Source organism: Nomascus leucogenys, chromosome 13 (assembly GCF_006542625.1).
Source record: "Nomascus leucogenys isolate Asia chromosome 13, Asia_NLE_v1, whole genome shotgun sequence".
Taxonomy (NCBI): domain Eukaryota; kingdom Metazoa; phylum Chordata; class Mammalia; order Primates; family Hylobatidae; genus Nomascus; species Nomascus leucogenys.
In genome coordinates this window covers 31,766,956-31,836,677 of record NC_044393.1, presented here as the reverse complement: position 1 = coordinate 31,836,677, position 69,722 = coordinate 31,766,956, and the positions used below count along the sequence as shown (strand labels likewise).

General features: G+C 46.2%; 1 protein-coding gene across 8 annotated transcripts; it reads left to right on the top strand.

The window, feature by feature from the left end:
* The first annotated feature begins 11,119 nt into the window (after window positions 1–11,119).
* On the top strand, window positions 11,120–66,879 carry TM9SF4 (transmembrane 9 superfamily member 4). Of its 8 annotated transcripts, none has more exons than XM_003273508.3 (18): window positions 11,120–11,369; window positions 32,590–32,703; window positions 35,639–35,738; window positions 41,061–41,229; window positions 41,330–41,459; window positions 42,538–42,661; window positions 44,648–44,766; window positions 44,869–44,980; window positions 46,337–46,407; window positions 49,185–49,317; window positions 50,179–50,260; window positions 50,357–50,432; window positions 54,686–54,769; window positions 57,386–57,561; window positions 58,044–58,107; window positions 59,584–59,703; window positions 60,850–60,939; window positions 64,919–66,879. In XM_003273508.3, exons 1-18 carry the CDS (start codon window positions 11,355–11,357, stop codon window positions 65,066–65,068), a joined length of 1,929 nt encoding a protein of 642 aa, XP_003273556.1. In that variant the 5' UTR covers window positions 11,120–11,354; the 3' UTR covers window positions 65,069–66,879. The 8 variants fall into 8 exon arrangements, with proteins under 8 accessions (XP_003273556.1, XP_030681200.1, XP_030681202.1 ...); XM_030825340.1 differs by having other exon boundaries at window positions 11,190–11,369; window positions 50,357–50,504; XM_003273509.3 differs by having other exon boundaries at window positions 11,328–11,369; window positions 41,105–41,229.
* Window positions 66,880–69,722: the final 2,843 nt, after the last annotated feature.

The window sequence follows — 69,722 nt, the reverse complement described above, 5'->3', positions numbered from 1 at the left end:
ACAGTGAGCTATGATCGTGCCACTGCACTCTAGCCTGAGCGACAGAGTGAGACCCTGTTTCAAAAAAAAAAAAAAAAAAGAAGAAGAAGAAAGAAAGGAAAGAAAAGTGGGGTTCAATGCTTGAGGTTTTCTAACTGCCCTAAAATAGTTACTGGCTATATTAGTTTCTTCTTGCTCCTGTAACAAATTACCACATATCTGGTAGCTTAAGACAACAAAACTGTATAACATTACTGGGCCGGGCATAATGGCTCATGCCTATAGTCCCAGCATTTTGGGAGACTGAGGTGGGTGATCACTTGAGATCAGGAGTTCGAGACCAGCCTGGCCAACATAGTGAAACCCCTTCTCAACTAAAAATACAAAAATTAGCCAGGCGTGGTGGTGGGCGCCTGTAATCCTAGCTACTGGAGAGCATAAGGCAGGAGAATTGCTTGAACCTGGGAGGTGGAGGTTGCAGTGAGCCGAGATTGTGCCACTGCACTCCAGCCTGGGCAAGACAGCGAGACCCTGTCTCAATAAATAAATAAATACATACATACATAGATATATGTATAACCTTACTGTTCCAGAAAAGCGAGACCCTGTCTCAATCAATCAATCAATCAATCAACACATGTATAACCTTACTGTTCCAGAAGTCAGAGGGACTGAAATGGGTTGACAGGGCTGCATTCTTTTTGGAGGCTCTAGGGGATAATTTGTTTCCTTGCCTTTCCCAGTTTCTAGAGGCTGCTCCCATTCCTTCACTCATCAGCCCCTTTTGTTCATTACTCCAAACTTTGCTTTCATCTTCATATCTCCTCTGACTCTGAGTCTTCTTCCCCTCTTTTATTTGTAAGAACTCTTTGGACCCACCTGGATAATTCAGAATAAACTTCTCATCTCGGGATTCTTAATCACCTTTGCAAAGTCCCTTTGCCATGTGAGGTAACATTTTCACAGGCTCTGAGGGTTAGGACATGAACATCTTTCGGCGGGGGGCACTATTCTGCCTTCTCCGCTGGTATCCAGATGCTGGATGGGTTTTGCCTCCAAGGAGCTGGGTCTTCCAGGATGACAGGAATGGTTTCTCATGATTTGGGACCCTGACTTTCCTGTTAGGCCACATTGCTACAAGAGCTGGTCAGTTTACAGCTCCCCAGAGCTGGGGGCCGCCTCCAGGGTTGGGGGCTGCCTGCAGACCTGACATTTCCCACGGGTCAAGCAGCCATCATACTTGTCGAGGTGGTATTTGCCATTGCAGGAATCCTGGTCTGGAGATATGGCTGCTGAGAGGTGTCTAGTACCCTACAGGGGAAGCTCTCAGTGGAGGGGTGGGAGACTTGCGTAGGAAGCAAAGAAGACGAAGTGGTGGGGGCTTCCTGAATGTTGCCTCAGCTGAAAGTCCCTGGGAGCTAGTTTTTATCATAGAGAGAAAGACAAAAGAGGTGGACGATGGGTGAAAAGGAAACACCACCTTTCTATATTATTGCATCCCCTGAAGGTTGTACATCACATCACCCCCCAGGGTCCCATGGAATCCTACACTAACTTGATTCTGTACCTCTGAGTAGGGTGGGGTTCTGACCTTAGGCATTGAATATAAGAACAGTAGAAAATAAAGCTAGTAGTGTTTCAACTTACCTAGTTGGTAATTTCTTTCTTGCTTTCTAGTTTGGGGTATGGCTTGGGTATATGAGAGCAGAACCCAGGGTCTTCTGATGGAAATTTGCCCTTATGATTTGTGATAATAATCCAATGGGAGGAGTACACTTCTCTGCTCCATTAATGTTGAGCTTGACCATGAGACTTGCTTTAGCCAGTAGGATGTTAGCAGATGTGATGCAAGCAGAGGCTTGAAACGCGCTTGTGCGGCTGGGCTTGCCTTCCAGTCTTTTGTCCTGAAAAGAACACGGTCTGAGGAAGATGAGTGATAGATGGAGTAGACCTAGACCAGCCTGCAGGCCTGAGCCCAGCCTAGATCAACTGAGCTCCATCTGACCTGTGGACATGTGACAGAGAAATAGATGCTTTTGTGTTCTGGGGTTGTTTTGTTACATAAAAGTATGACAGCCACAGCAACTGAGGCATGATCTCAGGAGTTGGAGCCTATTGCTTATGGACAAGGTTAAGAGATCAATTTCTGCTTCCTACTCTTTCAATTTATACTGCCCAAACCAACACTGATTTGTCTCTCTGGTCACTGAAAAGACAGGTAAAAACATGGGGATAGATACAACACCAAAAGCATGATCCACAAAAGAAAAAAAAAAGATAAATTGTACCTCTTTAAAATTAAAAACTCTGCTCTGCCAAAGACACTATTAAGAAAATAGAAACATGGCCGAGCTTGGTGGCTCACGCCTGCAATCCCAGAACTTTGGGAGGTCGAGGTGGGTGAATCACCGGAGGTCAGGAATTCGAGACCAGCCTGGCCAACATGGTAAAACCCTGTCTCAACTAAAAATACAAAAATTAGCCAGGCATGGTGGTGGGCGCCTGTAATCCCAGCTACTCAGGAGGCTGAGGCAGGAGAATCGCTTGAACCCAGGAGGCGGAGGTTGCAGTGAGCCAAGATCACACCATTGCACTCCAGTCTGGGTGACAAGAGCAAACCTCTGTCTTAAAAAAAAGAAAAAGAAAAAAGGAAAGAAAAACATGATCCCCAAGCTTGTAGAAAATATTTGCAAAAGATATCTCTGATGAAGGACTGGTATCCACAATATATAAAGAACTCTTAAAACCCAACAATTAAAAAAAAAATATGCGCTAAAATAGCTAAGATTCAAAACACTGATGACACCAAATGCTGAGGAGGATGTGGAGCAACAGGAACTCTCATTCATTGCTGGTGGGAATGCACAATGGTACAGCCACTTTGGAAGGTATCTGGCAGTTTATTACCAAACTAAGCATAACCTACCACACAATCCAGCAATTGTGCTCCCATATGAGTTGAAAACTTACATCTACACACACTCACAAAAACGGCACATGGATATTTAGAGCAGCTTTATTCATAAATGCCAAAACTTGGAAACAATCAAGATGTCCTTCAATAGGTGAATGGATAACCAACTTGTGATATATTCATATAATGGGATATAATTCAGCACTAAGAAAAAAGAGCTGACCAGGTGCAGTGGCTCACACCTATAATCCCAGCACTTTGGGAGGCTAAGGTGGGAGAATTGTTTGAGCCCAAAAGTTTGAGACCAGCTTGGGCAACAAGTGGGACCCCCCCACACACCGTATCTACAAAGAGTTAAAAATTTAGCTGGTTGTGGTAGCATGCAACTGTGGTCCCAGCTACACAGAAGGCTGAGGCAGGAGGATCACTTGAGCCCAAGAGACTGAGGTTGCAGTGAGCCGTAATTGTACCACTGCACTCCAGCCTGAGCAAGATAGCGAGACCCTGTCTCAAAAAATAAATAAATAAATAATTTTGGCCAGGCACGGTGGTTCACGTCTGTAATCCCAACACTCTGGGAGGCCAAGGCGGGTGGATCACATGAGCCCAGGAGTTTGAGACCAGCCTGGGCAAGATGGTGAAACCCCATCTCTACAAAAAATACAAGAATTGGCCAGGCATGGTGGCAGGTGCCTGCAGTCCTAGCTACTCAGAAGGATGAGGTAGGAGACCTACCCAGGAGGTCTAGGCTGCAGTGAGCCGTGACTGTGACACTGCACTCCAGCCTGGGTGATAGAATGAGACTCTGTCTCAAAATAAATAAATAGCAGGGCACAGTGGCTCATGCTTATAATCCCAGCACTTTTGGAGGCTGAGATGGGTGGCTCGCTTGAGGCCAGGAGTTTGATAACAGCCTGGCCATCATGGTGAAACCCTATCTCTACTAAAAATACAAAAAGATTAGCCGGGTTTGGTGGAAAATACTTGTAGTCCCAGCTACTGGGGAGACTGAGGCAAAAGAATCACTTGAACCTGGGAGGCAGAGGTTGCAGTGAGCTGAGATTGTGCCACTGTGCTCCAGCCTGGGCGACAGAGTGAAACTCTGTCTGAAAAAGAAAATTCAAAAATAAATAAATAGGCCGGGAGTGGTGGCTCATGCCTGTAATCCTAGCACTTTGGGAGGCCGAAGCAGGTGAATCACCTGAGGTCAACAGTTCGAGACCAGCCTGGCCAACATGGTGAAACCCCGTCTCTACTAAAAACACAAAAATTAGCCTGGCATGGTGGTGGGCGCCTGTAATCCCAGCTACTCAGGAGACTGAGACAGGAGAATCGCTTGAACCTGGAAGGCGGAGGTTGCTGTGAGCCAAGATCGTGCCACTGCACTCCAGCCTGGGCAACAAAAAGCAAAACTCCATCTCAAATAAATAATAAATAAATAAATAAACCTTTTAAAAAGTGCTATCCAGCCATGAAAAGACATGCAGGAAGCTTAAATATATATTGCTAAGAAAGAATCCAATCTGAAAAGATTTCATACTGTATGATTCCAACTATATGACATTCTGGAAAAGCAAAACTATGGAGGCAGTAACAAAGTTAGTGGTTGCCAGGGGTCTGGCAGTGGGAGGGAGAGAGAGATGAATAGGTGGAACGCAGGATTTTCAGGCATTGAAACTATTCTGTATGAAACTGTGATGGCATATACATATCACTATACACCTGCCCCAATTCATAGAATTACAACACGAAAAATGATCCCATATGTACAGTGTGGACTTTAATAATGTATTAATGTCAGATCATTGATTGTAACAAATGTACCATGCTAACACAAGATGTTAATAATAGAGGAAATTGGAGGCAAGTTGAAGGGGCATATGATAACTCTGTGCTTTCTAATCATTTTTCTGTATACCTAAAACTGCTTTTAAAATTTTGACGGCTGGGGACAGTGGCTCACGCCTGTAATCGCAGCATTTTGGGAGGTTGAAGTGGGAGGATCACTTGAGCCCAGGAGTTCCAGACTGTAGTGTGCTATGATCACACCACTGCACTCCAGCCTAGGCAACAGAGTGAAACTCTGTCTCTGGGGGGAAAAAAGTCTATTAATTAAACAAACAAACAAAAACATGGGGATGAATTTTGTGCCACTAATTCTGCATGCAGTCTTCCCCTGGAAGAAGGTGATAAAGGCAGGCAAGGATAACATGCTCCTTTCTTTTTTTTTTTTTTTTTTTTTTTTTCAGACAGAGTCTCACTCTGTCGCCCAGGCTGGAGTGCAGTGGCGTGATCTCAGCTCACTGCGATCTCCGCCTCCCGGGTTCACACCATTCTCCTGCCTCAGCCTGCCGAGTAGCTGGGACTACAGGCGCCCGTCACCATGCCCGACTATTTTTTTTTGTATTTTTAGTAGAGACGGGGTTTCACCATGTTAGCCAGGATGGTCTGCATCTCCTGACCTCATGATCCGCCCATCTCAGCCTCCCAAAGTGCTGGGATTACAAGCGTGAGCCACCACGCCCGGCCTAACATGCTCCTTTCTAAGGCACTAATGACCTGTTTCAGTCTAGCCACTAGTTGTGGCTTTGAGTTTAATTATATGTAAGGCATTTGTTTCGTTTTCTCCCTATAATTTGGAAGAAAACTACTTCCTTAGTCCCCTAATTGGGCTCTTGATTTGATCATGTCTCTGTCCCCATCACAGTATATTCTGACCATAAGACTATATTAATTTGCACTCTATTTGCATCCCTTCCCTTTTTTTTTTTTTTTTTTTTTTTTTTTTGAGATGGAGTTTCTCTCTTGTCCCCCAGGCTGGAGTGCAATGGCGTGATCTCAGCTCACTGCAACTTCCACCTCCTGGGTTCAAGCGATTCTCCTGCCTCAGCTTCCTGAGTAGTTGGGATTACAGGTGCCCGCCACCATGCCCACATAATTTTTGTTTTTAGTAGAGACGGGGTTTCGCCACGTTGGCCAGGCTGGTCTCGAACTCCTGACCTCAGGTGATCCACCTGCCTCAGCCTCCCAAATTACTGGGATTACAGGCATAAGCCACCATACCCCGCCCATCCTTTCCATTTTAGGGGTTGGCAATGACTGCTAGTTGTTCCCATATCCATGCTCCCCCTTCTTCTTTTTTTCCCCCTAGATCTCATGAGAGCTCCTCCTTCTTCTGGAGAAACAGAATTTTTACCAGGAACACATGACCACCCAGAATGAAGGCTACACTTCTACCTCCCCCTTGCAGCAAAGTGTGGCTATGTGATTATGTTCTGATCGATGGGTTGTAGGTGGAAAGTATGATGTAGCAGCTTCCAGGGACCTTTTGTTTTTCACGTTTGTTTGTTTGTTTGTTTGTTTGTGACAGGGTCTCACTCTGTTACCCAGGCTGGAGTGCAGTGGTGTGATTGTGGCTCAGTGTAGCCTCGACCTCCCAGGCTCCAGTGGATTCTTCTGCCTCAGCCTCTTGAGTAGCTGGGATCACAGGTGGATGCTTAGCTAATTTTTAAAATTTTTTTTAGAGACAGTTGGCCAGGCTCGTCTCAAACTCCTGAGCTCAAGCGTTCCCCCCACCTCAGTCCCCCAAAGTGCTGGGATTACAGACGTGAGCTGCCACACCTGGCCCAGGAACCTTTCTTAAAAGACAGCTGGTATAGGATCCTTGCTCCTTATAGATGATAGATGATAGATAGATGATAGATAGATAGATAGATAGATAGATAGACGGACAGACAGACAGAGATTAGGTAGATATATGTATAGATATATTAGCCAGTTGTGGTGGTGTGTGATATAGCGTGTGTGTGTGTGTGTGTGAGTTTTTTTTTTTTTAACCTGCAGTTCCATGCAGTGTCCATTATTTTTTATCTCTTCCCCCATCTTGCTGCCTAGAATGTACATGTGAAGGCTGGAGCTATAGCTGCCAGCTGAAGAAGATGAATGAACTCTAAAGATGGCAAAGCTGGATGAAACCTGGATCCCTGGGGACATTTTAGGGCACAACCACCATATTGGCCTGGACAATCTTCCTCTAGACTCTCACCTCTGAGGGTGCAGCACGCACTGCCAGTGCCCCACTCGTATCTCTTAGAGTGGGCTGGACTTTTCAGGGGCCATTATCTTGAGTCACTGTTTCTGAGGACTTTTTCCCTAAAACTGCAAAAAGCCTCAGCTGCCAGTGTTCCTAGAAGGCTGAAAGTGCCAAGGAATTAACACCCTCTGGCAACAGTACTCAGCTGATGACTTTCGGGAGTTGGTGTATAAACAGCCTTGCTCCCTTGCCCCTGGGTGGGGTAACTCTAAGGTGTGTAGTTTGCATCATCTCCCAGAGCTTCTCCAAGGGATTAAGCTTCAGTTGCCCACAATCATAACTTGCTTGACAAATACCCTTTCCCAGTATAGTGCCAACATGAATGTGGGTTGATAGTTTTGGTTATATTCAGGAATAAGATGAAAGTGAAATGAAGAAGACATATATCAGAACTTGACCTAGTCAATGATATGAGCAAATTCTTTGCTGAACAGGGAGAGAGTTTCAAATAAAGTCACATTTTTGCGCTAGTCACAATGTAACAGCTATAGACACTGCAGACCGTTAAATTTAATTTGCAATATTAACATTTTTCTCCATCACTTTAAGTCTAGACCAGGGTTTGGCAAACTATGGCAAACTACGCTTTATTGGAACACAGCCATGTCTGTTATTTATGTAACATTTGTGGCTGCTTTTGCACTAAGATGGCAGAGTTGAGTAGTTGTAACACAACCATATGGTTGGCAAAGCCCAAAATATTTACTAATCTGGCCCTTTACAGAAAAAAAATCTTGCTAGCAAAACAAAAATTCAAGCCCCAATTAGTAGCACTTCCTGATTTTTGTGGTGTAAACATTCCCACCATGGCGAATTTCAAACTACCAACCAGAGCTGCACGATGACTTTCATGGGCACTTTTGCCTTTGTGGAACTTTTCCTCCATAACATATATATATATATATGTTATATATATAATCATATGTTATATATATAATATTATATATGTTATATATTATATTGTATATTATATATTATGTTATATGTATTATGTTATATATTATATGTTATATATAAATTATATGTTATATATTATATATGTTATATATAAATTATATATGTTATATATATTATTATATGTTATATATATTATATATGTTATATAGTTGTATACTTATAGTAAACATATAGTTTACAGCTGCAGTGTTTCCATATCTTGGCTATTATGATAATGCTGCAATAAATATGGGGGTGCAGACATTGATTTCATTCCCATTTGGATATATACTCAGAAGTGGGATTGCTGCATTATATGGTAGTTCCATTTTTAATTTTAATTTTGATGAACATCCATACTGTTTTCCATAGTGACTGTATCAATTTATGCAAGAGTTCCCTTTTCTCCCCATCCTTGCCAATACTTATTATGTGTCGTTTTGATAATAACGGTTCTAAGAGGTGTGAAATGATTGCTCATTGTGGTTTCGATTTACATTTCCCTGATGATTAAGGATGTTCAGCACCTTTCCATTTACCTGCTGGCCATTTGTCTGTCTCCTGAGAAATGTCTGCTTAGATCTCTTGCCCATTTTTAAACCAGGTTATTTGGGATTTTTTGCTATTGAGTTGTTTAAGCTCCTTATATATTTTATATATTAACCCCTTATCAGATTGTTTTTGACTGGTAAATATTTTCTTCAGCTCTGGCGGTCGCCTTTTTACTCTGTTGTTTCTTTTGCTGTGCAGAGCTTTTTAGTTTGATGCAATCCCACCTGTCTATTTTTGCTTTTGTTTCCTGTGCTTTTGATGTCATATCCAAAAAATCATTGCCCAAGCCAATGTCAAGTTTTCCCTATGTCTTCGTCTAGTAGCTTTACAGTTTCTGGCCCTATAAGTCTTTAATCCATTTTGAATTGATTTTTGTATATAGTGTGAGATAAAGGTCCAATTGCATTCTTTTGCATGTGGATATTCATTTTTAGGGATGATGAAAATGTTCTGGAGACAGATGATGGTAATGATTGACAACATTGTGAATGTAGTTGATGTCATTGAATTGTGCACTTAAAAATGATTAAAATAGTCAATATTTTGTTATGCATATTTTACAACAATGAAAAAAATTTAGGCCGGGTTCAGTGGCTCACACCTGTAATCCCAGCCCTTTGGGAGGCCGAGGCAGGCAGATCACTTGAGGTCAGGAGTTCTAGACCAACCTGGCCAACATGGCAAAACCCCATCTCTACTAAAAACACAAAAACTCAGCCAGGCTTGGTGACATGCACCTGTAATCCCAGCTACTCAGGAGGCTGAGGCAAGATAATTGTTTGAATCCGGGCATCTGAGGTTGCAGTGAGCTGAGATTGCACCACTGCACTCCAGCCTGGGCAACAGAGTGAGACTCCATCTCAAAAAAAATTTTTTTTTCAGAAAAAAAAGAGAAACTTGCCCATGTTATGGAGCTAACGAGTGGTGGAGATGGGTTCTGAACCCAGGCAGTCTAGTTCTAGGATTCTGGCTTATGTCACCAAAAGAGATTGGGATATGAAAGGCCTTTAGGGAAAAATACAAAGCATGAGAAGAAAAAAAATGGAAATACTAAAAAATAATAGGTCATTTATGGAGCTTTGCTCCTTATCAGTTATCTTTCTTCAGGCAGCTAGAAATGGTGGGAAACACTCAGGATCGAAGCTCTAGGAAAACTGGTTCCAAGTCTGGAACCTATGAGACTGCAGCAAATTCCCCCTAGTCTCTCAAGCTTCCTCCTCCTTGGGGTTAATAGCCAATCTGCCAATCTTCAGGATGGTTGTGCAGGTCACAAGAGTTAATGGGTGTGTGTTTCCATGATCTATTACTGAAATGATCTATAATAAACCACCCCACTCTGAAACAGCTGTGCTTAGCTGGGCAGTTCTTTTGGTCCACATGGTGTTCATGAGGTTATTCATGTAGCAGCATTCAGCTAGTAGCTCAGTGGGGGTTGGAATGTCCAAGATGACTTCAATCACATATTATAGTGCTTAGCTGTAGTTTCTAGAATGTCTTGAGGAGTTGGCTGGGCCTCCCTCTGTCTCCATGTGCCTTTCCAGCAGAGTAGCTACACTTCTTTATAACCAAGAAGGTAGAATCAGACGTTTTCAATCCTCTTAAGGCCTAGGCTCAGTACTGGCAGAATCACTTGTGGCACATCCTATTGGTCAAAGCAACCGACATGACCAGCCAGATTCAACAGGAGGTAAAACAGAGTCTCTCTCTTGAGGAGAGAAACCGTATGCGCATCATGCAAGGACGGACAGAACTAGATGGCAGCTATCTTTGCAGAAAATCCACCACAGTGGTGCCCATAGGTGGGGATCAGAGTTCAACTGTCCCTTGCCCCCTAGAATTAGATAAAAAGAGTCTAATGAACTGTTAGCATAATGCTAAGTGCTGCAGCACATAAAATGCTCAGCAAGTGCTGATGATTATTATTAATCATTATTATTCTTTTAATAGCTTTTTTTAAAACAGTCTAAGATAGCACTGGTACTGTATTCAGTTTAAAGCGATATACATGGGCCAAATGAACTTTGAGTTCTTTCCTAACCTTAATACCATGATTCTTTAAGTCTCTTTTTTACAGATTTGGAAGCTGAGGCTTAGGAAGATTGCGTGACTTGTCTGGAGTCACACACTAAGCTAGTGCATGACATCCACATTCAGAGATATCTCCCTCCACTGAATATGCTGGTTTTCACTCGTTCATTTAAAAAATAATGTATTGGGCACCTACCACAAGCCCAAAGGAGTATACATAAACATATGCTGACAATTATTTATTGAATACATCTTATGTAATATTGTGTCACTGAATCCTCATCACAAGCCTATGATGAACCCCCTTCCCATTTTACAGATGGGAATGAGGCAAAGCAAGGTAAAAAACAAACAAAAAACAAGGTCTACCCTCATGGGGATTACAGTCTACTAAAGAGGATATAGGATAGTCAAACAAATACTTAAATATATAATTACAAATTATTCTTGGAGTCGTACTGCTCTTGGAGCCCGAGTGCCCACGCTTTCCCTCAAATCAAGGTCTCAGGTAACCCTGGCAATGGGTCTTCCTGCCAGTAGTAAAGATGGCGCTGAGAGCACGAGCGCACTTTCACACACCCCCATTACCCACAATGCAGCGGGGATAGGGGAGGCTCAGTTTCTGCCAGGAGCTAATATGGCTTCCATAGTTACACGGTTCTCTCTCTTCACCTAATCAGCGACCTTACTTTCCCAGATCAGACTGTCGAGCAGGAGCTAAGACTCCTTTTCCCCTCTGCTGACCGCCACTACAGGAGCGGTTGAAGCCAGACGACCACCTTGCGGAGTTAAACTCCGTAACCAAGGAGCACCACTTCCGCTGACGTCATTACGGCGACACGTGGATCCAAGATGGCGACGGCGATGGTGAGTGAAGGAGACTCCGGGAGCGGGAGCGGGAGCTGGAGCGGGGCCCTCCGGGGTATCCCAGGATCTTCCAGCACCCCATGCCTGGCCCTGAGCCACCTCCCGGACCCCTGACTCAGGCCTGAGGGCTACCTCTGACTGGGCTCGTCTTCCCCGAAATCCACCTCCCCGGCCCTGCCCCTGCACTCAGGCTTGTCAAGGCCGCGAGTTTTGGGTGAGGCGCCGTTTCGGAGGGAGACCTCCGCTGCTGCCTTCGCCGGTTCCCATTCTACTTTTGGTCTCCGCCCACTGTGAGCCCCATTTTCCATTTTTCACCTCCCAATCTTGACCACTCTGAAGACCACCCCCGCGTTATTCTCATCCTTGCTCCTCCCCGTCACGTCCAGACCCTGCTCACCCCGCCTCCCCACCATCCTAACTAGTCCGCGGATGTGACCTCTCCTCTGACCACCCTCCCAGCCCAAGCGCTGCCTCAGATCCTTTTCAGAGCCCTGTCCTCACTTACACTTATAGCTGTCCCCATTGCGCAGCCCCTCGACTGCCGCTACCCCAGAGCTTGCCTTCACCTACCCCACCCCCATCTTTCATCCCTAGACGCTTCCCTGCCCCTCCTGTCTTCTCTCAGTCAACTCCCTGCCCCTCTCTTAGGGACCTTTTACCCTGTTGGTTCTCAAACTTTGCATAAGAATCTCGGGGTATGTAGGGGGAGACGTGCTAAAAATGCAGTTTCCTGAGCAGCCCCGCTCCCAAAGATTCTAGTTCCGTAGGGCTAGGTGATGCCCAGAAATCTGCCCTTTTATAAGCACTCTAGTGATTATATAGTGGTGGTGGTCTGTGAACTACGTTTTGAAAAACACTAATAGCCCCACCTCACTGCTCTCCTTCCCATTCCCCAACATGGCCACACAGCTCGTTAGGGTTGAAGGCTCTTTATTATGAAGCTATATGTTGGGATGAAGTCTGTGTGTGGATGAGGGTGGAGGTAAAATAGCCATGCTTGGAAGTTGGGTCGGAGCTTGCGGGCTCCTGGTGCAGAACCTTGGAAGTAAATCTTTGAAGGACTGGCCCTTTTTCCAAAAGTTTAGTTCAAATTCTGCTTGTCAAGAGACCAGAACTAAAATTGAAGTCACTTAGTCCAGAATGATTTCCTGGATCTTCCTGCATATTGCCTCCTCAGCAGATAATTTCATCCTGGGAGTGAATGACAAGGAAGACTCAGAGAAAAGGAAATGACATTTGACTTTAGCAAAGGAAGATTCTGGCTTAAATAATTTGGTGTTGGTTTTCTCCAAACAGGGATATATTATTGACTGGTAGCAATTTTCCCTCCTTCTCTTAGCTGTCTGAGAACTTATCTTTCGTTTAATGAGGGATTCCTTATTTAGAACTTCAGAGGTCAGGTAAAGAGATTTCATGGCCTTACCTAGTTTCTGTGGTTTCAGACTTCAGGCTGAACCACGAGTGGGGCAAATCCTCAAAGTAGTATGTTGAAACCTATATATATTCTGGTACCACATTCAGAACAGAGATAGTGTAAGAACTTAAAAGGAAATCACACCCTCTCTTGCTATAAGGAAAACATTGAGTAAAGTGGTATTTACTGCACTGCACTGGGAAATCCCTGCCTTGTTCAGAGATTTTTAAGAGGTTATAAGCTAGCAATACGTATATGTGGTACACATCTATTTAGTCAACAAATATTTGAGTACCAATTCTGTTCCAGGAACTAGAGGTGTAGTTGTGAATTAGAGGGTCAAGGTCCCTACACTTGTGGAGCCTTTCTGGTTTGAGGAGACAGGCAGTGAACAAGTAAATATGTGAACAAAATAATGTCACCAGTAGATGCTGTGAGGACAGCAAAATGAAGTGATAGTGATTGGGGTGACTGGGTGACACAACTACTTTGGATTGAGTGGTCAGAAAGAAGTCTTCTCAGAGGAGGTGACTTGAGTTAAAACGTAATGAACAAGAAGGAACCAGCCATGCAAAGAATGTTCCAAGCAAAGGAAATGGCAAGTGTAAGGGGCCGATGTGGAAGGGAGCTTGGTGTTTTTGAGGAACACACCTAAGGCTGGAGGGGCCGAAGCATGATGAGGGTTGGGGTAGGAGAGAATGATACAAGATGAAACTGGAGGGAAGCAAGAGCAACTGTTTTGAGAAGCATGCCTGGAAATGGGATGGACTGCGGTCTACATTTTGTTGTCTGTGGATTGCATTTTGAAATAGAGTGTTTTATTAGGTTGCTTGCCCTTCCCCTTCGGGACAGTACTTGAAGGGAGCCAGCTTGTTCTCGGTTGGCACAGAGGCTGTGGAAAGGAGTTCGGATTTTAGTCTAAGCACAGTGGAAGGGACAGTGATTTTGCCCAACATGGTGACTCACACCTGTAATCCCAGCACTCTGGGAGACCAAAGCCGGGAGATCGCTTGAGCTCAGGAGTTTGAGACCAGCTTGGACAACATGGCAAGCCCTATCTCTACAAAAAAAAATACAAAAAGAAAAAATTAGCTGGGCTTGGTGGTGTGCACCTGTAGTACCAGCTACTTGGGGGGCTGAGGTGGGAGGATCACCTGAACTTCAGTGAGCCCTGATCACAGCACTGCACTCCAGCTTTCGCAACAGAGCGAGACCCTGTCTTAAGAAACAACAACAGGCCGGGAGCAGTGGCTCACACCTGTAATCTCAGAATTTTGGGAGGCCGAAGCAGGCGAATCACTTGAGGCCAGGAGTTCAACACCAGCCTGGCCAACATGGCGAAACCCTGTCTACTAAAAATACAAAAATTAGCCGGGTGTGGTGGCACGCACCTGTAATCCCAGCCACTTGGGAGGCTGAGGCACGAGAATCACTTGAACCCGGGAGGCGGAGGCTACAGTGAGCCAAGATTGTGTCACTGCGCTCCAGTCTGGGCGACAGAGTGAGACCCTGTCTCAAAAAAACAAAACAAAACACACCACCAACAACAAAACCCTGAAAGTATGGTGATTTAGTGTTTGTTGTGCCACCTGGGAGTATTGTACTGAAAACAGTAACTGATTTAAAGAAACTGAGTATGTAACATATGCAGTGACCCGCAGAGGCCAGTTTAAAGGGTGCATATGGAGAAACTTCATATCTGGTGCAATAGTGAAAAGGTGTGGAAGCAAATTTATTACAGGGGTATGTGAGGAAGGGGCAAAGTGGAGTCACAGACTTGAGTTTGGTCTGTGTCAGCACTTCATTACACAGAAGTCAGAATAGTCCCCACACCCTCATACACACCCTCATTTCATAACCATTGGGGCGGGGGGGTGCGGTAGATCTACTTTGGAGTGTATGGGTCTCTGAGGTGAGTCATACAGCCAAAGAGGAACTGAACTACTGGATTCAGTGGCCGTGGGAACAGCTGGGTTTTTGGTTTGTCCTTTGTTTTGAAAGTTAGGGTTGTGGGTGCAAGTGCGGTGGCATGTGAGCTTTTCCCTTTCTCTCTTTCCTTGGTGAATGGCTCTTCTTCCCCAAGGGTTGAGCCGCCATCTCCCAGAACAATGTTAGTATAGAGGGTGTTTCCTGAACCTGCAGGGCAAGACTTCTCCGTCCATAGAAGATAGCTGGTGTAAACTGAAGTTCTCTTTGATTTTCCTGTCTTCTTCCATCCTTAGATTTAGACTACTCTGTAAAGTTACAGGATACAGTGTTGATCTAGCTAGGTCTGAATTGAGAGGCGGGCTCATGTCTCACTCTTTATGGAAAACGGTTCTTAGGAATATTATTTCACTGAAACTTGGGAAATGTCCATTGAGTACATTTCTAGATGTGTCAGGAGTCTAGAAACTTCAGTTTGGAGAATAAAACTCTACTTCTCTCACATCATTGTTCATACTGTTTTGGTTTTTATTATAATCTTCTTTATGGATATAATTCATATGCCATAAAATTCACCCCTTTAAAGTATATAATTTAGTGGGTTTTAGTGTTTTCATAGGTTGTGCATACACTAAATGTGATGGTTATCACCATTGTGTAATTCGGAACATTTCATCACCCCAAAAACAGAGTCACTCCCTACTCTTCCCTCCCCACAGCCCTAGGCAACTACTAATTCACCTTCTGTCCCTATAGATTTGCCTATTCTGGACATTCCATACAAAGATAATTATATGTGATCTTTTGTGTCTGGCCTCTTAGCATAATGTTTTCAAAGATTGTTCATGTTGTATCATGTATCAGTAGTGCCGCATCCCTTTTTATGGTTGAATCTTCCCTTGTATGGATGTACCACAGCTTGTTTATCACTCATCAGTTGATGGATATTGGGATTGTTTTCACTTTTTGGTTGTTAGGTATAATGCTGCTGTGAACATTCAGGTGTAAGTTCTTGTGTGAACATACTTTCAGTTTCCATGGGTGTATAGAAGTGTATTGCTGCATCAGTTCACACTGTTTTGAGGTTACTTGGGTTTGATCCAGTCCAGAAACAGGAATGGAATGAATGACATCAAGATGCCTTTGTGCTAATGGAGCCAATGCCAGTAGTCCCTCCAGCCCCAATCAAAGGCACAGAAACTGGTTTTGTTTGTTTGTTATTATTATTTGAGACAGGGTCTCACTCTGTCATCCAGGCTGGAGTGCAGTGGCACGATCATAGTTCACTGCAGCCTCCACCTTCCAGGCTCAGGCGATCATCATGCCTTAGCTTCCTGAATAGCTGGGACTACAGGCATGCACCACATCCACCTAATTTTTTAATTATATTTTTCTTAGAGACGGGGTCTTGCTATGTTGCCCAGGCTAGCCTTGAACTCCTGGCCTCAAGCAATCCTCCCGTCTTGACCTCCCAAAGTGCTGGGATTACAGGTGTGAGTCACTGTGCCCAGCAAAAACTGTTTTTAATGGTAGAATATGGTGCTAATCAGGTTGGATGATAAGAGTCCTGGAACAGAAGGCCAGAGGCCTGAACTGTGCCATCAGTCTTGTGTGCAGGAAGTTGCTGTCTCATCTGGACCCCATGTACAGGAGAACATGAGCTGACTGAAGAAGGAATGCTGCAGCAGGAGCCAGCAGCCTGGGCTTGGTCCCAGCGCTGCCACTGATGCATTGTGTGGCCTGGGGCAAATTACTTTGGCTTCATTAGTGTGTTTTCCACATATGTCATGTGTGAAATTAAGGTTTGTATTTGATGATTTCCAAATTCCGAGTTGAAAATTTTGTAGTTTGGAATACTTTAAGGTGAGTTTTGCTAATATGCCTATAAAATCAGACTTTTGTTTTTTTCCATGATGATGGTCCCTATGATCTTGCCAAGCTGTTGTGTTGGTTGTATTGTCTGTCTGATCACCCAGGTTTCCCCACCTGGCTCATGTTCTGCAGGAGCTACTGTGTCCTTGGAGCTGAGGTGCTGACATCGGGCCTTGGTTAAATGTGTTTCTCTGAGGGGTCCCTTTAAAAGAATGCCCTTAATCCCCCTCAGGAAGTACAGAGGAGGTTGGGATCACATTAAGTTGCCTCTTGGTTTTTGTTTTACAACTTGGACAAACGTCTCCCTTTGATCTTGGCAATAAAGAAGCACATCACAGAATGTTGGAGAAGGTTGAGTTTTGATCTCTGGGCACTGGCAAGAAGGTGGGAAGGACCCAGGATGAGAAGAGCCATCTGGCCACAGATGAATAATAGGAGCCACTACCACCTCCAAGCCTGCTTTGATCCCTGAACCATTTGCTGACACTAGGGTTTCCCAAATGGGGCATGGATGGGGACACCCAGGACTTCTCAGTTCCGTCTCATTCCTTTTCATTGCTTCCTTCTCTCCCTTCCTAACATGGTTTCTTACCTATGCCTGATGCATTAAACTGACAGACCTCCCAGGGTTTGAAATCCTGGTCTTATGCTTGGTCTGAGAATCTGGGGTAGACTCCCAGCTCTGACACTGTGATTACTTTTGTGACTTTGGACTGATTGGTTATGTGATTTTGGGAAAACTGTTTGCCCTTTTAAGCTTCAATTACCTTATATTAAAATTTTTTATTGTGGTAATAACAAAATCTACCACTTTAAGCTTTTTTTTTTTTTTTTTTTTTTTTTTTTTTTTTTTTTTTGAGACAGAGTTCACTCTGTCGCCCAGGCTGGAGTGCAATGGTGCGATCTCAGCTCACTGCATGACTGCAACCTCTGTCTCCTGGGTTCAAGCAATTCTTCTGCCTCATCTTCCCAAGTAGCTGGGACTACAGGCATGTGCCACCACGCCTGGCTAATTTTTGTATTTTTAGTAGGGACAGGGTTTCTCCATGTTGGCCAGGCTGGTCTCGAACTCCTGACCTTGGGTGATCCACCTGCCTCAGCCTCCCAAAGTGCTGGGATTACAGGCATGAGCCACCACGCCTGGCCCACTTTAAGCATTTTTAAGTGTGCAGTTCAGTGGCATTAAGTACGTTTACACGTATGCAGCTGTTAGCACCATCCGTCTCCAGAACTTTTTCATCATCTCATTTTTGAAACAAGGATGATATTCTCAAGGGATTGTTGTGATGATTAAGTGAAATATGAGATGAAAGTGCTAGCACAAAGAGGGCACTCCGTAACTTTACTCCAAGGTTTGAAGTCTTCCCGAGGTGAGCTATCTAAGCCTGCTGCTTGGGCTAGCCGAGAGTTCTTTTATAAATTCCCAAGGTGGAGACAGGAGAGCAGTACGTTTCTGCACTTTCTGGCGTCAAGGTTGAAGTCTGGTTGCGTGTTGCTTTGTGAGGGTGGTTATTAGTTTCACCTGGACTTCCGCAGCCTGCTGTGCATTTTTCCCTATCCCCAAATTACAGCTTTGAGTCTTCAATGTGTTTCTGTTCAACAGCTACTCTGTGTCTGTGGGCTCTGAAATAAAGGCTACATTTTCAGTTTCCTGTGGCTAATTTGTTTTTTGTTTGTTTGTTTGTTTGTTTCTTGCTCTGCGAGTTCTTTAGTTCCGTGGGCCTGCTTGGTAAGTAGTCTCTAGCTGTCATTAGCCTTCATTCACATGCGGTTGGATTCTTGGTAAGCTTTAACTGACTGGGAATTGACTTCAGTTAACTGTTGGCAAACTGTGCCCAAAGCCTTTTTCTTTTTTTTTTCCTCTCTTCTTTTTCCTTTGTCTGTCTTTTGTGTGTGTGTGTGTGTGTGTTTGTTTTTTGTTTTTTTTTTTGCTTAATCTGAGGGAGCAGTTACTGACATGGTCTCAAAATGGTGACTGTCGCCAGGCACAGCGGCTTACACCTGTAATCCCAGCACTTTGGGAAATGCCGAGGGTGGGGTGGGTCATTTGAGGTCAGGAGCTCAAGACCAGCCTGGCCAACATGGCGAAACCCTGTCTCTACAAAAATACAAAAAATTCGCCGGGTCTGGTGGCAGGCACCTGTCATCCCAGCCACTCAGGAGGCTGAGGCAGGAGAATCACTTGAACCCAGGAGGCGGAGGTTGCAGTGAGTCGAGACCGTACCACTGCACTCCAGCCTGGGCAACAGAGCTAGGCTCTGTCTCAAAAAAAAAAAAAAAAAAAAAGTGACTGTCTTTTAGAAGAAAGAGAAGAATCTAGTCCATTGCTAAGGGAAATGCTGCTCTTGCAGTAGGAAAGGCGTGGAACAGGAACCAAAAAGGCTGTTCAGATTGGCCAGATGTATTGCTGCTAGTTGATGCTATTTATGGGAAAGGAGATTGCAAGGCAGAGGGCTCCAGAAAAAGTTAACCTCTGGTTACAGAGAAATGCAAGTGAATGAAATAATTTTTAGTTCTCAGGGAAACTTCCTGTTTTCTTTGGAAGATGTTAATTGTTCACACCTTTCAAACTGGGTGGGGTGAATTTGGAGTGGCTGGGGGTACTTTTGAGTCCTACCAGCCCTTCATTAGACAGCTGTTTGGGGGAGATATTTCTGAGTGCCCAACCCACCCTACCCCCAAGAATAAAACAGATGGGGAGGGAAAGACCTTGATTCTTGGTTCTCTTGAGCTTTATAACATTCCAGGTCACCTGTGTCTTTGCCAGTGATGGCGTGTTAGATTACAGCACAAAAGGCTTCTAGATTGCCATCACCTTGTTCCTTGATATGCTGCCTTTGCAGTCTCGTGACTTGCAAACCAAGTAGCAAAAGCAAAATGACGTTGAATGGGCTGGTTAACATCTCTTAGGACTCCTTTCATGGCTCTGAACATGCAGAAGATGATTACTAAATATTTAATTGACTTTTCAGACTGAACCTTGCATGGGCGTTAATGAGGCAATCAATTAAAAATTAAAAGAAGATTTAAAGGAATTTCCTAAGAAGCAGGTACTTTGCTCCTTCCTTACAGAAAAGAACTGCAGACCAAACAAACATCCTGTATCAGGCTATCAGGAATATAGAAGGTGATGAAGTCATAGAATCACAAAAAGTTGGAACAGTATCCAGGGGTTTTACCAGAGACCCATGAAATTCTAGTCCTTGATTCTCTGTGTATTGGAATATTTTTTCCAAGATCAGTATCTGTAGCTTTGATAAGTTTCTCAGAGGGATTTGTGACACCCTCCCCAAGATTAAAAATTGTTGATCTGTCTGCTTACCCACATACCTGGTGCCAGAATCCCCTCTGCATAATTCTTACCTTAGCCCACTTGCTGCACATCTTCTGTGGAACTCATCCCAGTATTTTCAGAGGCAACCCATTTCCTTCACTTCTTAAAATATAAATGAATATTTGTCTTTAATTTTTTAATTTTTTTTAGAGACAGGGTCTCACCCTGTCACCCAGGTTGGGGTGCAGTGGTGGAATCGTACCTCACTCTAACTGCAGCCGTCAGACTCCTGGGCTCAGGTGATCCTCCCACATAATTATAGATAGTAGCTACTATGCCCAGCCTAAATGTATTTATTTCATTTTATTTATATATTTATTTATTTTTATTTTGAGACAAGGTCTCACTCTGTTGCCCAAGCTGGAGTGCAGTGGCATGATTTCTGCTCACTGCAACCTCCACCTCCCAGGCTCAAGTGATCGTCCCATCTCAGCCTCCAGAGTAGCTGTGACAACAGGCAAGCACCACCATTCCTCATTAATTTTTTGTATTCTTTGTAGAGACGAGGTTTTGCTCAGGCTGGTCTCAAACTCTTGGGCTCAAGCGATGCACCTGCCTTGGCCTCACAAAGTGCTGGGATTATAGTCGTGAGCTACTGTGCCCGTAAATGTATTTATTTTTAATAAGGGTGATCCATGTATGTGGAAAAAAGTATTAAAAAGCTATAAAAGTATCAAAACATTATGTTGTGTGCCTACCATAAATATATTCAATTTTTATTTGTCAATCTTTAAAAAGCTATAAAATGGATCAGTTGCAGTGGCTCGCACCTGTAATCCCAGCATTTTGGGAGACCGTGTTGCTCATAAAGGAATACCTGAGGCTGAGTAATTTATAAAGAAAAGAGGTTTATTTGGCCAGGTTTGGTGGCTCATGCTTGTAATCTCAGCACTTTGGGAAGCTGAGGCAGGTGGATCGCTTGAGCCCAGGAGTTCAAGACCATCCTGGGCAACATGATGAAACCCAGTCTCTATTAAAAATACAAAAATTAGGGCTGGGCACGGTGGCTCATGCCTGTAATCCCAGCACTTTGGGAGGCCGAAGCGGGCAGATTCTAGTGGGTGTGTGGTGGTATCTCACTGTGGTTTTGGTTTGCATTTTCCTATTGACAAATGATATTAAATATCTTTTATGCTTATTAGTCTTTCATATATCTTCTTTGGTGAATTTCTGTACAAATCTCTTGTCCATTTTTAAATTGGATTGTCATTTTCTTATAAAGTTTTAAGTGTTCTTTGCATATTCTGGATATAAGTTCCCTATCAGGTATGTGATTTGCAAAGAATTTTCCACTAGTCTTTGGGCCCATCTTTTCATTTTCTTAGTGGTATCTTTGGAAGTGTAAAAGTTTTTAAATTTTTATGAAATTTAATTATAATTTTTTAATGGATTCTGGTTTTGGTGTTGTGTCTAAGACATTTTTGCCTAACCCAAGATCACGATGATTTCTTATTTTTTCCGTCTAGAGGTTTTTGAGTTTTAGCTTTTTTGTTTAGTTCTGTGATCCATTTTGACTTAATTTTTGTGTGTATGTTCTGAGGTTCCATGTGCATATGGCTACCCAGTGGTCCAAGCACTATGTTTTGAAAAGACTTATGTTTCTCTATTGAATTTGCCTTGTCAGCTTTGTTGAAAATCAATTTACTATAAATGTAAAGATTTATTTCTAGACTTTTAATTATTTTCCACTGATCTTTATGCATATTACCACACTGTCTTGATATTGTAGCTTTATAATATGTTTAGAAATTATGTAGTATAAGTCCTCCAATTATGTTTTTAAGGTTGTTTTAGATGTTCTGGGTCCTTTGTATGTCCATATAAATGCTAGAATCAGCTCGTCAGTTTCTACAGAAGAACCTGCTGGAATTTTGATAAGGATTGCATTGAATCTATAGATCAATTTGGGGAGAACTGACATCCTGACAATATTGAGTCTTCGAGTCCATGAACATGGAATATCTCCCCAATTACCTTTGTTCATTTCTCAGCAATTTCAGAATTTTCAATATACAAGTCCTTTTAAAAATATATATTCCTAAATATTTTATTCTTTTTGATACTAAGTGGAGCTTCTTTTTTTTTTTTAGTTTTAGTTTTGGATTGTTGTTGCTAGTATGTGGAAATACAATTAATTTTTCTATATTGATCTTATAGTCTGACCTTGGTCAACTTGTTTATTAGTTCTAGTAGTTGTTTTGTGTATTCCTTAGGATTTTCTAGATACACAATCGTGTGATCCGCAACCAAAAGCACTTTTTGCTTATTTCTTTTAATTTTTTCCCCTATGCTTCTTCAGGGATACCCTTAATTATTAATGTATTTGCTTTAGTGCAGTGGCTTATAGTATAGTGTTGAATGGAAATGGCAAGAGTAGGCATCCTTGCCTTGTTCCTGATCTTAGGGGAACTAATTCAGTTTTTCTCTACTGAGTGTGATGTTGGCTGTGGATTTTTCATAGCTGCCCTTTATCTGATTGAGGAAGTTCCCTTCTAGTCCTAAATTGTTGAGAGTTTTAATGATGAATATGTTGGATTTTGTCAACAGCTTTTTCTACATCTATTATGATGATCATATGGTTTTTGTCCTTTATTCTGTTTATCTGGTGTATTATATTAATTGATTTTCAAATATTAAGCCAACCTGGGATAAACACCACTTGGTCATGATGTATAAACCTAGATTCAATTTTCTAATATTTTGTTAAGAATTTTTTCATCTGTTCATCATCATCATGAACACACAGGATAGTTGTCTGTAGTTTCCTTTTCTTGTGATGTCTTTGCCTGGCTTTGGTACATGGTTTTTAAAAATTTATTTAGACAAGTGAAAAAAGGCTATACATAAACTACATAAACCCGCCATGCCTCTTTTTTTTTTTTTCTACATAATAGCTTATGTTGGCAGTCCTTCAGTAACAGTTCTACCTTCTATTTAAGTATATATCACCAAATTACCCTCCCTAAAGACTGTACCAGTTTACCTACATCTAGGCTAATCATACTTTTTAAAGCTTTGTAACTCTGTTAAGCAAAAAATGAGATGTCATTATTTTGACCTACAGTTTTTAAATTATGAATGATGCTGAGCATCTTTTTGTGTTTGGCCATTTGAGCTTTTTTTTTTTAACTGCCCATTCGTATTTCTTTTGGATTATTTGTCCTTTATCAGTTTCTAAGTGTCCTTGTATATTGAAGAAAGTTGTTCTTGGTCAAGTATGTTAAATGTTTTTACCTAAACTCTTTTCTTTCTCTTTAATGTATTTTTTTCATTGTTTTCCTTCATACATTTATATATACTTTTTCTTTATACCTTCTGGATTTTGCTTTATTCTTAGGAAACTTACCACGAAGATTATTTAAAAGCACATCCATATTTTCTTCTAATACTTCTATTTTAATTATATTTGTAAGTCTTTATGTTCTTTCCACCAGTATCAAACACTTTGGATAGCTCTCTAGCTCACGTGTTCTCTGTCTCATATATATATATATATATATATATATATATATATATATATATTTTTTTTTTTTTTTTTTTAAGAGATAGGGTCTCCCTCTGTCATCTGTGCTAGAGTGCGGTGGCACAATCATAGCTCGCTGCAACCTCAAACTCCTGAATTCAAGCGATCCTCCTGCCTCAGCCTCCCAAGTAGCTAGGTCTGCAAGCCCACTTCACCATACCCAACTAATTTTTAAATAATTATGTAGAGGCAAGGTCTCACTATTTTGTCCAGGCTGTTCTCAAACTCCTGTCTGTCCTCAAGTGATTCTCCTGCCAAAGTGCTGGGATTGCAGGTGTGAGCCAGCATGCCTGGCCTGGGTAGCTCAACATTTTAATGTTTAGTAAAACTAGTCTGCCTTCATTATTCCTCTTTTCGAAATCATCCCAAAGTAAAGGACAAATAACAAATTGACTACAATGGTTTGTTAAAGGCATTGAATTGGGGGAGAGACAAGTGAGACGAACAATCAGAGGAAAAGAATTGGAGAGGGATGGTCAAAGGAGAACAATAAGCATTTCGTCTGTGGCAGTACAGTTCTTCTTGAACACCTCTAATCATGACCTCAAACTGTCCCTAAGCATGGCTCCCAGCCTGGTGACAGACCTCCGTTCACTTGGCTGTGCCAGTTTGGGTGGAGCTGGACTTACTTCACTTTGCAGATAACTTGCTGTGTGACCGTGGGTCTGTCACTTTCCCTCTCTGACCTCCTGGATTATATGACCTCTAAAGTTCTTTTAAAAACTTTTTTTTTTTTTTTGAGATGAAGTCTCACTCCGTCGCCCAGACTGGAGTGCAATGGCACAATCTTGGCTCATTGCAACCTCTGCCTCCCAGGTTCAAGCAGTTCTCCTGCCTCAGCCTCCCAAGTAGCTGGGATTACAGGCGTGTGCCACCACGCCTGGCTAATTTTTGTATTTTTAGTAGAGACAGGGTTTCACCACCGTGGTCAGGCTGGTCTTAAACTCCTGACCTCAGGTGATCCACCCTCCTCGGCCTCTCAAAGTGCTTGGATTACAGGTGTGAGCCACTGCACCCAGCCCTAAAAACTGTCTTTTTAACCCCATCAAACCCAACTTGGAATGGAACTTTGCCTTGTTTTGTTTTACTTTTACGTTATTTTGGTTGATAAAATGTCAAATATTCTCAAGGGAATTATGAACTTCTTGAGCTTCAAGGGAGGTCATGAGACCTCTGATTCACCCTGTTCATCAGGGCAGAGACCTCCTCTGCCACCTCCTCCCATGGTCACTCAGCTCACGGTGACGGTTGCATAGCTTTCCTGTTAGAGGAGCCCTTAGAGTGGGCCCGCTGCATCTCCCTTGCAGTGTCCTCCTTGGTTCTGCTTTCTTGTGTAACCCAAAACAAGGCCACCCTGCCTTATCAAGCACCTACTATGTGCCAAGTGCTCTATGAACTTTGTTTAATCTTTACCACCATCACCCTACCATGAGGTTAGCAGTATTTTCCTAGTTTACAGATAAGAACCCAAGACTCAAAAGAGTTATACAAATTTACCCAAAGTCACACAGCTAGGAAGTGGTAGGTTTGGGATTTGAATTCATGTCTGTATGGCCCTCAAAGCCTGTGCTTTTTCCAGTACACCAGTGGTTTTCCAAGTGTGATTTCAAGAGCAGCAGCATCTTCTGGGAACTTGCTAGGAGTGCACATTCTCAGGCCCTGCCCCAGACCCAGGTGTTTTAGTAAGCCTTCCTGGTAATTTCCATGCATGCTCAAGTTTCACCACTGCGTGTCATGTATTCCGCTTCTGTACCTGGCTGCTGCTTCTCTTCACATTTGACCAAGAATTTATAAGTGATTTCTCTTTTTTCTTTTCTTTTTTTTTTGACATAGTCTTGCTTTGTTACCCAGGCTGGAGTGCAGTGGTGTGATCCACTGACTCAGGTGATCCCTCCCACCTCAGCCTCCCCAGTAGCTGGGGCTACAGGCATGTGCCACCACGCCCAGCTAACTTTTTGTATTTTGGGTAGAGATGGGGTTTCAGCATGTTGCCAAGGCTGGTCTCAAACTCCTGGGCTCAAGCAATCCACCCACCTCTGCCTCCCAAAGTGCTGGGATTATAGGCATGAACCACCGCACCGGGCTAGATTATTTCATTTATCCTTATTAGATGTCAAATCTAGGACTGGATATTACTATGTCTCCAGAGCAGAAATGTGCTGCACACAGCCCTCTTTCCCCTAAACACACACACACACACACACATATATATATACACACACACACACACAGAGTAGCCAGAGTAACCTTTAAAACTGCAGATATGATTTATTCCTTTTCTACGTAAAATTCCTGAGTCTCCTCACTGTACTGAGACCAAAGCCCAACACTTGCTGCTCATAGGATGGTCCGTGAACCAAAAGTGTCGTCATTACCTAGGACCTTGTTAGAAATGCAGAGTCTCAGGCCCTACCCAGACCTTCTGAATCAGAGTCTGCATTTTAACAATGTCACCAAGTGATTTAAATGCACATTAAACTTTAAGAAGCACCAGCCTATATATTACCTGCCAAAAACTCATAGTTGCCACCAGGCCTTTGCATCTGTGTTTTGCTCTTTCTGGAACCCTTCTCTCTTTCCTGTCGCCTCCCTTCAGGTTTCAGGGTAGACTTGAGTTCTTAGATTTGCACTCCTTCCCTGCTCCAAGACTGAGTATATTGCTGCTCCCATGTATTCCCCATCATACTGCTCTTAGCCTCTTAACCTGCTGAGAGCATCTGGGACCTAGTGTTGTGATGGGCTGATGGCTCATCTGTGTCTCCCCACCCGCCTGAAAGCTCCTTGCGGGCATGTATTCTGTGAGGCTGGCACAGTGCCTGACACACAGTAGGTGCTCAATAAGTAGTTGGTGAACGAATTTTTTTTTTTTTTTTTTTTTTTTGAGACAAAGTCTTACTCTTGTCCTCCAGGCTGGAGTGCAGTGGCGCGATCTTGGCTCACTGCAACCTCCGCCTCCCGGGTTCAAGCAATTCTCCTGCCTCAGCCTCCCAAGTGGCTGGGATTACAGGCACCTGCCATCATGCTTGACTAATTTTTGTATTTTTAGTAGAGACGGGGTTCACCATGTTAGCCAGGCTGGTCTCGAACTCCTGACCTCAGGTGAACCACCCGCCTCGGCCTGCCAAAGTGCTTGGATTACAGGCGTGAGCCACTGCACCCGGCCTGTTGAACTAATTTCTGTACTGGTTTGAACATGGGCTTTGGGCTCAACCAGGCTAAATCCTGTTTAATCTTAATATTGTTCAATGCTAATCCTGAGAGCCTGTCTGACTCTCAGTTTCCTCATCTGTGAAATGGGAATAATAGGAGTCCCTACCTCATAGGATTGTTTTCATTGAGTTATTCCATGGACAGAACCTAGAACTGTGCTTAGCACATAATTAGCATTCAATAAATGTTAGGTGCCATTGTTATGAACATCATCGTTACAGTCTCCTCATTTGTAATGCAATTCACCTGCCTGAAAAGAGCACCCTTGTTCCTCCACATTCTGGCTGGATGACCTTGGGCAAGTTACTTAACCTCTGGGTCTCTGGGTCTCAGATTAACACCATCTGCGAAATGGTGACCAAAATCTCCAGGTACCTGTAGTTGTGAGGATACCACAAATCAATGTTTGTCAGTGCCTAGCAGGGCGCAGGGACTTGGTAAGTGGAAAGAAGGAACCAGGTCTGTCACCGTGCCTTGTACTTAGGAAGTGCTCAGTGACTCTGGCTTCTTGTTGTTTTTTTGGTGTTGTTTTCTTATTCAGGCATTCTTGTTGTGTCTTTTTGTTTTTGTTTTTTATGTGTGTACTTGCTCCATTGGTTTGAGGCTGGAACAAAAGTGTATTGAAGTCTTCCAGTATTTGCTTTTCATTCCTCTGCAACCTGAGCTTCGCAGAGAGCCCTTGAGTTCCCTAGGGTGGTGTCTCTCAACTAAATCTGGAGGATTCTGTTTCAAAAGAAGGTAGAACTGCAGTAACTGCTTAGACTTAATTGGCTTGATAACCAGAGGAGATTGTGATCCCTTGCACTGGTTTCAAATCACATATCAGATGAGACAAAAAGGTCCGGTGTCCAGCTTCTTAGGAGGAGACGTTCAGAACACAGGTTATTGATGAGCAAGAAATAATGATAATCATACTTACATATAAGGGTTGTGGCTTACTGCTTATTAATGCTTTCAAATTCATGTTCTTTTTTGAGTTCAACTTCTACCACATGAATCCATCCTAGTAAATGAGGACACAGCCCAGCAAAGTTGAAGTTGATTGCCCAGTGCTGCACAGCTGAGGGGAGGGTAGAACTCCCTGGCCTTCTTTTGGGGCCCCAGGCTCAGTGCTTTCCCTAGCATATGATAGCCACCCCATTATTGGTTGTCAAGATGCAGTTTTAAATCTAGTCAAAGAGAAATACAGACCACTACATCCCTTCTGAGAGGTTTGTATCATCTGGGATAGACACTTCTACCTAAGCAGTGGTTTTTGACCCTGACTGCACTTTAGGATGACCTAGAGCAGTGCTGCTTAAACTTTAACTCAGGGAACTTGCTGAAATGCAGGTTCTGATTCACTAGTTCTAGGGTAGGGCCCGTGATTCTGCATTTCTTTTCTTTTTTAAAATAAAATTTAGGAGGTACCAAGTGCAGCTTTGTTACATGGGTAGATTGGGTAGTGGGGAAGTCTGGGCTTTTAGTAACCATCCCCTGGATAATGTACATTGTATCCAGTAAGTAATTTCTCATCCCTCACCACCCCTACCCTTCAGAGCCTCCAATGTCTATTATTCCACACTGTATGTCCATGTATACACATTATTAAGCTCCCACTTACAAGCAAGGACATGCAGTATTTGACGTTGTTTCTGAGTTGTTTCATGTAAGATAATAGTCTCCAGTTTCATCCATGTTGCTGCAAAAGACATGATTTTATTCTTTTTTATGGCTGAAGAGTATTCCATTGTGTGTGTGTGTGTGTGTGTGTGTGTGTGTGTGTGTATATATACATTTATACAGTGTCCCAAGTCCTAGGTCTCCCTGAAGGCTTAGAAAGAAAAGGTGGGAGGTGCTGCTGGAAAGGCACTGGGGCCGGTGGGTGGAAGTTCCTCCATACCAAGCTAGGATTACTCTAACCTCAGTGTTCAGAACAGTGATGTTTTCTTTTGCCTCATTTATTATTTAAGTGGCATAAATACTATATAATCGTCTAAGAAAATTAGAAAATATAGATACACAAAAAAGGAAAAAAGCTCATCACTAAGACATTTTGCCTCCTGTTTTTCCAACGATAACTTAAAAAAAAAAAAAAAAGGAATCCTGCCACACAGTGTTCTAGCTCCTGCTTTTACTATGTAAATCTAAAGCTTGAACATTCCTACTCAAGAAATGTATCGGCCAGGTGCAGTGACTCACACTTACATCTCAGCACTTTGGGAGGCTGAGGCGGGAGGATTGCTTGAGCCCAGAAGTTTGGGACCAGCCTGGGTAATATAGGGAGACACCATATTTACAAAAAATCAAAAAATTTGCAGGGCATGTTGGCGTGTGCCTGTGGTCCCAGCTACTTGGGAAGTTGAGGTGGGAGGATCACTTGAGCCCAAGAGGTCAAGGCTGCAATGAACCGTGATTGCACCACTGCACTCCACCCTGGACAACAAAGTGAGACCCTGTCTCAAGAAAAACATGTCATCACTTTCAATGACTATTTAAATGGACATACAATAATTTAACCCATTCCATTAACATTTGACATTTTACTATTGTAAGTAGTGAATTTTTTTTTTTTTTTTTTAAATAGCGTCTCCCTTTGTCACCCAGGATGGAGTATAGCTCACTGCAACTTCCGCCTCCCAGGTTCAAGCAATTCTCCTGCCTCTGCCTCCCAAGTAGCTGGGATTACAGGCATGTGCCACCACACCTGGCTAATTTTTATTCTTTTAGTAGAGATGGGGTTTCACCATGTAGTCCAGGCTGGTCTCAAACTCCTGACCTCAGGTGATTTGCCCCCAACTTGGCCTCCCAAAGTGCTAGGATTACAGGCATGAGCTACCGTGCCTGGCCAGTAGTGAACTCTTTTAAATAATGTTATTGGTGAACACCCTTTCATGTATACATTTTGGCATACCTGACATATTTTTCTTAACATGCCTAGAAGCAGAATTACAGAGTCAAAGAGTATGTACTTTTGGGGGACTTTTGGATACAGAGTGCCAGATAAACCCACAGTAGTGTTCCAGCTTATAATCCCTAGAGCCATGTGAAAATACCAAGACGGTGACATTTTAATATCTAAAATAGACAGTGTCATCGGATACAGCCATTAGTTCTAAGTTGAACTTCTGTATTGCTTTTGGTTGCCGACTTCAGTATTATATTCAAAGATTCTAGCATATTACAAAAATATCCTTTGCTGTTTTTCATCTCTTGATCCTTCTAAGATAAATTGGTGTGTGATTTGTTCATAGTATCTTTGTGTGAGGATTTTTTTTCAAAAATTCAAGCTTGAGATTTTTTTTTTTTTTTTAACAACTTTTGGGTGGCTGTTTTTGCCAACAGTACAGGATTTGCCTTCTTTATATTTTGGTTAACTGGAATTCAGGAACACAGGGGAATTAGAGGAAAAAAGAGGGCAGGATTTATTTCTCTCACATGACGCACTTGCATTCTAACCAATGACACATGAGGGTTGGCAAAAGCTTCCAATGAGGAAGGGCCAGAATCTTCAGATGCCTAGTCAGGTGGAGGAGGTCCTCTGACACAGAGGAAATCAGATGCTGTACCCAGCCTGCAGTTGGTAGGCTTTCCATTACTACTCAGAGAGAAAGAAGAAAAATCTACTTGTTTTTGTATTCAAGCCAACCCATACTATGAAACCCTCCCCTTTGTACCAGCATAGAATATCTCTGGAGAGATTTTCAAGGAACTGGTGATAGCAGTTGTCCATGGGGACCTGGAGTGGGAGGATTTATTTTTCATGGCATACCCATTTGTGCTGTTTGAATTATTTACTGTAATTTGCTTTTTCAAAAAATGTTCACTCTAGTTGCTTTTAAAAAGCCTTACTCGCTTATGGTTATGCAAGATGTTAGCATTAGGGGAAACTGGGTGAAGAATGTATGGGAACCCTCCGTAGTGTCTCTGTAGCTCTTCTGCAAATCTAAATTTACTTAAAAATAAAAAGTTCTTTTTAAAAAAAAACAGAGGGAAAAAAATACTGTCTTCCTATCCTTCCTATCCAAATTGCCCCGTGAGGCAATTTACCTACTAGTCTTGTCATTTCTTTTAAAGATTTTCCTGCTCTCCTAATTCATCTGGCCTCCTGAGTTGCCAAATACAATACACCTGTCTTAGCCATGGCCCTGTGTTTATTGGAGTCAGGCTTTCCTAATGAACATCAGCTGGCAGATACTTGTAAACGTTCACAACAAATCGGAGGGAAAACTCCATGAAAATACTGCTTAAAAGACTTTGACCAAGCTATGTGTCTGCAAAAAGTGTACTGAATTCAGAACCTTTTACAAATTCAGAAACTTGTAAAGCCATTTTTTCCCTCAACTTGTAGTCCAGGTAAAAGTACAGGTCAGTCTACATTTTTGGCAAGCCCCCTCAGTGATCCTGATTTCCTATAAAACTGAGTTTCACGGAGTCATCTGAGTGTGTGTGTGTGTGTGTGTGTGTGTGTGTGTTGCTTGGTTGGACGGGGTGTAACTTGATGGATGGGAGGGCTGTGGAGACAGGTGATCAGGAGGCTATGGCCAATGTCCAGATGGGAGGAAATAAGCATCTGAAATGCAGCAGCAGTGAAAGGTTAGGGAGAGCAGTCAGATACAGAAACTGACTTGAGTTGGTGATTTAGGCATGTGGAAGACAAAAGTTCGTTGTTCAGACTGTGCAGAAAGAAGAGAATCCGGCAGCTTTTCTAGTTCCTTGCAGGGGTGAAGCACTATTATTAAGGGAAATAGATGCAATGGACCTTTCTTGCCTTTGATTCCCAGGTGCCTATGCTGCATGCAGATATTTCCTGAGTCCCCATGCTGTGCCAGGCACTGTTCATGGTGCTGCTTTCACAGAGATCACATTCAAGGGTAGGGGGACATGCAATACGCAAATAAACATATACATATGGTACATGTCAATTAGATAAGTGCATGAGGAGAAATAGATAAGGGACTAGAGAAATGGGTAATGGGAGCCCTGGGGTTGTTTTTTAGATAGAATGGTCAGTGCAGGCTTCTCTGAGGAAGTGATATTTGAGAGACCTGAATGAAATAAGAAGATGTGCCATTGGGTGTGGTAGCTCACACTTGTAATCCTGGCACTTTGGGAGGCCGAGGTGGGCAGATCACCTGAGGTCAGGACTTGAAGACCAGCCCGGACAACGTGGTGAAACCCCGTCTGATCTAAAAATAGAAAAATTAGCCGGGTGAGGTGGTGGGCACCTGTAGTTCCAGCTACTCGGTAGGCTGAGGCAGGAGAATCCCTTGAACTTAGGAGGCGGAGGTTGCAGTGACCTGAGATCGTGCCATCGCACTCCAACCTGGGTAACTCCATCTCAAAAAAGAAAAAGAAAAGAGATGTGCCATGCAGGTGCCTGTGGGAAGGGCATTCCAGCAGAAGGCACAGTAAAGATGAAGGCCCTGAGGGGTGCAGAAGGGTTTGTTGTCAGGACAACAAGGAGGCCTGTGTAGCTGAGCTGAGTGAGGAGAGTGGGAGGTGACGGAGGCCAGCACGGTTTTGGAGAAACTTGTAGGAACATCTCTTGGTAACATAGGAGCTTTTGACAGTGTGAACCAGTTGCTATACAGAGAAATGGGAATTAATTAAATGTCCTGGAGCTTTATTTCCTGCTAGCTATCCTGGGAGTTACACACTATAAATGGTTAAAAGAACATTGATCCAGAAGTGGGGAGACATGGCTCATGTGTGGCAGTCTTCCCTTTTGCCCAGATGTTAATTACTTTGTGGCTCACTCCTGGAAGTGCAGAATTGTTGTCCTGTGGCACTCTTGGGAGCATTTGGGAGAGAACATTTACGAGGTCTTCAGGCTTCGTGGGTCAGAGGGTGGCTACACTGGGTCAGTTAAAGCAACATGAAGGTGGTATGACTTGATCTGCCTCAGAGGATCTTCTTCACTTCTTCTCCCCAATCCAACCCTGGCCTCTCTTCTGAGCAGGATTGGTTGCCGTGGTCTTTACTGCTTTTCTCCCTGATGTGTGAAACAAGCGCCTTCTATGTGCCTGGGGTTGCGCCTATCAACTTCCACCAGAACGATCCTGTAGAAATCAAGGTAAGTGTGTTCCTGGATTTTTGGAGCCTCTGTGCTAGGCAGCGTGTCTGGAGCACCATGGTGAGCTGTTCATGTCCATCCCGTGGTTGCAGAGAAGAAAGAATAGTGCCAGTTACCCCGGAACTCTGCCTCTCCCTCTCCCTGTTCCTCTGGTTCTCCGTCCCCTCTCCGTTTCTGGTTCTTTCTGTGTCTCTGTCCCTGTGTATGCTTGTGTATATGTGCATCTCGGTCTCTTTCCCACTCTCACTTTTGCTCTCAAGTATTCTGTCTCTGTCATGTATGTGTCCATCTCTTTTTGTGCCTTTGTCTTACTCTACCTGCCTCTTCTTTAGCATCTCTGCCTCCCTTTCTCACCTGCTTCATCTTCTTCTCTGTTACCAGCTTTGTCTGCATAACTCCTAGCCTCTGCTCATATTGTTCATATATTATGAGCATCTCTTTTCCTTGGCAGTCAGACTTGTAACTTGCAGGAACAGTCATTAAAATAACTTTTATTGAGGGTTATTTACGTGCCAGGCATTATGCATGGCTTAGCTCAGGATGCCCGTCGAGAACCCACTGGGGCCAATTCTATATGTTACACAGATTTCCTATTCATTTTACAGATGGGGAAACCAAGGCCTGGGAAGGAAAATTAACATGTTCAAGGTCACATAGTGAGGAAGACATAGGGTTAGTACAAACCCCATCTCTATTTAGAGGAGACGTAGTCTTTCTCTGTTGCCTAGGCTGGAGTGCAGTGGCATGAGCATAGCTCACTGCAGCTTTGACCTGCCAGGCTGAAGCAATCCTTCTGCCTCAGCCTCCCAAGTAGCTGGGACTACAGGTGTGCACCACCTTGCCTGGCTAATTTTTTTTTTTTTTTTTTTTTTTAAGTAGAGATGAGGTCTCACTATGTTGCACAGGCCAGTCTTGAACTCCTGGGCTCAAACAATTCTCATGCTTCAGCCTCCCAAAGTGCTGGGATTATCAGGCATGAGCCACCACACCCAGCCCAAGACCCCATCTCTTAACCACTGCAGTACCTTCTTCCCACTACCTCTGTCAAAAGCTCCCTCTAGAGCAGAGCAGTGGCCTGGAGGTACCGGGGCTGCTCTGGCTTCCAGTCCCACATAGCTAAGTATGTGAGGGTGGATGCCTTGGGTGGGAAGAGAGGGAGTGGGAGGCAACATAAAGGTGAGATGCATCTCTCTGTAATGTGCATTCTTTTCTCATTGTCCTGAGTGAGAATGCTAAGAAACACAAAATTGTTAAAACAGACTTTTTGGCCATTTTTCCTCAAGCAATTTATGAAATGTTTAATAGAGGTCCTTAATCCCTGCAGTTTCACATCCGGAAAGCTCTGGAACTCAGTTTTTCCAAGCTCATTGAAGGCAAGAACTGACCAGAACTGAACACGAAGCTGTTTATTGACTTTTTTTATCCCACTTAATATGAATATCTTTGCATTTCTCTGCACAAATAGTTATTGAATATGAGGTACTGTCCAGACCCAGCTTGGCTATGGTTTGTATACCACATTGCCTTCTAAAATCTGGAAATTTTTTTTCTTTTTTTTTTTTTTTTTTTTTTTTGTGAGATGGAATCTTGCTCTGTCACCCAGGCTGGAGTGCAGTGGCATGATCTCGGCTCACTGCAACCTCTGCCTCCCAGGTTCAAGAAATTCTCCTGCCTTAGCCTCCTGAGTAGCTGGGATTATAGGTGCGCACCACCATGCCCAGCTGATTTTTGCATTGTTAGTGGAGACGGGGTTTCACCACGTTGGCCAGGCTGGTCCCAAACTGGTGACCTCAGGTGATCTGCCCGCCTTGCCCTCCCAAAATGCTGGGATTACAGGGAATCCAGAAAATTTCTAATCCCAAAAAAGAGTTGAAAAAAGATTGTAGACCTGTATTCCAAAAATCTTTTATACTTTTAGGTGGTGTATGAGGAATGGTCAATAGTTCCTAAATAGTAAAGGTAGCTTTACTTACATTTGGATTAAAATTTTATTTTTTGTAACATTTCGATAGGTTCTATTTTGTCTGTGGTTTCCAGAGCTATATTCTGTGTGCTTGTAGCATTTCCTAAACATTCTTCATTGTCTTAAACCTTATTTTTTTATGGCTTTACCATATTTAATTGAAAGAATATATCATAGTTTATTGATCAATTCAGGAGCTTTGAGTTGAAGTTATTTTTCATTTTCCCTCTTTTTTCTCATTCAGCAAACATTTAATGAGTACCTACCTCTAAAGCACTGGAGTTACAGAGGTGGCCAAGGCACACGTGGTCCTTGTCCTTATAGAGCTTAAACCTTAGATGCTAATGGGAGAAACTGAGTTTTTAAAAAACGGAAACTAATTAACATTTTATCAGACATGCTATGAAGTAAACAGTTGAAGACTGACAGTCCAGTGGATACTGGGGAGTTCCTTTAGATACCCTGGTGAGGGAAGGACACAGGCAAGGGGAGAGCTGCGACCTGAATATGAGGAGAAGCCAGGCGAGCACACAGTAGGACAGAAAGGAGCAGTGGGTCAAAGCCTGAGGCAGGAGAGAGCTTGACTGACTCGAGGAGCTGAAGGAAGAAGATCACTATGGTTATGAATAAGGAGTGAACTTCGTTGCTCCTAAAATGCTTTTTTTCCTTATTTGGAGTTATTTCCTTAGGAAAAGATGCCCAAAAGTGAAATTGCTATGTCAAGGGATAGTAGCATGTTAAGACTCTCACAATGTATTGAATTTGGTTGTGATTTTCAACTAAATCTGTAATGTAGTCTAAAATGAATGAAATGTGAAATAATTCAGAATTGTGGGCAGTACATTATATAGTGTACTGCTGTCATTTCTGCTAATTCGTTTGCCTATTAGATAATATTATCAAGTGTACGAAAGATGTGTGGGTACCAGGGAGGATTATTGGTCATCTTGGTTTCTGCTGGATTCCCATCAGGCTGTGAAGCTCACCAGCTCTCGAACCCAGCTACCTTATGAATACTATTCACTGCCCTTCTGCCAGCCCAGCAAGATAACCTACAAGGCAGAGAATCTGGGTAAGTTCTTATCCCACACTGCTATCAACTTGTCCCCACGGGGAACCCAGCATGATTTTTATAATGATAACAACAGTTAACTTTGCTATATTCCAGACACTGGTCTACATTGTTTGCATACCTGTTAGCTTATTTAAACCTCATAACAGCCCTGGGGAGACAGTTGCTGTGTTTATTCCCATTTTGCAGGTTAAGTGACTTGTCTTTGTTTGTACTGTGGACAAAGGCATCCTGTTTTCTTCACAAAACAGCCAGCGTGATCTTTGTTTTGGATCCACAGTCAAGTCTTCAGACTTGGAGCACTTGGCTTCTACTTACACTGCCTCTTCTTGATTTCTAGATAGGTTCTCTTGCGGCTTCATCACCTCCTCTGCTTTAAATGGAAAGAGAGAGTGAGTGCCTCTGCCCTGAATGCAAGCAGAGATGCCACCACAGTTCTTGCCGAGCTCTGCAAGACTCATGTCAAATAATGTGTGAGGCACCCAGTGCAGTGTCTGACACAAATATTCCATAACTAGTAGCCATTTTATTCTAATTTAAATAATTCTCCATTTGGCAGAATTTCAGGTGTAGAGGTGTCTATTCATACACAGTTATTAGTGCTTCCTCTGTGACTGTGTTAGGTCCTGGAGTTAAAAGCATGGAAAGGTGTCTCCCTGACCTCAAGGAACTTAAGAGACTTTCTTTTCTTACACCTTAGGAAGGAGAAAGGAGAGAACTGGTTCTTGAGCAGGCCCCTGAAAGGGCTGCCTTCTCTGTCAGGGCTACCCATGGCTCAGATGTTTCTGGAACCCCTAGCTGACAGATTTATCTACTGCCAGGTATTGGGGGTCCTGGACCAGTTGGAGGCAGGCCTTGGAGCCAGTTTAACCAAAATTGGGTAGCACCATCTCCCTCTAATACCACCTGTGCTAAAGTCTTGCCTTGTAGCATTGAACAGAGATTGGCCTCAGAGCCTGGGCTGGCTTCCACCGACTGTCTGCAGTGGTGCAGCCTGTGGCCCTGCCACTTACCATCTGTGGTCCAGTCCCTGCCTGCCATTGCCCTCCTTTCCTCACCACACCATGCTATCCTCCAGCCACCTTGCCTCTTCCCGGGAAGCCTGACCCACTTGGTGCTCCAGGGTCCTGATATCAGGCCCCTCACAAATGTACCTCCCTTCTCCTGGGAGCTGCTGTGGACCCTTTGGCAGCCCAAGGCTCTATAGTTAGGCACTCTTAGTGTGATCCTGGGTGACCTTAACCTCTCTGAACCCCTGCCAAATCTTCTTGAAGCTGGGGAAAGTTCCTGCCTCATAGATATGGAGATTTCTGTATACGAATGTTATCCTGCCATATTGCATCTCATTCTGTCTTTGTAGTGCCTACCTTCATGGCGTAAGGGCTCTTTGACTGGAGGGATTGTGTCTCACATTCCCCTCTCTTCTCAGCTTCTAGCCCAGTGCCGGACACATAGTAGGCATTCGATAATTGTTAGTGTCCTACCTGAGTGGAGCAAAACCATCCTTGATTGCATGACTGTTGGATTGTAAGCCATTTACATCATCATCCTCATCATCATCATTAATACCTAGAGGGCTCATCCTGTGAGCTGGGCACTGTTCTAAGCATTCCTGTGCCTTAACTTATTTAATTCTCACAACAACTCTAACTTACTAATTCTCACAATAGGGTGTAGATTCTCTTACTCTCTTTATTATAAATAAGGGAAGTGAGGCACAAGGAGGTGAAGTCACTCACCTAGTAAGTGACGGAACTCCAGGAACTCTGGTTCCAGAATCCATGCCCATAAGCACCACACTGTACAGCAGCTTCTGTGACTCTGATAGTAACTTTGTAAGCCGAATATTTCATAGTAGAGGAAACAGCGGCCTCAAGGGTTTGAAAGACTTAGTCAGGGTCACATGGCCAATAGGTGGAGAAATTGAGATTTTTAACTCAGGTTTTTTTTACCCTAAAGCCAGAGTTCTTTCTGTTGTCACAGGCTGCCTTCTCCAGAAAGGCCCATAGGGCTGTCTGAGGGCTGTGCTAATGGTTATCACATTGATGGAGATCCATGGCATGGTGTATGTATTGGAGCAGCTTTGGCAGGTGTTCTAGATAGAACCTTGGACTCTCTGGGAGGCTCCACATTCATGGCTTACTGCTCATTGTTAAAAGGAGTACTTCCATGTATAAAATGAGCCATTTCACTCATGCCTATAATCCCAGCACTTTGGGAGGCCAGAGTAGGCGGATCACCTGAGGTCAAGAGTTCAAGACCAACCTGGCCAACATACTAAAATAGAAAATTTAAATTTGTAAATCTCTACTAAAAATACAAAAATTAGCCAGGCGTGGTGGTGCACGCCTGTAATCCCAGGTACTTGGGAGGCTAAGGCAGGAGGATTGCTTGAACCCAGGAGGCAGAGGTTGCAGTGAGCTGAGATTGCACCATTGCACTCCAGCCTGAGCAACAGAGCAAGACTCTATCTCAAAAACAAAACAAAACAAGAAATAGAAATGAGCCATTTCCTGACCATTATGTCCCCTTTCTTGGCTTAAGCTTAATTTTTAAATATCAAGAAGCGATTCCACTGTACTTGGTCTGCAGCCCTATTCCTCTCTGTAGCTCTTTCTGTCCTCAAGCAAGATCCTCGTTGACAGGAGATGAAATAGGCAGTAGGAAATGGTATAGAGGAAAGAGGCCAGGGGTTTAGCATTACCTCCACCCCCTCGTATCACCACGAGCAGGTCTCTGATCCTCAGCTTGTCATCTATAAAATGCCATTTCAGCAGTGGGCTCTGCAGATGTCTTACTGTGTCCTCGCTCTTCACTGGCCAATCCATCCCTGGGTTTTGCAGGCTCACCTGCATTGCCAGCCTTCCAAAACAGGGTGGAGGGGTGAGGCCTTCATCCAGGCCCTTCCTCACCCTCTTCCTCTCCTGCGTGCCTCCTCCACACTCGAAGCATCGCTTGCCAGGGCTGCTACTTTGCACAGCAGAGTGCTGGCGTCTACAGCGGTGTAGCTCACGGCCCTGCCATTTACCATCTGTGGGCCGATAACCCCCAACTTCCATCTGTGCCCTGACCTCTCCTCTGCGCCTCAGATCTTGATATCTAAGTGCCCACTTGATATATCCAAACTGAAAATGCCTTCGATGTAAATTTGCTGTTCTTCCTATTTTGCCACCTAGAACCTGGTTGTAGAAACCTCAGTCTTCCTAATATGCACCACCCCTCACTCATGCCTTGTTTACAGTCAGCACCACTTCCCCTGGATTTCACCTCCTCGGAGCTCCTGAATCTGTGTACCCTTCTCTACCCTCACCAGCACCTGTTCCAGCCACCAGTGTCGCTCATGCATGACTGACTGCCATCGCTGCCTCCCGCCCCCCACCACCACCACTGCTCGCCGCCAGTTCCTTGCATCCTCTATTTTCTTCACAAAACAGCCAGAGTGATCTTTCTGGAACCAGAATCAAATGACATCTTTCTCTACCCCTGTTAGAAACCTTCACTGGATTTTGCTGCTTTCTAGGTCAAACTGGTCAAGATCAAACTGTGTATGTCCCACAGGCCCACTGCACACTGGCCCATCTCTGCAGCTCATCTGAGCTTTCTGCACTGTAGCCACACAGGCCTTTCATGTTCAGTGCCTCCCCTGCCCCAAAGGGGCCTTTGCACATGCTGTCCTGTCTGGAATATTCTCCCATTTCTTTGCCTAGTTAACATCTCTCTTCCTTTCAAGTACCACTTCCTCAGGGAAGCTGTCCTAGACCCACTCCCCTGTGTCTGCAGCAAGTTATATATTCTCATTTTGCTGATTATTCAGCAAAGTCTATCTTCCCGCTAGGCCATGTACTCTATGAGTACGTCTATTCAACTTTGTATCTTTAGGGCCTGGCACGTAGCCAGTACCCAGTACCTGTTCACGGATGAATGAATGAATGACTAGATGACTAGGGAGAGTGCCCTATCGAGCAGATCCACACTGGAGGAAAAGTGCGAGACCAAGTACATGTGAAGGTGTTAATTAGTCTTCATCTTGTCCATCAATTGTTGAACAGCTCAGAATGAAAGCACCATGGGGTTTGCTTGATAGTCCCTAACTGCTCAGTGCCTATTAGGGTGACATCTGGCAGCAGGTTACTCTGAGGCAAAAGACACACAAGGGGTGCCACTTCATTGAGTCAAAAGATGTTCTGGCTAAAAATCTCAGGTGCTGGATTTCACCCCACTCCCCTCCCTGCTGGAACCAGGATCTGAAGACACAGAGATAGATAAGAAACAGTCTAACAGTAACGAGCTCATAGTCAGGTAGGGGAGCCAGAAACACGACTGTATCAGCACATTGTACAAAGTAAATCCTTGACATAGGAACGGGTGCTGATGATAAAAGAGCATTTGATGCCTGCCTACTCTGTGCCTGCTACTTTATTGGATTGACTTCCTTTATTTCTCACTGTAACCCTGTGAGGTGGATACTGTTATTATCCCGTTTTATGGATGAGGACATTGAGGCTCAGTGAGATGGAGTGACTTACCAAGACTGCTAAGGCAGGCAGCTGGGAGTCAGAGTCATCTCTCCACTGCATAATGCTGCCCTCACACAGGGCAGTCAGGGGAGGGAGTGACAGGCTTGTCCTGAAGGGGTTAGGAAGGGCTTCCCAGAGAGAGTGAAATGGAAACTGGGCTTCCTGGGGAGGCCAGGATCATGGGGCAGGGAATTCTAGGAGAAGGAAGCGACTGAGGCCCAGAGACATAGAAGGATGTGATGCTTGGCCGGGCGCGGTGGCTCACACCTGTAATCCAGCACTGTGGGAGGCCAGGATGGGTGGATCATGAGGTCAGGAGATTGAGACCATCCTGGCTAACACAGTGAAACTGTGTCTCTACTAAAAATACAAAAAATTAGCTGGGCATGGTGGCACACACCTGTAGTCCCAACTACTTGAGAGGCTGAGGGAGGAGAATGGCCTGAACCCGGGAGGCAGAGTTCACAGTGAGCCAAGATTGCACCACTGCACTCCAGCAGCCTGGGTGACAGAGCAAGACTCTGTCTCAAAAAAAAAAAAAAAAAAAGAAGGACGTGATGCTTGATGGGTGCTGAGTGCTAACGGGTCTGGTAGCACTGGAGCCGAAAGGAGGAGGGTGGCAGGTCGAGGCTAGCTGGGACAGTTGGGCGTGAAGTGATGGGAAGGGCATTGGCTGCCAGGCTGAGGCACTGCTGAAGTCCTTGAAAGCCCATGTTTGCCCTGCAGTCCTGTGTCTCTGTGACTCTGCTGACCTCAGCAACCTCAGGGCTGAAGCTCTGAGCTCGATCTGTCTCTCTTACGGCAGGAGAGGTGCTGAGAGGGGACCGGATTGTCAACACCCCTTTCCAGGTTCTCATGAACAGTGAGAAGAAGTGTGAAGTTCTGTGCAGCCAGTCCAACAAGCCAGTGACCCTGACAGTGGAGCAGAGCCGACTCGTGGCCGAGCGGATCACAGAAGACTACTACGTCCACCTGTAAGTCGCCCTCTGCTCCCTGCTGCCTCAGGCTCACACAGGGGAGGACACTGACGGGAGAGGCGGTCGAGAGGGACTGAGCGGGGCCTTCACTTTCCAGTATTGCTGACAACCTGCCTGTGGCCACCCGGCTGGAGCTGTACTCCAACCGAGACAGCGATGACAAGAAGAAGGAAAAAGATGTGCAGTTTGAACACGGCTACCGGCTTGGCTTTACAGATGTCAACAAGGTAGAGTATCTTTGGCGTGCTCACAGGGCCAGGAGCCACACCTCACGAGTCCCGAGCACTTGGGGCCACAGAAAAGGTGGGGCTCGGCCACAGCAAGTTTCTCCAGGTGCCCTGGGCATGATGGTCTGTCAGAGGTCCGAGTGCTCCGGGCAAGGCCCTGGGAGGTGCTACAGGGAGGTGAAGGCACAATTCTTAGGAAGTTAGCTTCCATTTTTGTAAGATTAAAACAACATCAAAAAACGTGGAACTTCATCAGTATGTAGGAGAGAGGGCTAAGTAGTGGTCAAGAGCGTGCAGGCTCCCTGGGTTTGAATCCTGCCTCTCCCACTTACTAGTTGTCTGAGTGACCCTGAGCCTGTGGTTCCTTAGCTGTAAAATGTATGCAGCAGCAGTGGCGAGATAAATTAGCACATCCGTGTGAGCCCTTCCCAGCACAGCCCCGGAGAATCAGCTAATAATGTGATTATAGCTGTGATTCTCTTATCTTTCTTTCTAAACTGAAAGATACTGGTTAGGGAATAAATTACAAAAACATTTGTTTTGAGGTACAGCCCCTGTCCCCAAAGGGCATCTGTCCTAACTGGGGAGAGAACCGACAGTGGGAGGCTCTTGGTCTCCAGTCCCAGCTACCTTTCACTGGCCGTTAATGGCAGGGGAGGTCAGAGGGAGCTCCTTTTACACTCAGGTTGTCACAAAGGAGGTGGGCCATGAGAAGTTGGTGGGCTTTTGCTGAGTGGAGTTGGGGGTGGCATTCTAGTTGGAGTGAATGCAGGGTAGAGACTGGTTCATGGGGCAGTGGGCGCAGGGGAGGCTAAGTGAACTCATGTGACTTAGATGATTACACCCAGTTGTATCGGGATCAGATGATAGAAGGCCTTGAATGCCAGACTTTGAGAATTGGGCTTTTGTCTGATAAGCCGCAGGGAGCCCTTGAAGAGCTTCTGAGTAGGGGAATGATGAGAACAGTGTTTTAGGAAGGTTGGTACAGCCAGGCATGCTGGGTGAGGCAAGGGCCCTAATACCTGGAGAGTATCCCTAAGTGATGTTCTGTTGTGCTTTCTCTGTTGCTGTGTTTCAGATCTACCTGCACAACCACCTCTCATTCATCCTTTACTATCATCGGGAGGACATGGAAGAGGACCAGGAGCACACGTACCGTGTCGTCCGCTTCGAGGTGATTCCCCAGAGCATCAGGCTGGAGGGTGAGTGGGGAGGTGTGGCCGGAGGGGCAGGGCTGGATGGGCCTGGGCTTCTCCACCCAGGGTCTTCGCACTCTTCTCCCTCCTGAGCTGGCCGATGGGCTCGGGTGTGGCGTGTGGGCCCAGCCAAGGTAGGATCATGATATTCTCATTAAAGAAGACGGGGTAGGGGGGCAGCTGACAGCTGCGGTGTCACGGGCTAGACACCTTACTAGTTTACCCCTTTCCAGCAGCCCCAGGAGGTACGTGATGATTACAGAGGAGGAACTAGAGGCTCAAAAGGGGCTAGTGACTTGGCCAAGACCAAACAGCAAGTTGGGGCTTTGTTGGGCCTCCTCACAAGAACCAGCCAGCTAACCCTGGGTTGAGAACAAAGGGCCAGGGTACAGACAAAGCCTGTAGGCAGCAGGTTTCTTCGTTCCTCTCCCTCTGTGTGAGTGATTGGCATAAACTAAAATTTGCCCAGGGTCAACAGGTGTGCGGGAGTTTGAGAGTCCAGCACAGTCCCGATGGGCCTCATAGGAGCTGGTCCGGCTTCGCCTCACCTCTTGGCCCTTGATCATCACGGTGTGCTTTTCAATTAAGCAGCATGCCCAGGCTTTTGACCATGTTGTTGGTATTTGGACTTTTTTTTTTTTTCCACTGTGGAACTTAGTGTTCAAAATTAGACACGGAAGTCCCAAACATAGATCCTGCACTTCAAGAGCTCTATAGCACATCTCCTCTGGGAGCTTCCCGAGCGCGAATCTACATTTGCATATGTGACAGTGTTGAGGCCACCTCCTCCCCCACTGGCTCTTCAAGCTTAGAGTCTCCCTGTGTCCTTTTCTCACCATTTTATCTTTTTTTTTTCCCCCAAGACAGAGTCTTGCTCTGTCACCCAGGCTGGAGTGCAGTGGCACGATCTCAGCTCACTGCGACCTCCGTCTTCTGGGTTCAAGCAATTCTCCTGCCTCAGCCTCCCAAGTAGCTAGGATTACAGGCGCCCTCCACCGCACCTGGCTAATTTTTGTATTTTTAGTAGAGACGAGGTTTCACCATGTTGGCCAGGCTGGTCTCAAACTCCGGACCTCGTGATCCGCCCACCTTGGCCTCCCAAAGTGCTTGGATTACAGGCGTGAGCCACCACGCCCAGCTCACCATTTTATCTTAAGCACCCAGCACAGTACCTGGCCCATAGTTGGTGCTTATTATATATTGTTGATTGAATGAGTGGATGGATAACAGGATGAACAGATGAGCAAATGAATGGAGAAAACATCTGAATGATTGATTACGAAAGTGCCAGGGCTTTAGAGGTAGACTAAATGAATGAGTAGGCATGATGGAATGGATCAAGGTTTTATGTTGAATGGGACTGGCTGGATGGTAGGTGAATGTCTGAATTGAGTGAAGGAACACTGACCCAGGGAGGAACTCTGACTCAGGCCCCTCCCTTCCCCCATGCACGGGGGGCCCCTAAGGACCCCTAAGGGTCTTCGGAAAGTCAGGGCTCTGGGAAATAATTTTCAAAAACCATTGTTGGCCAGGCATGGTGGCTCACACCTGTTATCCCAGCGCTTTGGGAGGCCAAGACAGAAGCAATTTGCATCAGCAGGAGTTCAAGACCAGCCTGGGAAACATAAAACGACCTTGTCCCTACAAAAAATTTCTTAAAATTAGCCAGGTGTGGTGACACACACCTGTAGTCCCAGCTACTCCGGAAGCTGAAGCAGAAGGATGACTTGAGCCTGGGAGGTTGAGGCTGCAGTGAGCTATGATTGTGCAATTGCCTGCATGACAGAGCAAGACTCTATCTCTAAAAAAATTAGGTTTAAAAATAAAAAATAAAAAAAAAAAAACCATTGTTGCCCATTGTGCTCCCAATCTCCACTCAGACCCTAGAGGCTGGGTCCCTGCAACAGGCAGCCTTGAGGGCAGCCCCTGGAATAGCCCCTGGGCAGTGGCACTGGCCACCACAGGAACAGACTGAGTCTGTGTCTCTCTCAGACCTCAAAGCAGATGAGAAGAGTTCGTGCACTCTGCCCGAGGGTACCAACTCCTCGCCCCAAGAAATTGACCCCACCAAGGAGAATCAGCTGTATTTCACCTACTCTGTCCACTGGGAGGTGAGAAGGGGCTGGAGCTCATGGGCAGGGGAGGAGGGCTCTGGTCTGTGTCGGGTTCTCCAGCAGGAGGCCTGACTCTAAGTGCTTCCTCCGACCTGCCAGGAAAGTGACATCAAATGGGCCTCTCGCTGGGACACTTACCTGACCATGAGTGACGTCCAGATCCACTGGTTTTCTATCATTAACTCCGTCGTCGTGGTCTTCTTCCTGTCAGGTGAGAGATCTGTGGGTTGAAGGAAAGGGGATGGGGGTTGGGGTTGAGGGACTGAGACATCACATCATGTATGGGGGACTTCCAGGGTGTTCTCAGGGCCAGGTGTAGGTCAAAAACAGACATCAGGGCTCTGCTAAGCATCAGGTGTACATAGGTGAACAAGACTCATCTCTAGAGAGCTCTAGAACTCTGGAGAGCTCATTCATGGAGGACAGACACACCTGAGCCTGCAAACATTCTTGATTCATTCAACAAGATGTTGTTGTTGCTCATTCTGTGCCAGGCACTTTGCCAGATGCTGGGAATATGGTGTGAACAAGCCCGACCCAGTCTCTGCTCCCATAGAGCCTATATTCTAGTGGTGGGAGAGAAACAAAAAAGTAAATAAGTAGTGGAGTTCCAGATAGTGATACATTCTATGAAACATCAACAGGGTGGCCAAATACACAATAGCTGAGGAAAGTGTGAAGGCTCTTTGGGGAAGACCTTTCTTTACGAGAAGAAGCCACCATCCAGAGACCTGGGAAATGTCTGTACCAGTGAGGATCATGGTCCTGCAGCGAGATAAGCCTGGCAAGAAACCAGGTGGTGAGAGGGTAGTAGGCAGGGGTAGAATGACACTGATGGTTTCACTATCATACGAGAAGCACAGATAATGCTAAATACTGTTTATTAAACATTTACCAAAGGGCCAGCTGCTGAACTAAGCACTTTACAAACATTTCAATCCCTGAAGCCCTGTGAACTAGGCCCGAAAATGTTAAGTGAACTCAAGGTCATATGGCCCATTCTCTTAACCACTACAGTGCTGCCTAGAGAGGGAAACAGGAAAGTACAAATGGGGCCGGGAGTGGCTCTGTACTGTTCAAGGTGCTAGGACGTGAAGATGCCCAGGGTGAGCCTTGAAGCACGAGTAGGAGTCAGTCAGGACACGGCGGGGCATTCTGGGCAAAAAGGATAGCTTGAAGAAAGGCGTGCTGATGAGAACATAGTGAGGCCAGGAGCCAACTGAAGCAGCAGATAGCCAGAGATGGAGCCACAGGCGGCCCTTTGACACATGAGCTGAGAAGTCAGTAGGACCAAGCCATGGAACAGCTGGGATGCTCCTCTCCCCAGGATACCGCTACCCATCCCAGCAGCCCTTTCCTCCCCACCTCCATGCTCTGTGCTCTCCTCCCCTGGTAGCTGGAATGGAACTCCCCCGAGAAGAGGCCTTGAGGTGGCTGCATAGCCAGTTCATAATGGAGCAAGCCGTGCATGCCAGCTGTCACACAGTAAAACATCATGTCCAGGAGGGCATGGAGCATGGGCTTGCTGGCAGTGCCAACTTCTCATCTTCACCGCCATCTGTTTCAGGTATCCTGAGCATGATTATCATTCGGACCCTCCGGAAGGACATTGCCAACTACAACAAGGAGGATGACATTGTACGAGGTCTTGGCTGGGGAGGGATGAAGTTGGACGGGGAGGGGAGGAAGACCGTGTGTGTGCATGTGTGTGTGTGTATTATCATTCATAGAGGAAACCTCAAAATGCTAACAGTTTAGTATACTTTTTTTTTTTTTTTTTTTTTTTTTGAGACGGAGTCTCGCTGGAGTCACCAGGCTGGAGTGCAGTGGTGTGATCTCGGCTCATTACAATCTCCACCTCCCAGGTTCAAGCGATTCCCCCACCTCAACCTCCTGAATAGCTGAGACTACAGGCACGCACCACCACACGTTGCTAATTTATTGTATTTTTTAGTAGAGACGGGGTTTGCCATGTTGGCCAGGATGGTCTCAATCTCCGGACCTCATGATCCACCCACCTCGGCCTCCCAAAGTACTGGGATTACAGGCATGAGCCACCACGCCTGGCCTGGTATACTTTTAATACTAAAAATTTAATACTAAAAAAGTAAGGAAAAAAGTTTTATTCACCCAAAGTGATAGGGATGGCCTTTCTAATTTTAAAGCATAAAAACAGTGGAAGAAATCACAAAAAATAGTTGATTAATTTGACATTAAAAATTGTAAAACTATTCTGCATGCCAAATACATAAAACAGAAGGCCACAATGGCAAAACAATATCTGCAACAAACTTGAAAAAAGTGGCACAGTTTAAAGAATTCATATAAAATCTCTTTGTTTAAAAAAAACTACGTCAGGGCTGGGCACGGTGGCTCACACCTGTTATCTCAGCACGTTGGGAGGCCAAGGCAGGTGGATCACTTGAGATCAGGAGTTCAAGACCAGCCTGGCCAACATGGGAAAACCTCATCTCTAATAAAAATACAAAAATTAGCTGGGTGTAGTGGCATGCACCTGCAATCCCAGCTACTCAGGAGGCTGAGGCAGGAGAATCACTTGAACCCAGGAGGCGGAGGTTGTAGTGAGCCAAGAACGCGCCACTGCACTCCAGCCTGGGCAACAAAGTAAGACTCTGTCTCCAAAGGAAAAAAAAAAAAAAAAACTAGGGGACAGGAGATAACTTGAGGTTAGGAGTTTAAGACCAGCCTGACCAACATGGTGAAAACCTGTGTCTACTAAAATACAAAAATTAGCTGAGCATGGTGGCGGGCTCCTGTAGTCCCAGCTACTCGGGATGCTGAGGCCAGAGATCGCTTGAACCTGGGAGGTGGAGGTGGCAGTGAGCCAAGATCACACCACTGTACTACAGCCTGGGCAACAGCAAGACTCTGTCTCATAAATAAATAAGTAAAACCAAAAAAGCTAAAATTTCGAATGTAATGATGAACAGGAAATTTACAGGCAAGACACTGCAATATGCCCAGTAAGCAAGAGAAAACTGTTTTTAACTCAGGAATAACCCCACAAAATGCAGGTTCAAACAATCTTGAGAAGACCTTTTTGGACCATCATATTAGCACAGACTTTTTTTCTTTTTTTAACAGTACTAATTGTTGGTAAGGTTAATGTGAGCCAAGCATCTTTCCATACCACCCATGGAAGTGTAAGTTGGTAGCTTTCTGAAAAGTGATTGGCAGTGGATATCAAGAACTGTAAAACAGGCTGAGCATGGTGGCTCATGCCTGTAATCCCAGCACTTTGGGAGGCCAAGGCAGGAGGATCACTTGAGCCCAGGAGTTCAAGACCAGCCAGGACAGCATAGGGAGATCCTGCCTCAACAAAAACAAAAAAAGAACTAAAACAGGCAACTTGCTTTGCATAGCAATTCTTCTATTATTTTTCTAAGGCAAGATTCAAAACACCAAGACTTGGTGTAGAAATATTGCAGCTTTTTTTTTTTTTTTAAGAGACGGAGTCTTGCTCTGTTGTGCAGGCTGGAGTGCAGTGACACGATCTCGGCTCACTGCAACCTCCGCCTCCCAGATTCATGCCATTCTCCTGCCTCAGCCTCCCGAGTAGCTGGGACTACAGGCACCCGCCACCATGCCCGGCTAATTTTTTTGTATTTTTAGTAGAGATGGGGTTTCACCATGTTAACCAGGATGGTCTCGATCTCCTGACCTCATGATCCGCCCACCTTGGCCTCCCAAAGTGCTGGGATTACAGACGTGAGCCACCACGCCCAGCCAGAAATATTATAGCTTTGAAATACAATGTCAAAGAGTTTTTATTGACCTGAAGAAATGTTCACAAATACCAACTGAAAATAACAAAGTATATAGTGTGATCCCAATGTTATTGTTTAAAACATACATACACACATATGTACATAAAAGATTAAGGGAATTATATCAAAACAGTGTTATTAAGTGGGAGTATCAAATCATTTTATTTTTATATCTTTCTGTTTAAATTTTTGTATAATAAACATGTTACTTTTTGTTCATTTGAATTTCATGCTACATACCAAATTATTTTTACTTTTTTTATTACACAAGTAAGAATGCATATTCCTTTTATAATCAGAAAAAAATAAATAAATTGACTCTAAATCTCACCACCCAAGAACTCTTACAGTTGACATTTTAGTGAGTTGAGGTATTTACATTATTTTCCCACAAACGAGGTTTGTGGAATTTAAAGAGATTTTCCTTTTACGCAGCTACAGACATCAGGTTTGTGGCCTCCTTTTCTTGTGACAGTTTCAGATAAGCACTTTCTCCTATCACTTACACTCCTGTGTCAGAGCAGCGCTGGTTGGCACCTGAGGGTGTCAGCTGTCACCTTGGGGGTGGTCCCTGCAAGAGCTGCCTCCATCTTCAACAACCAGCCTCACTCTGGCCCTTCACTGCAGGAAGACACCATGGAAGAGTCTGGGTGGAAGCTGGTGCACGGTGACGTCTTCAGGCCCCCCCAGTACCCCATGATCCTCAGCTCCCTGCTGGGCTCAGGCATTCAGCTGTTCTGTATGATCCTCATCGTCATCTGTGAGTGTGCCCAGTGGGGCCAGGCATGGGGGCATGGCTTCCTCTTCCAGGTGCCTCAAGGAGAGAAGGGTGGGCTTCCCTCCCTGCAGAAAGGGAGCCAAGCTCCTGGCACCAAGTGGGCATGTCAGTATCTCTGGGCCAGACAGGCCGTCTGTCTCAGCAGCAGCCCCAGCCCCAGCCCCAGCCCAGGACTGGTGATTCACCTCACAGCCGTTTACAGAGCCCACCATGTCTCCTCCATCAATGAGGCAACACATCATTGCTGTGAGCTTGGCCTCCTTTTGTAGTCAGAGGCTAAGTGACCTGCCCAAAGTCAGTACCAGGATTAGGATTGAAATCAAATATTTTTTTCTTTAACAAAAACCCCACTAATATATAGTAATTTTAGACAGCTTTGGAGTCAGTCTGCCTAGATTTACATCTCAGCCTCATGCCTCCAAGCTTTGTGACCTTGGACAGGCCACTTGACCTCTGTGAGCCTCAGTTTCCTTATCTGAGAAAGAGGGAAAGTAATCACCCTGCAGAGTTGGTAAGGTGGGTTCAGAGACCTGGCATTTGTGGTGTCCTCAGCCCAGCCCCTGACTCACTGCAAGTGCTCTGTGGACTGGAAGCTGCAGTTGAGATTTGGCCAGCCAAGGCCCAGCAGCTGCTGCACCCCTCCGAACCCCAACTAAGACCCAGTCTTCCCCTGTAGAGGGTAGGGGACTATGCTGTTGAGAAGACAAGGGAGGGGGAGCCTCATCTGCCCAGAGTCCTCCTGTCAGTCTATCCAAGGTGGGCCTGGGGCTGGGGCTGGGGCTAGGGGCCTGGTGTTCAGCCACCCTGCCTTTCTCTGCCCTTCTTCCCCGCCTCCCTCCACAGTTGTAGCCATGCTTGGGATGCTGTCGCCCTCCAGCCGGGGAGCTCTCATGACCACAGCCTGCTTCCTCTTCATGTTCATGGGGTAGGTGTGTCTGAGTGGGCTCCCGGGGGCGGCACAGGCCTCCTCCACGCCAGCTAATGGGTCCCCTTGGTGTGGATCCCTGCCATTTTCCCACAGGGTGTTTGGCGGATTTTCTGCTGGCCGTCTGTACCGCACTCTAAAAGGCCATCGGTGGAAGAAAGGAGCCTTCTGTGTGAGTGTGCGAAACCCTCTCTGTTGTTTGGTGGGAAGCAGAGAAGCTTCTTCCTGGGCTCCTCAGGAGGAGGTAGGCAGGTCCTGGTGGGGATTTTTGGGCCAGAAGCTGAGCAGCAGCAAGACATAGCAGGAGGAGCACAGGTCCAAGGGCAGGAATCCCAGGCTGTTACCCACAGGCTCGCAGCAGAACCTCCCAGGGCCTCCACTGCCCCATCTGTAAAATGAGGGATTTGAACTTAGGTCATTTTTAGCCAACATTGTCTGATGGCTCAAGCAAGAGAAGAAATAGGAGATTCAGAATAACAAGATTTAGAATAGCAGGGCAGCTGAGAGGACACCCTGAGTAAAGAGGGAATTGCCTGCCTAAGCCTGAAGAGGCCAGACCCAAGTTCCTGTCAGCCCATTTTCCAGACCGGTGCCTGCATTTCTCTTTGGTGAGGATTCCTGCCCTTCTCTGGCCTCCTGGAGGTAAGGAGAGTTCTTGGCAGCAGAAAAGAGCATAGAAACCAGAGGGGGTCTCAAGATTGACCTCACCTCCCAGGTAGCCCCGAGCCCCTTCTCCTAGAGCGAGTGAGTCTCTTAAAGGACTAGGAAGACTCTTGGGTGCCCACACTCAGAGAAGTCTCTGGGCCTAGGATTCTGAAACCATTCTCACCGCTGTCAAAAGCTCAAGGAGAGCTCAGGCTGTATCAGCTCTGGCTGCCACGCCTCTGGCACAAAGTAAGCCCTCGGTAAAGAAAAGTTGTGACCATGACTATTTTGGAAGGATCAAAGAAAGCTTCCTGAATTGTTTTTTGTTTTTTGTTGTTGTTGTTGTTTGTTTTTGAGATGGAGTTTCGCTCTTGTTGCCTAAGCTGGAGTGCAATGGCGTGATCTTGGATCACTGCAACCGCCACCTCCTGGGTTCAAGTTATTCTCCTGCCTCAGCCTCCCGAGTAGCTGGGATTACAGGCATGTGCCACCATGCCGGGCTAATTTTGTATTTTTTTTTTTCTTTTGAGACGGAGTCTCGCTCTGTTGCCCAGGCTGGAGTGCAGTGGTGCGATCTCAGCTCACTGCAAGCTCTGCCTCCTGGGTTCACGCTATTTTCCTGCCTCAGCCTCCCGAGTAGCTGGGACTACAGGTGCCCGCCACCACGCCCAGCTAATTTTTTTTTTTTTTTTTTTTTTTGTATTTTTAGTAGAGACGGGGTTTCACCATGTTAGCCAGGATGGTCTCGATCTCCTGACCTCGTGATCCGCCCACCTCGGCCTCCCAAAGTGCTGGGATTACAGGCGTGAGCCACCACGCCCAGCCAACTTCCTGAATTCTTGATGATTTGAGCATTTTTCTCTGGCCACCATATGCCAAGAGCCAGGGATCTAGAGAGGAATAAAACTCACCACTCCCTCCTGGAAAGATTCTTCCCTGGAGAGGTCACCAGATACCCTCCAGGATTTCCCTCGATGGATCCCACATCAAACCCAGTCTTTTTACCCCAAACCACCCCTCGCATCTAGTGAGCTCATCATTGATCCAGGCCCCCCAAGCCAGAAACCTGGAGCTGCCTATCCTCCTCCTTCCTCATGCCTCATTCCTTCTCAGACATCAAGTGCTAAGGATCTTCCTACCAAATGTTCTGTGAATGTTCCGTGAATTCCACTCCCCCCCCACCCCCATCTCTGCATCTTCAAGGATTCAGACATCTTTGCCTCTCACTTGGCCCTCTATGGTCTCCCTACGAGATTCTGACCCTTCCCTGGTGCCTTTCCACAGGGGGTCATCTCTGACAGCCTGCAGTAGTGTGGGTGTACTCTCCTACGGCCTTGCCTGTGCCATCCCCTCTGCCTGGGCCACACCACCCTTTCTTCTCACCTGGCTGGTGTCACCTCATGCTTTAAGTCTTAGCTCCTGCATCAGTCCTCCAGAGGCTGCGGCCTCCCTCACCTCCTACCCTGCGCCTGGCAGAGCCCTCATGAGACCTAAGTAGCACTTGGCAGAGCTAAGTAGGGGCAGGTGTGTTGTTTTCTACATAGGGGTCTGCCTTTCTCCCTGGAGCTTTTTTTCCTACCTAGCACAGTGCCCAGTGAGTAAATTTCAGCCAGGAAGGCAGATGAGGAATTCTGTGCTACACAACAGAGTCATGCAGGAACACAAAGGAAGGGAGGAAGTGACCTTTGAGCCAGGCCCTGAAGAGGAGGATTTCAGATGAAGGGACGCAGCCAGCAGTGGGGCCTAAGGTTCTGGAATGGCCTAGATCCCAGTCTGGCTCTGCATTGGTTGATAACTTTCAACAGCCCTCTGAGCTTCAATTTCCCCATCTCTCTAATGAAGATAGCTAGGGTTAACTGCACATAAGGACCTTGGTATAGCGTTAGCCCTCAGGAAATGGATCCTCTGAGGTGTTGATGGCCTATGCAAAAAGGCCCAGAGACAGGAATGTGCAGGAACAGTGACCAGTTGTTGGGTGCAGGGCTGTGAGCCAAAGATGAAACCAGCAATGGAGGTTTGAGCATCAGGTTCCAGAGGGCCTTCGTCATTGTGGTTAGTGACCCACCTGGATGCTCAGGCTGCCACAGCAGCCCCTGGCCTGGTGATCAGTGTGGCGAGAAGGTTCATGCCGGTTGTGGTGGCTTGCGCCTGTAATCCCAGTCCTTTGGGAGGCCGAGGCAGGAGGATCACTTGAGCCCAGGAGTTTGAGATCAGCTTGGGCAACACAGTGAGACCCTGTCTCTACAAAACATAAATTACTTGGATGTGGTGGCATGTGCCTGTAGTCCTCCTAATCAGGCAGGTGAGGTGGGAGGATCACTTGAGCCCAGGAGTTTGAGGCTGCAGTAAGCTATGATTGCACCACTGCACTCCAGCCTGAGTGACAGAGTGAGACCCTGTCTCTGAAGAAAATAGAAGAAAAAGGCTCAACTGTAACTCTGGTGCATTGACTAGACTAGAATCCCTGTGCCTAGACCCCACCCAGGAGATTCTGACTGGCAAGAATACACTGCAGTAGGTTAGGAGCATGGGCTCTGGGGTCAGACTGCCTGTGTTTATACCTCTGCTGCACTTTCAGGAGGCTGGGTGACGTGGAGGTGGTGAGGGGGGTCTTTAACATCGCCAGGCCTCAGTGTCCTCATTAAAAGGAATAATGGTAGACTTTCCTTCCAGACTTGCAGTGAGGATTAGGTGAGACAAGGTACATAGGAACCCAGCATCTGCCACCCCTAAGACTCAGAGCTTCACCATCCTTCTAGGCAGTTTGGATTGGGGCCCAGACATACGTGTTTTGTTAAAGTTGTTTTTTAGGGTTTTTGTGTGTGTGTGAGACAGAGTCTCGCTCTATTACCCAGGCTGGAGTGCAGTGGCACGACTCGGCTCACTGCAACCTCTGCCTCCCGGGCTCAAGCAGTCCATCTGTTTCAGCCTCCCAAGTAGCTGGGACCACAGGTGCGTACTACCACGCCTGGCTAATTTTTTGTAAAGACAGGGTTTCACCATGTTGCCCAGGCTGGTCTCAAACACCTGAGCTCAAGCGATTCTGGAAGTAATCCCCCACCCCCCCGACCAAAAAAAAAATTTACATACATATATATATATTGGATAGTTAACGTGTTCTTTTTTCTTTTTTTTTTTTTTTTTTTTTTGAGACGGAGTCTCACTGTGTCGTGCAGGCTGGAGTGCAGTGGCGTGATCTCTGCTCACCGCAACTTTTGCCGCCTCAGTTCAAGCAATTGTCCAGCCTCAGCCTCCTGAGTAGCTGAGACTACAGGCATGAGCCACCACACCCGGTTATTTTTTGTATTTTTAGTAAAGACGGAGTTTCGCCATGTGGGCCAGGCTGGTCTCAAACTCCTGACCTCAGGTGATCCACCCACCTCGGCCTCCCAAAGTGCTGGGATTGCAGGCATGAGCCACTGCACCTGGCCAAAGTAGTTACCGTGTTCTCAGTGATGAGAGTACATCAGAGAACAAGGTAGACACACTCCTCCCAAGGAGCTCACAGTCTTTTGGGGACAGGCGGATATTGGTAGGTAGCCAAAACATGTAATTACAAACTGGGATGAGAGCAAGAAGGGGCAGTATTAGGGACCTTAGAGGGCATAGAACAGAGTCCTGCTCAGTCTGAGGGTCAGGGAATACTTTCTGGAAGGAATGATGCTTGAGCTGAGTCTGAAAGACAAGGAGGGCTTAAGAGCTTCTGGTCTGGGGGCCCCACCGGGACAGGTTGGGGAGCTCCCTGGATGCTGCTCCTCAACCCGGCCCCTCTTGCTCCAGACGGCAACTCTGTACCCTGGTGTGGTTTTTGGCATCTGCTTCGTGTTGAATTGCTTCATTTGGGGAAAGCACTCATCAGGAGCGGTAAGTGCCTCCCCTACCCTTCCAGCCCCTCCCCAGCAAGTGAGGACCAGTTGCACTCAGCCCCACTCCCAAAAGCCACTTCCTGCCATTCCCTTCCCTTTTCTGAGTCCCCAGAGTTATGTTCCCAGCCATGAGGGCAGAGGGCCAGCTGGGGTTTCCCCAGCCCTGCCCTTGGTGTGTCATGCCCTGGCCTGGCCTTCCTGTGAGATCTTTCAGTCAACTGGCCCAAGCCCACTTCTCTAAAGGGAGGTTTCCACAGTCCAGCGGCCAACTGGGGAATTTCCCTTTGTCTTAACCAAGAGTGAGCTGCCCAGTGTGAGTTTATTAGGTCATTATTCAAAGCAAGCCTGTCCTCCTCAGTGTCCCTGCCCCTCAGCACCAGCCCCTGCAGGTGGAGGAGAGAGGAAAGGAAGGATCAGGTTGTATTATCCTTAGAGTTGGGAATCCTGCCAGCCCCAGTCCAGTGTGTTACTAGCAGCTGTCCAAGACTCACTGAGGAGGATTTTGAACTCAGTTGTGGGGAGGGGGGATGAGGTCTTGGTCAATTAGCAGGACTGCAGTTGAGACGGGGCAGGCATTTTGCTATTCTAGCCTTAGCACGTAGAGCCATCTGCCCTCCACCTGGGGGTGGCAGTAAAGGTCCTTGCATGAGGCTTCATGTCCAGGCATAGAGGAGGGATTTCTTTCCCAGCAACTTAGGAAGCCACCCTCAAGACACAGGCATGCCCTTCCTCTCACTTCACCTTTTTTATACCTGTGTTACTTCTCCCTTTGAGCATTTTCCTCCCAGTTACCAGCTGCTCATTATAAACATTCATTGTAGAAATTTTGGAAAGTATGGAGAAGTTAAAGAAGAAATTTAAAATAACCCCAAATCTGCTCACCCAGAGATAAATACAATGTAGGTCTTTAATATATGTTGTCTTTTTTCCTTTTTATAGATATACTTACGAAAGAATTACATAATTTAAAATTTATGAAATAACAGCAAACATTTATATGATGTTTGCTTTGTAGTAATACTATTCTAAACACTTTAAATATATATTTCTTTTTATGTGATTCTTGTAAAAACTTAGTAAGTGTAGAGAAAAGAGGATAAAGAAGAAAATGAAAAATCAGTTCTAATCCCCCATATCCCATCTAAGGAAGTATTGTTAGCTCTTTGGTATAGGCCTTTCCAGGCACAAATATAAATAGATACAGTTGTCCCTTGGTATCCATAGGGGATTGGTTCCAGGACCCCTGAAGATACCAAAATTCAAGGATGCTCAAGTCCCATATATAAAGTGGCATAGTGTTTACCTGCACACATCTTGTATATTCTAACTCTTCTCTAGATTACTTAAAATACCTAATACAATGTAAATGCCATGTAAATAGTTGTTATACTGTATTGTTTTTTAATTTGTATTTTATTGTTGTATTTTTTGTTTGTTTATTTTGAGACAGGGTCTCACTCTGTTGCTCAGGCTGGAGTGCAATGCTGTGGTCTCAGCTCACTGCAACCTCTGCCTCCTGGGCTCAAGCGGTCCTCCCACCTCAGCCCCACTGAGTAGCTGGGACTGCAGGTGCCATCACCACACTCGGCTATTTAAAAAAAAAATTGTAGAGATGCAGTCTCACTGTGTTGCCTAGGCTGGTCTCAAACTCCTGGGCTCAAGTGATCTGCCCACCTAGACCTCCCAAAGTGCTGGGATTACAGGCGTGAGCCACTGTACCCAGCTTATTTTATTGCATTTTTTTTCCTGGACATTTTCTTTTTTTTTTTTTTTTTTTTTTTTTTTGAGATGAAGTCTCACTCTCTCACTCTGTCACCCAGGCTGTAGTTCCCTGCAACCTCCACCTCCCGGGTTCAAGCGATTCTCCTGCCTCAGCCTCCCAAGTAACTGGGATTACAGGTGCCCCCCACAGTGCCCGGCTAATTTTTTTTTGTAATTTTAGTAGAGACTGGATTTCACCATGTTGGCCAGGCTGATCTTGAACTCCCGACCTCAAGTGATCTGCCCGCCTCAGCCTCCCAAACTGCTGGGATTACAGGCATGAGCCACTGCGCCCGGCCTTCCTGAACATTTTCTGTTTGCAGTTCATTAAGTCCACGGATGCAGAACCCATGGATACAGAGGACCGACTATGTTGTGTTTTTATTAAAATGGAATCCTTCTATACACATAGTTTATAGCTTCCTTTTTACACTTATTTTTTTTTATTTGTATATCATGTAGTTTTATTCTGACAAGATTGGGAACACTCTGTACAGTGTTGTTTTTTCCCTTCTTTTCCTCACATAATGTGCCACATATAATCTCTTCATTTTGACCTCTTCATCTCCTCTTCACGTTCTCAGTCCCTTCCTTTCTGTTCCTCCCCTACTTCCTCCCTGGATGGTGAGCTCCTCTGGGATGCTGAGGTGCCTTCTTCACTGGGAGTCCAGATCAGGGCTGGGGTCAGCCCCAAGAGATTCTCGCCAGGAGCCCTGTGGCAGGGGCAGGGAGTGTGCTTCTGCTGCACAAGTCGCTTCTCCTTCTGTGGAGCCCAGAAGGTCCCCTCCCCCTTGCACAGCCCCCATCCCGGGCATCAGGGCCTCGTGGGGGCCTCATGACGCCATGTCCACAGGTGCCCTTTCCCACCATGGTGGCTCTGCTGTGCATGTGGTTCGGGATCTCCCTGCCCCTCGTCTACTTGGGCTACTACTTCGGCTTCCGAAAGCAGCCATATGACAACCCTGTGCGCACCAACCAGATTCCCCGGCAGATCCCCGAGCAGCGGTGGTACATGAACCGATTTGTGGGGTGAGTCCTCCATCAGAGGCAAGAGCAGGGGGACGTGGAAGAGGGTACACCCCCCCCTCGCCACCAGAAGGGTGCGGCAACCAGAGTTCCTGCCACTTCAGCTGGCTCTGATAGAGTTTGTGAAAGCTTAGCTTCACTCCAAGATCAAGGTGACCAGGTTGTAGGCAGACTTGGTGTCGTCCTAGGAACCAGGACAAGGAAGGGGAAGGATGGAAGGGTATGGTGAGACGGATTAAGACCATCACTTGGACCTTGGGCAAGTCACCCCACCTTTCTGCACCCCAGTTTCCCATCTTTAAAATGAGGAGAATAATGCCCACCTTGCCTACCTCTCAAGAGATTATAATAGTTCAGAAATATGCCAGAAGAATTAGCACCACCACACTCGGGTAGGCGCTCTCTCTTCATGCCAGTTTGGGAGGGAGCTTGGGGCTTCCTGGTGGTCTGGTCTCTAACAGTGTCAACCTCTTGTTCTGCGGCAGCATCCTCATGGCTGGGATCTTGCCGTTCGGCGCCATGTTCATCGAGCTCTTCTTCATCTTCAGTGTGAGTACTGGTGCCTCCCCCACCCCTCCACCCATGCTAGCCGAGTCTCTCCCACTCCACTCGGGTGCTCTGCTGCCTACTGCCTGAGAAAGTTCAGATGGGCCACTTCACCTCTCAGAGCCCCATTCTTCACCCTGAAATTGGATAACAGCCTTCCCTCTCAGGGCAGCATTGAAAGTTAAATGAGGCTGGGTGCGGTGGGTCACACCTGTAATTTCAGCGCTTTGGGAAGCCGAGGTGGGTGGATCACAAGGTCAGGAATTCGAGACCAGCCTGTCCAATATGGTGAAACCCTGTCTCTACTAGAAAATACAAAAATTAGCCAGGCGTGGTGGCACACGCCTGTAGTCCCAGCTACACGGGAGGCTGAGGCAGGAGAATCACTTGAACCCGGGAGGTGGAGGTTGCAGTGAGCCAAGATGGCGCCACTGCACTCCAGCCTGGGGGACAGAGTGAGACTCCATCTAAAAAAAAAAAAAAAATTTAAATGAGATATGTGGTGTATGGGGAGCCTGGTGTGTGGAAAGGGGGACTTGGTAAATAGAAGCTGCCTCAGTGATACTTCAGTCGTTCCCCACCATGACTAATAGCATCATTGCACCTGGTTTCATTTCTGGGTCCTTGCACATCTTTACCTCTCTGTGTTACTCACAGCTCCTGGGAGGGTGGACAGAATGATTCCTGCTTGTCAGGGTCATTGTGAAGTTGGAATAAGTCATTGTAAAAATGCTTGACTTCAGGAAATGCTGTTGTAGTGGTGATGATGACTCCTCCCAAAGAGTGCCAAGATGAAAGTTGGTAGGAAGGCCCTTCAGAGCCATGTAAGTGTGGCTGACCCAGCTCGGGGCCCAGCACAGATGGTACCTTGTACCAAGTCAGTACCGGACATGTATCTGCTATTCCAGAGTAGTGGCCCAGCCCCTCCCTGCTGAGACCACGTCACCCACACAGGTTTGCCTGGGAGAAGGGTCAGAAGAGGTGCTGGCTGCCCATGCTACCAAAGCCCATGCGCACTTCCCAGGGAGGCCGCCTCTGTTCCATTTGTGTGACTCTGGGCAAGTCACCAGCTTCTCTGATCCTTGACTTTCTTAGCTCTACCAGGCCAAGCTTTCATAGACACACACATGTAGCAATTGTATATGAGGCATGTGGCACAAGGCCTAGCGCTTGGTAAGCTGCTCGAGTGGTGGTGGCTGCTCTATAATTTTGATTTGGATAAGAATCATTATTTTCTACAAGCTGCTGAGTTCAGGCTGGGGTCCATCCAGAGCGGGTCAGTCATGCCCTGGCCCCTCCCTAAGGACAGCATGGCTCACCCCCTGCTCTGGGGAAGAGAGGCCAGAGCCACATGCCAGGCCCACAGGCCCTGATGGTGTCATGATGATGTGTCCACTGCTGCCCTTGTGACAGGTTGGTGTGCCAGGGGAAGGGGAGCAGGGTGGGCAAGCCAGCTGAAGCCCCGCTGTGTGTCCGCAGGCTATCTGGGAGAATCAGTTCTATTACCTCTTTGGCTTCCTGTTCCTTGTTTTCATCATCCTGGTGGTATCCTGTTCACAAATCAGCATCGTCATGGTGTACTTCCAGCTGTGTGCAGAGGTGAGGAGAGCAGGGCCAGGAGGCGGGGGAGGGAGAACTTGATCCAGCATTGAACGGGTTGGTGAGGCTCTGTGGAGAGGCTGGGTCTGGGCTCTTCATGTGGCCCCTGCTTCTGGCTCTGAGCTCTTGGGCCGGTACGTTGCTGTGCCTCTCCCAGCCTCCGTGTATTCAGCTGTACCCTGGGCCTAATGAGACACCTTCCAGCTTAGTTGTGTGGGGTACTCACCACAGCCAGATGAAAGGACAGTAGATTTGCCAGCGCCAGGTCCACTCTAGTAGTAGTTTCTTCAACAGGCTGATGCACACTGGGTGGCCTGCCCTCCATCTGAGAACTAGCCATTGGCAGAGTGGGTGAAGCCAGGGTTTGGGATAAACAGTCTGGGCTGGGACCCTGGCTCCTCCATGAGTAGCTCTGGGTCTTGGGTGAGTTGCTTAACTTCATGCCATCCGTTGTTCCTCCACATGACAGGGTGAGTGAGGACCTAACTTGGAGGGCTGCTCTCAGGATTAAATGAGTGGATTCATCTATCCACTCATTTAATGGTGTTTGCCAGCCAGGCGCGGTAGCTCACGCCTCTAATCCCCGCACTTTGAGAGGCCGAGGCGGGCGGATCACAAGGTCAGAAGATCGAGACCATCCTGGCTAACATGGTGAAACCCCATCGCTACTAAAAATACAAAAAGTTAGCCGGGTGTGGTGGCACGTGACTGTAGTCCCAGCTACTTGGGAGGCCGAGGCAGGAGACTCGCTTGAACCCAGGAGGCGGAGGTTGCAGTGAGCTGAGATCACACCACTGCACTCCATCCTGGGCGACAGAGTGAGACTCCGTCTCAAAAAAAAAAAAAAAAGAATGGTGCCTGCCACATGCTAAGCATTTGCTCGAGAAATGTTAATTACTTTTTTGTTGTTGATTTTTTTTTAATGAGGTATAAACAGTAAAGTTCACTCTTCTTTGTCCACAGTTCTGTGGTTTTTAGAAATGCATACAGTTCTGGAACCACCATCACAGTCAAGCTGTGAAACATTTCCATCCCCCCGTATGTTACTGCTCTTACCAGAGTCTTCAGCCCCTCAAGCAACTGTGAAATTGGTAGGAAGGGGTTCTGCCCCAGGACAACACTGACCTTCCTCTGTTTCCTCCTCAGGATTACCGCTGGTGGTGGAGAAATTTCCTAGTCTCCGGGGGCTCTGCATTCTACGTCCTGGTTTATGCCATCTTTTATTTCGTTAACAAGGTACTGCCCTCCTTGAGGAGGTCCTCTTAGTCCTCGAAGGTCAGGAGGAGGATGCTGGGAGAAAAACCCAAGTGCCTGAATCTTCCTTTTCCACCCAGAATGGGGAGGACCAGAGCCACCTAGAACTGTTCCTGCTCTAGCAGATGGATCTTTTTAGGAAAGAAATAATCTGTATTCTGTATGTTTGGGAGACAAAGGCCATCAGGATATGTGACAATGTGAATAATGCTTGTAAAACTTACGAGGTATAGCCATAGCCAAAGCAGGACTTGAAAGCAGTATGTCACCTGCAGTGCTTTTCACAGGAAATAAGAGGGACTAATAACACCTTGAGAAAAAGGAAAAGACAAGAGTAACATGAAAGAAGAGAAGTAGAAAGGAGTTAATAAAGATAAAAGCACAAAATGCTGAAATAGTCTAAATAGTAGAACCCAAATTTAGGGCTGCAAAAGGAGTTAATAAAGATAAAAGCACAAAATGCTGAAATAGTCTAAATAGTAGAATCCAACTTTAGGGCTGCAGTTATCCTGTCTCTGCAGGTGTCCTCTTCTTCATGCAAGTACTGTTCAATCCTGCAGAGTAAGGAGAGGATAGGAAAGTTTTTCACAGGCATCTCGGAGCCCTCCTTGCTCTGTGACCCCACATAGGTAAAGTGTGGCCCATTAATAAGAGGGAGCCAGGCTTACCTGACTAGGGCAACTCACAGAGCTCATTGTCCCCAGAGAGAGACGTGGGCAAGAATACAGATGTCCCTACGACAGTTTTACTAGATTCATGCGTGATACACAAACCAGATGAGCCATTGAGAGGAATTTGGAGGAGCCCTGTTGGGCCCCTCACCACCAAAACTAATACTCAAGACTGACTCTCACCTGCTGTACTTTGGGTCTCCAGAGCCCAGAAGCAAGCAGTCCTCTGCGGCAGCCAGGCGTATTTGCAAAATAGAATTGTAGGTCAGTTGATCGAAGCTGGGAATGCCGTTTCCCAAAAACAATCAAGTTGGAAAAGACTGGAAGGATCATTTAATGTAGTGCTATACCCCTGCCTTCAGTCTGGTGACTGTGCCCCTCTTCTCTAACAGTCTTAACAGATGATTCTCTAGCTCGGGTCAGCAAACTGCAGCCCCCATGGGCCAGTAGGCCTGTTTCTATAAATTGTTATTGGAACACAGCCATGGTCATTCATTAATATATCTGTCCATGGCTGCTTTCACACTACAATGGCAGAGTTGAGTTGTTGCGACAGGGACCATATGGCCTGCAGAAACTAAAATATTCACAATCTGGCCCTCTAAGTAAAAGATTACAGACCCCTGCTCTACTACATCCAGCAACAGAGAAGACACTCCCTCCTAACACTCCCATTCTTTCTGGACAGCTCCTGTCATTATCAAGGTCTTGATTCACACTGCAGTCTCCCTTGCTGTGACTTCCATCTTTAGACCTTAGTATTAATTCTGGGATCATCTAGAACAAATCTAATCTCCCTCCTCTATAGCCCATATTAATCAGAACTCTCATAAGTGGCAAGTGACTAAAACTCTATTCAAAGTAGCTTAAGCAAAAAAAAAAAGGAAAAAAAGTAGCTTAGGCAAAAAGAACGTATTTGCTGATGTAACTGGAAAGACTAAGAAATTGGAGTTCTAGCCTCAACCATGCTTAGATCCAGGGTCTCAAAAATATCAGGGCTCAATCCCAGCACTTTGGGAGGCCGAGGAGGGTGGATCACGAGGTCAAGAGATCAAGTCCATCCTGGCCAACATGGTAAAACCCCGTCTCTACTGAGATACAAAAAATTAGCCGGGTGTGGTGGTGCATGCCTGTAGTCCCAGCTACTCAGGAGGCTGAGGCAGGGGAATTGCTTGAACCCTGGAGGCGGAGGTTGCAGTGAGCCAAGATCGTGCCACTGCACTCTAGCCTGGGTGACAGAACAAGACTCCATCTCCAAAAAATATATATGTATGTATGTATGTATGTATGTATGTATGTACACATACATACCAGGGCTCTGTGCCCATGCCTTAGCCCTGTGTATCTTTTTTTGGCCTCAATCTGCAGGCAAGATCTTTTCACAAAGTAGAAAGATGGCCAGTGGCAGCCCTAGAGTCTACTCTTTCCAGCTTTGCAGCCCTAGAGCTAAAAGACTGTCTTTCGTCTACCTTGATACATCAGCCAGTGAAGACTCGCTGCTCTGGGGTGACATGCCCAGTGCTCACTGTTTTCCAGGCCCAATAGCATCACATATTTAGGCAGACTGGCTTAGGTCTTGGGCTAGGAATTTTTTTTTTTTTTTTTTTTGTGATGGAGACTTGCTCTGTTGCTCAGGCTGGAGTGCAGTGGTGCGATCTTGGCTCACTGCAGCCTCCGCCTCCCGGGTTCCAGCGATTGTCCTGCCTCTGCCTCCTGAGTAGCTGAGGTTACAGGTGCACACCACCACGCCCAGCTAATTTTGTGTTTTTAGCAGAGACAGGGTTTCTCCATGTTGGCCAGGCTGGTCTTGAACTCCTGACCTCATGTGATCCATCTGCCTCAGCCTCCCAAAGTGCTGGGATTACAGGCGTGAGCCACCGCACCCGGCCTATTTTGTGCTAGGATTGATGGCCCCAACAGGACCAGGTGTTTTCAGTGTTTCTCAAAACATCTGGAAGATGGAAGACAAGGAACACGGTTAAACAAAAACTAGAGATCACATCACAGCCTCTTGTCCTTCCTCCCTTCTGCTCCAGTCTTCTTGCTCTGCTCAAAAAATCTCTTCCTCCAGCCCCAGTGCCTTATGTATAAAATGAGGAACTTTCTGGCTCTGCCTCTTTGCCTCGTCGCTTGCCTCCTTTTACCACGGTTCTGCTCCTTGTCCCTCCCCCACACATCCCCCCACCTCCAGCCACAAGAATGCATATAAGAATAGATGGAGGCTGGTTGCATATGGTTCACACCTATAATCCCAGCGCTTTCAGAGGTGGGAGGATAACTTAAGGCCAAGTGTCTGAGACCAGCCTGGGCAATAGAGCAAGACACCATCTCTAGAAAAAATAAAAATTAGCTGGGTGTGGTGGCACATGCCTATAGTCTGAGCTACTTGGGAGGCTGAGACAGGAGGATCCCTTGAGCCCAGGAGGGTGAGGCTGTAGTGAGCTGTGATCATGCCACTGTGCTCTAGTCTGGGTAATAGAGGGAGACCCTGTCCCTTTAAAGAAAAGGGGTTAGGGGAGAGTTGCGGGGCTGAGCCTGAAAACATGGCCTTCACCCCTTAGGCTTAGGAGAGGGCTTCAAATGGTGGCCTATTTTGTTTTCTTTGTTTCTTTACTGTTTTCTTCTGGGCTGCTGGCATTCTGTGACCATGTGTCTGCCTGTGAGTCCTGGGACAGGCCCTACTCAGGCCCTGGGCATATCTTGATACCAAGGTTCCACGTTAGTTCTATTTGTAAATAACACAACACAGATCCCCAGCATCTCTGCCCAGCCTCTAAACTCTACCCCTTAAAAAGGAGTCCAAAATGCTCCAAGATCAAAATCTCTGTGAGATGCTAACAAAAGTGACAAGCATTCTGGGGAAGAGAGGAATGAATGGAGGCTGAGGCGGGCTGATGGGGCCCCTGGTCCTGAAGCTGGGCATCCTGGACACCCCTCCCCTCCCCCACCCACTCTGACTGCTGCTCCAGCCATGCAGGAGTGTTGCCATACTGATCTGCTGATCTGGGGACTGTGGGGGACCAGGAAGGGCACAGCTGTGGCCATTCCTCCTGTGGCATTCTGGGCCTGGCCCCTGAGGCTGTGAGCATTAGGGCAATACACAGGCCTGGTCCAGATGAAGCAGAGCTGTGCCCATGAGCCCTGCCTGCCCCTTTGTCGCCCACTGGAGCACGCCCCTTCCCCTGGCCAGGCCTCAGTTTCCCCATGATATCAGTGAGGGTGGGGCCCCAGTTCGCCATGCAGCCTGGCACTAAGCATGCACCCTGTCTTCTTTCTGCTCGCGGCCGCAGCTGGACATCGTGGAATTCATCCCCTCTCTCCTCTACTTTGGCTACACGGCCCTCATGGTCTTGTCCTTCTGGCTGCTCACGGGTACCATCGGCTTCTATGCAGCCTACATGTTTGTTCGCAAGATCTATGCTGCCGTGAAGATAGACTGATTGGAGTGGACCACGGCCAGGCCCGCTCCGTCCTCGGACAGGAAGCCACCCTGCGTGGGGGACTGCAGGCACGCAAAATAAAATAACTCCTGCTCGTTTGGAATGTAACTCCTGGCACAATGTTCCTGGATCCTGGGGCTGCGTGGGGGGCGGGAGGGCCTGTAGATAATCTTGCATTTTTCTTCATCTTATTCCAGTTCTGTGGGGGATGAGTTTTTTTGTGGGTTGCTTTTTCTTCAGTGCTAAGAAAGTTCCCTCCAACAGGAACTCTCTGACCTGTTTATTCAGGTGTATTTCTGGTTTGGATTTTTTTTTTCCTTCTTTGTTTTAACAAATGGATCCAGGATGGATAAATCCACCGAGATAAGGGTTTTGGTCACTGTCTCCACCTCAGTTCCTCAGGGCTGTTGGCCACCCTACGACTAACTGGAAGAGGACATGCCAGAGCTTCAGTGAGGTTTCCGAGCCTCTCCCTGCCCATCCTCACCACTGAGGCCACGACAAAGCACAGCTCCAGCCCGGACAGCACCCTCAGTGCCAGCCAGCCTCTGCCAGACCTCTCTTTCCCTCTTCTCCCCAGCCTCCTCCAGGGCTGCCCAAGGCACGGTTTCCAGCCAGGCCTCGGGGTCATCTTTTCACCAGGAGCAAACCCAAGTCTTAGTTGCTACAAGAAAATCCCCTGGAAGTACTGGGGGCCAGGTTCCCCAGACAGCAGGAATTGCCCCTGTTCAGAGCAGCCGGAGTTTGCTGGACCAACAAGGAGGAAGAGAAGAGACTTGCAGTGAACTGTTTTTGTGCCAAGAAACCCTGGACTGGGACCAAGTATTTCCCAAGCCAAGCATCCACTTGTCTGTGTCTAGGAAGGGATGGCCAAGGCCGCTAGGGTCCTTACCCCTCAGGATCGCTCCCCGGCCCTTTCCTCAGGAGGTACCGCTCTCCAAGGTGTGCTGGCAGTGGGCCCTGCCCAACTTCAGGCAGGACAGGGAGGCCCAGAGATTACAGATCCCCTCCTGTAAGTGGCCAGGCATTCTCTCCCTGCCCTCTCTGGCCTTGGGGGTCATACTCACTTCTTTAGCCAGCCCCATCCCCTCCACCCCACACCTGAGTTCTTGCCTCCTCCTTTTGGGGACACCCAAAACACTGCTTGTGAGAAGGAAGATGGAAGGTAAGTTCTGTCGTTCTTTCCCCAATCCCCAGGAATGGACAAGAAGCCAACTTAGAGAGAAGGGGCTCACGTGGCTGGCCTGGCTCCTCCGTAGACCCCTGTTCTTCTCAACCTCTGCCCACCCGTGCATGTCATCACAAACATTTGCTCTTAAGTTACAAGAGACCAGATCCACCCAGGGATTAGGGTTCAAGTAGCAGCTGCTAACCCTTGCACCAGCCCTTGTGGGGCTCCCAACACAAGACAAAGCTCAGGATGCTGGTGATGCTAGGAAGATGTCCCTCCCCTCACTGCCCCACATTCTCCCAGTGGCCCTACCAGCCTCACCCATCAAACCAGTGAATTTCTCAATCTTGCCTCACAGTGACTGCAGCGCCAAGCGGCATCCACCAAGCATCAGGTTGGAGAAAAGGGAACCCAAGCAGTAGAGAGCGATATGGAGTCTTTTGTTCATTCAAATCTTGGATTTTTTTTTTTCCCTAAGAGATTCTCTTTTTAGGGGGAATGGGAAACGGACACCTCATAAAGGGTTCAAAGATCATCAATTTTTCTGACTTTTTAAATCATCATCATTATTATTTTTAATTAAAAATGCCTGTATGCCTTTTTTTGGTCCAATTGTAAATAAATATACCATTGTCCTACTGTTTTGTCTTGAATCTCATGCAGGGGTTGGAGGTCTGAGGTGAGACACCTTCCCCAAGTGGGTTGAGTTGCATAGTTTCCCCCGAAGCTCATTCTTGTGTCACACTTCAGGACTCAAGCCACTGCTGTTCCCTGCCTGGTACAAGTCCATTGCCTAGCCCCTCCATACTAAATTGCACTCATTTGCTCTTCTGATCCCACAAACAGGAAATGGCAATCAAGCGTGTTTTGTTAGCAGTGAGATCTGGTTTTGGATTCCCAGCTTCAGTGTTTTACTGTCAGCTCCTCTTACTCTACGAAACCCAGTTCTTCAATTGCAGGCAACAGAAACATCGGTCAAACTGGTTTTAGCCCAAAAATGAATTGATTGGTTCTTAAGTCATCAAGGATTTTGTTTATTTTGCTTCAGGTCTGGCTGGATCCAGGGGCTCAAAGGATAGCCTTAGGGCTCTTTCGCCTTTTCCACTGTGCTCCTCTCCGGCGTCATTCTGTCCTGTTATCCATAGTCTTCCTCCTGATGGGTGAGGCAGGGAAGGCAGGATGCCAATCACTCCAGACTTACATGATCCACTTGGGTATGCCAGGGGGCTGGGGTAGGGGAAGACATCCCTCCCCACTTCAGTTTATTCAATATAGAGAAATTTCAGGAAACATTTCTGATTGGCCTAGCTTGGATTATTATTTGAACATCTTGCACCAATCACTATATCCAGGGGGATGGAGTATGATTTGGGGCCACTTTCCCTGAAGGTGTTGGATACTGTGAATTTCAGCCCCACCAGAATTACTTAGAATGGTTGATGAGGAAATAACCATTTCCCACGGTAAGGGATGCAAAACAGACCAAAACAGTGGCCTGTTACCCCCCCGCCCCCAACCCCAACCCCAAGCCTCAGTTCCTCGTCTGCAATGGGAAAGGTGCCTATTACTATTTATGGAGTACTTCCCGTGTTCTGATGTTCCGAACACTTTCCATGGGTTAGCCCATTTAATCTTGGATATGATACAAGATAACAACGTGCCCCTGAGGCAGGTTTTGTTATTAGCCCCCTTTTACAGAGGTGGTCACTGAGGCACCAAGCAGTTGAGGTAACCTGCTGGGGCAGGATGGGGGGTAATGTCCCATGATGGGTGGAGTAGTGTTCACCTGGGACAGCCAGACTTCTGAATCTGTCCTTCCAACCTCTCTAGCCGCCTTTTTAAAGGGGTGTGTGTGTGTGTGTGTGTGTGTGTGTGTGTAAAATTATATGTAATTGATGTAAAATGAACTGTAGTTTGGTAAGTTTTGATACATACACCCATGAAGTTATCACCACAATCTCGATACTGAGCATACCCAGGTTTCCTCATGCCCTTTTTTATAATCCTGCTCTCTAGCCTCTCACCATCATGCTTGTCCCCTCCAAACCTCATGTGGAAATTTCATCCCCGGTGTTGGAGGTGGAGCCTAATGGGAAGTGTTTGGGTCATGGGAGCAGATTCCTCATGAATAGATTAGTGCACCGGGGGAGGTGGGAGCAGAGGAGGTGAGTTAGTTCTCTCTTAGCTCCTAAGAAAGCTGGTTGTTAAAAAAAGCCTGGCACCTCCCTGCAACCCCCACTTCTCCTCTCCCCATGTAATCTCTGCACATGCCAGCTCTCCACCTTCCACCATGAACAGAAGGAACTCACCAGAAGCAAATGCCCAATCTTGAACTTTCCAGCCGTCAGAATCATGAGCCAGACTGGGCACAGTGGCTCAGGCCTGTAAGCCCAACACTGTGGGAGGCTGAAATGGGAGGATCACTTGAGGCCAGGAGAAGGTCAGCCTGGGCAACACAGCAAGACCTCATCTCTAAAAACAAATTTTAAAAATTTTTTAAAAACTCATGAGCTGGCCGGGTGCAGTGGCTCATGCCTGTAATCCCAGCACTTTCGGTGGCCGAGGCGGGCAGATTACCTGAGGTCAGGAGTTCGAGACTAGCCTGTACAACATGGTAAAACCCCGTCTCTACTAAAAATACAAAAATTAGCCAGGCGTCGTGGCCCACACATGTAATCTTAGCTACTCAGGAGGCTGAGCCTGGGAGACGGAGGTTGCAGTGAACCGAGATTGTACCACTGCACTCCAGCCTAGCCAACAGAGTAAGACTCTGTCTCAAAAAAAAAAAAACTCATGAGCCAAGTAAACCTTTTTTTCTTTATAAATTACCCAGCCTCAGGTATTCCTTATAGCAACACAAAACAGACTAAGACACCATCCCCAATAAGCCACTGATCTTTCTTTCTGTCACTATAGTTAATTTGCATCTCCCAGAGCTTTATATAAGGAGAATCATACACTATATATTACGCTATGTATGTATACATATATGTGTGTGTGTGTGTGTATATATATATATATATATATATTTTTTTTTTTTTTTTTTTTTGAGACAGAGCCTCACTATGTTGCCCAGGCTGGAGAGCAGTGGCACAATCTCAGTTCACTGCAAGCTCCGCCCCCTGGGTTCACACCATTCTCCTGCCTCAGCCTCCCCAGTAGCTGGGACTACAGGCGCCCGCCACCACGCCCAGCTAATTTTCACATTTTTAGTAGAGACAGGGTTTCACCATGTTGACCAGGTTGGTCTCAAACTCCCGACCTCAGGTGATCTGCCTGCCTCAGCCTCCTAAAGTGCTGGGATTACAGGTGTGAGCCACCGTGCCCAACCTGTCTGACTTTTTCATTCAGCATACTTAGTGATTCGTCTATGCTCTTATGTGTAACTATAGTCCATTTCTTTTTTATTCCATTGTATGGAATTTGTTTATCCACTCATCTGTTGATGGACATTTGGGTTGTTTCAGTTTGGGCTATTACAAA

Excerpts from the sequence above, each read along its gene's own strand:
- TM9SF4 (XM_030825340.1), top strand. Across the intron at positions 46,408-49,184 it reads ACAACAAGGAGGATGACATT|GAAGACACCATGGAAGAGTC; the intron begins GTACGAGGTCTT and ends CCTTCACTGCAG. Across the intron at positions 50,505-54,685 it reads CCTGGGCTCCTCAGGAGGAG|ACGGCAACTCTGTACCCTGG; the intron begins GTAGGCAGGTCC and ends CTCTTGCTCCAG.